Genomic DNA, 70270 nt, shown 5'->3' on the forward strand with positions numbered 1-70270 from the left:
CTTTGTAAATATGCCTCTCAAAACTCCATTACATTTTAAAAACATTTAAAGATTTTGTTCTAACACATCTCTAAATTTAATTATCAATCAACGACGATGAGCAGAACATTCAAACCAATCACAAGAAAATACCAAACCAACAAAAGCAAATGTCAAAAAACACAAATGATGAACAATTGTTATTGCATTACATGTGGAGTCATTTTTCTTCTAGAATTTAATTTCGTAAGTGTTTCCTTATGAACTTTTATCTCTTGGTATATTTTTTTTCCCTGCAGTTGGTAAATTTGAAACTTGGTAGGTTCTCATTGATTTCAAATTATGCAATCACATTGTACTCTAATAACACAATATTTAATTTCTTAGGTACAAATATTCAATGCTTAAACTTTTACCACCAAAAGTTAAAATAACTGCAAAAACAATCAGGTAAAATTAACTTGTTTCTCAATTTTTTCCATGCTTTAATTTGTTTCGATTTTGATGTTGGTGAATCGTACGAATGGTAGTTGTTGATGCACAAAATCAGTGGGGACTTTGGTACAACAGAAAATGTTAAGTTTGTGACATTCGCTAGATTGCTCCGGTCACTAATGTAGATAAGTATGTAAATGGATAGGGACATGGAAGCAAACACAAGATGTACATGGTTCACCCATATTGGCTATGTCCACGGAGTAGAGGAGTTCTCATTAATTGTGAAGGGTTTACACAAGTATATAGGTTCAATCTCTCTTTTAGTGAGTACTAGTGAATGATTTAGTACAAATGACATTAAGAAATATTGTAAGAGAATGATATCTATTTATAGAAGAGAGTTTCTAGTTTCATTCTGACATTGACACGTGTCGTGTTGTGATTGGCTTCTGATGTTGACACGTGTCGTGCTATGATTGGTTTCTGATGTTGACTCATGTTGTGTTGTGATTGGCCTCCTGGTTGGAGGGAAACTCTTATGGGTCCTTGACGGTATAACGTTGACCGGTGCTCAATAGTTTCAGGATTGGTCAAGTATGGTACAAACAGTAGTCACAAGAGTTTATGATTTTCTCCTCTCTCTTGTCCCTCCCTTTCCCTCTCTTCCTATTTGAATGCTTACAATTAAGACACGTTAACATCTTGTGTTGACTTCTTAAAGAAAGATAAAGTGGTAAGTGTGAGAAAAGGAGAGGGAATGAAGGGGAATTGGAGGGAGAGAATATAGTCTAGCCAGAGGGATGCTAAAATGTTTATATGAGTCATTTTTATTTTAGCAGGAAAAATAAATTACTGTAACTAAACTACTGGTCCTGAAAAAAAAAAGTTTTCAAAGTCAAATATGTGGAGGCAGGTTAACTTGTTTCTGATTAGATGACAACTAATGTCGGTGGTAGCTGAAAATTGAGGCAGATTTTATTAAATTAGGGGATCTAAAGGGGGTGTGATTTCAATTGGGAATCAACTTTTTTTGGTAAAATAATGGATCTTTGCGGCCTAAATTTGTACAGTTAAGACTGTTAAGTCATAACATGGGCTGCACTGTGCACTCCAATAATGGGACTCCATGTTATCTTGAACAAATTATACATATAAGAAATAATAAAAAAAAAAGATATTTAAAGTCTTTCTTTCTAATTTACTGTATTTGGACAAAAAAAAAAGTTATTGTGTTTTGAGTTCAAATTTTTTTTCGAATTTACATTGAATTACAATGAGCAATCATCAATTCATGCATGAACGATGTTTGTTAACGTTTGCTTTGTCTGACTGTTTGTTGATTGCTAACCGTTTATAGGTGTGTGTGTTATGCTAAGGTCTACATTGAGTTTGGCCAACTATCATCATGCATGCGTTCACCAGCTTTTGCTTTCTTAATTATCTACTAGTTGCTATTAATTAACTTTATATGACAGAAATTTCGAAATACTGAAAGTTTGACAATATTCATTAGATTATCAACAACATATTAATAGATTTGATCTTGTTGTGTGGTTCAAACTCTTCAACCCTCCAAATGAAAGAAAATACAAAATATATTTACTCGTCCATTTTCTAGTTTTCTTGTCGGAATTTATAATTAAATAATAATAATAATAATAATAAAATTAACAAACAAAGAGGGTAATGGCAATATAGGTAAAAAGGAAGGAGAGTAAGGGGTAAAAGGGAGAGAAAGACAATATATATCTATAAAGTGGAGAGAACGGCGCTGTGTGCTGTCTTTTCCCGATAAGCCCGGTGGTTTGCTCAAATGGGGAAGAAGCAAACAACTCTCTCTCTCCTCTTCCATCTCTCTCCTCTTCTTCTTTCACTGTCCACTTCATCTGCTACTTGACCCTCTCAAACCCCACTTTCCATTTTTCAGTTTTGAAACCTCTCCCTCCACTTTCCATCAATTTCCCACATTTTCTCTGATTATTTTCTTACCCGCCAAACATCAACCCTAACTCCGCTCCCACCTCCCAACCCCTCTCGAATTCTCAGCTCACAAACACATATCCAGCTTCTGTGAGTCTTTTTCTCACTCAAATTTTCAACTTTCTGCAGATAAAGCTCAAATCTGTTTACTTTTTGTTTCTGGGTTCTTTGGTTAGGCCAGTTAGTGGTGCTTTTCTGGTTTCAGGAAGTCTGGATTTGTATGCCAAGTGTAATTCTTGCAACTTGGGAGGTTTTTAGGTCATCTCATCAGTCTAATATTCTTGATTCAGCTTAAATTTTGCATTTTTAATTGTAATTAGTGTTAATTAGGTTGTCATTAATATGGGGTTTGAGATTGGAGGCAACGGGAGGGATAAAGTTTCAACATTTTGTCTTGATTTGACGGATTTTTTGCAGCAAATGAACTGATCCCATCAAGTTTAAATGCGCAGATCTGTGAGCTTTGTGTGCTCCAAATCTCAAACTGCTTATGAATCTGCAGACAAAGAATCACACTGCTCCGTTTCTGCTGTCTTTACATTTGTTTAAGTTTTAACAATCAGAGAGAGCTTGACATCTGTCTGTCCCAATCAAAACCCACAACATTGTTCAAGGTTTTAATTTTCCCATATTTTATTTAAGCTGCCAGTTATCTTTTCTTATAGTTTTGTAATTGTTTAATGTGTTTTATTGAGCCTAATATTTATAGAGGAGAGCAAGAATATGCCTTGCTTTTTTAGGGCACAGGAAAAAAATTGTATGAAATTTATTGCTGCTGCTTCTGCTTGAATCTAAACCCCAAAAGGGATTACATACTAATTATACTTTTTTTTGGTTTCTAACTTGGTTATATTGAAAAGTTCATCTTCTTTAAAAACCCTTTTGTTAGGTTTAGGCTTTTAACTTTTATTAGCTAGAGATCTCTGAAAGCTGGTTTTTTTTAGTGTAAATATGTACTGTATTTAGGCATCTGATCAGCTGTTTTTACTTGCTTTTGTGTTATGTGTATTTTGGGAAAATTTTCCTCATTTTTCTTTTCATTTATTGAATTAAAAATGGAAATGAAATATCAAAATTACTGCTGGTGGTTTTTTGCAGAGCTGAGAGACTGTGAAGAGTAAAACTGTGCAGGCTTTGGTTTGCTGCTTTTGAAAGCACACTGCAGGGACTGCAAAAAGCTTGAGAGAGAGAGAGAGAGAGAGAGAGAGAGAGAGTAGAGAGAGAGCCTCTCTCTCCTGACTTAGACCGTGAAATATCAGCAGCGTAAAAAAGGCCTTTTTATCACTACACAGCCAAAGTACCTTCTCTGAGTTATCGTCATCAATGCATAGGACACTGCAACCCCACCTCCTCCTGCACTCCTCCTCCCCTTCTTTCTCTCTCTAAAACCACTCTCTCTCCCTCCCCAAATTCAACCCCTTTCTCCCACTCTCTCTCTCCTCCCCTTTCTCTCTCTAGAAAGAGCTAAGTGGTGCAGAGGATAAGAAGCCAGCAAAGCAGAAAAGCGAAAGTGTCCGAATTGAATGAGTCTTTTTGTGAGAAAGGCATGAAACTACTGCTATGGAGGAGGAGGAGATTCAAGCCAGCAACAAGTTCCCAAGAATCGGAAATGGCAGCAGCAGAGATCACAAGCCATCACCCGAAGACGAAGACAATCAAAACCCATCATGCCTAGACCTCAAGAGGGCCGCCGCCGCCACCGCCACAGCTGATGCGGGAAACCGTCTCCGTGGGTGGCACCACTCCCGTATCATCCGCGTTTCCAGAGCATCCGGCGGCAAAGATCGGCACAGCAAGGTGTGGACTTCAAAAGGGTTGAGAGACCGGAGGGTCCGCTTGTCTGTAACCACCGGTATTCAGTTCTATGATCTCCAAGATCGGTTGGGTTACGACCAGCCCAGCAAAGCAGTTGACTGGCTGATCAAAGCCGCTGCCGATGCCATCGCTGAGCTCCCTTCTCTGAACAATTCTTCGTTCCCCGACACGCCGAAGCAGCTCAGCGACGAGAAGAGGGCGAGCTGCGAGCGTGGCGGATTTGATTCGGCGGAGATTGAGTTCGATCAGAATTACCACCAGAATCAGAGCCAGCCCGGGAATCAAAGCCAGCACCTTTCGTTGTCGAAATCTGCTTGCTCGAGTACTTCCGAGACCAGCAAGGGATCGGGGCTGTCCCTCTCCCGGTCGGAGATTCGGGTGAACCGGTCGAAGGCCCGGGAGCGAGCGAGGGAAAGAGCCGCCAAGGACAAAGAGAAAGAGAGCATCGAGTCAAGTTACCAACAGAGCATAAACAACAACATATCCCAACAAAATGCTTCATTCACTGAGCTTCTCACTGCCGGCATCGGCACTACTCACAACAACAATTCTCCGACCGCATCTGCTCAGCATCATCAGCAGAATCATGGCGGCGGCGGCGAGCCCATTTTGTTCCACAAGGCAGCAGCACCGATGGATTACTTCAGCCCCGGGCTTCTGGGGCTGTCGTCTTCGGCCCGGACCCATCACTCTTCCGGATTCTCCGAACAAATCCATCTGGGGATGAACTCGATTCCGCAGACAATGTCGGTTGTCTCCCCGTTCAATGTGTCCGGGGAACATCACCACGGACATCACAGTTCGGAGCTTCAGCATTTCTCATTTGTTCCCGACCTCATCCCGGTCACTACTTCGTCGCAACCGGGCAGTGGCGTTGACTACAACCTGAACTTTTCGATCTCTTCTTCCGGCGGCCTTGCTGGTTTCAATAGGGGGACCCTTCAGTCCAATTCTTCCTCTTCACCGTCTCTTATGCCTCATCACCTTCAGAGGTTTTCTCCCATAGACGGAACGTCCAATGTACCCTTCTTCATCGGAGCTGCCGCGGCTGCGGCTTCTCCAACCATGGAGAATCACCACCACCACCATCATCAGCAGCACCAGCAGCAATTCCCTGGTGGATTTGATCGCCGCTTGCAGCAGCTCTACGGTGACGGAACCCGGCATTCAGACCACAAGGGCAAAGCAAAGAACTGATCTTTTTCAACGATCAGTACTTGATAGCCCATCTAAGCTTCTTTCTGGTAAACCTTCAACGATCTGATTTTTTATTTTATTTTCTTTTTCTCCACATATAATATACATTTTCTGCTTCTTTTCTTTGCATTGGTTCCTTGCTTCTCTATTTCTGTGCTTGTTTTTTGCCTCATAATGCTATTTATACCATCTTTTTATAGCATTATTGATATGTAATTGTTAATTTGTTTATAATTTTGCATAGAAGTAGGGTTTGCTTGCTTTTCTTGGTAATCATAAACAAGTGAAGGAATCGGGTCAAAGGTTTCATGGAGATTTTAAAATATATTGTTGTCTGTCTGCTTTTGATTCCTGCATGGATTGGAGTGAATGGGGGGGATCGGCTGGTTGTCTCCTCGTTTGTTCTCTTGTTTTGGTTCCCTTCTCTCTTAGCATATGAGGTCCTCCATGGAGGCTTGACAGGTGTTGGCAATCACTTGGCTCAGGCCATGTCGTTTGTCACTCGAAGGAGGCTTTGCTTTTCGGATACTTAATTTGTTGTTTTCTGCCCTTCCAAGCTGCACCATATGACAAACTGCTCGGTGGCCTGTCGGTCTTTACCTGTGAATAATTTGGCAGGAGTTGTTGTCTTTTGCAAATTAGCATGGTGAATCGTATTGGAGAGCTAACTTTCAACTATGTTTGCTTAGCATTTAGCATGAGCCCTAACTAACTTTTTGGTTCCTTTTTGTTAGGATCCCATGCACGTAGGCAAGCATTGGCATTAATAAACTAAGTTGCTTCAATCTTTTCTCTCTAAAATGTAATAGAAACATAAGAATACATGTATATATGGAAAAAGAATTTTAAAAAATAATTCCTATTTACAGAAAAGTTGGAGCGATTTTGACACTCATTTTATGCGTTCGCGGGTCCTTGTATTTTTATACTTTAGTTTAACTCTACAGTTTAACGTTTATTTCCATGATAATATTATAAAACATGGTGCCAACATATGAGGTGGCAAAGAGTCTATAGGGAGTCCCACTTTTGAAAGTCTCCTTAATATTTCTCTTATTATAAAAGACCTCTGTGTTATTTGTAGGGAAAATAGACTTTTAATTTATAGATTGTTGTGATATTTTTATGTGTGATCACAGTTACCCATCTCTGGCTTTTGCATTGAGCCACACCACCACAACTCCAATTTAGTTAAAGCTCCTCAATTGCCATACGTATATTTTGAGTAATAGTATACTTTTTCTCTTTTGGAATATTTACTAATATGTTTATGTTAATGGGAAAGACATTGTACAATGGCCCCCTTAAGGGTTTCCATATTTGGAAAATTGGTGGCAGATTTGAAGAACTGCCATTAATGACAAAATTTCAAGAACTATAGCGGACATATTGCTCCTAGTAAAAAAAATCTAACATGATATAATGCTAGACTATCAATCTGAAAATATGCCCCTCTTTAGTTTAGAATTTTCCAAAACTGGAACTTGTTGATTTTCCAGCTTTAAGTTTTGCTTGCTTAGTTATTTCTTATCCTGTAGGTTCCTTCCTTTCAAAACACATTTCTTGAAATTAGTTGTGCATAAATCTTTATGCTCAACAGTCTATGCGACCAATTTGTTCTTTTCTTCCTCCTCTTTGTTTTGTTTTGTATGGTTTAGTGTCATAAGACTGGCAGTTGGAGGAAAGAGATGAAGTTTGTGTTTCTTCTTCTTCTTCTTCTTCTTCTTCAATGCTTGTATTGATGCTGCTAGTTAATTAAGTAATGCAGGAAGGCAAATATTTGCAGTTTTGTTCATGGTTTAAATATTCTTCTTCTTCAATATTTGTGTTGATGCTGCTAGTTAATTAAGTAATGCAGGAAGGCAAATATTTGCAGTTCTGTTCATGGTTTAAAACTTTTAAAGCAAACGAAACAGGTTCCGAAAAAGGACTCTGTGAAGGGTATTTATTTCATCTTTCCAGATTAAAGGATTAGGGTAAGAGGCAGACAAATACTAAAGATATAATTAGGCTCCATGGATAGTATAATTTCTTAGTCGGATCGAATTATCCTTGTAGTATTTCAAACCTAGTCCATTTCAGTAGTGATCAACCCTTGTGGTGTTTTTTAATGCTTCGTAGTGTCCCTTTAAAAGTGCGGTCGAGATTTGGACTTTGAGACCTCGGATCACTTGCAGACTTAATCTTTGAGTTGTCTAACCGAGTATGTTCTTCATGTACTAGATATTGCTTGTTGCTGTGATCTAAAGGTGCTCACTGGTCGGATCTTAGAGAATCTGTAGTCACGCTTAGTTCTTGTTGATTGCTTTTATTCACTAGGGGAGATTTTTCTATTTTACCGGAACACGGCCTGGTACATCACATGACATAACATATGGGCCGTGTTCCTGGAACATTGACGGATGTTAATGATATTTGCATGCAGAGTCTCAATTTTCTTGCGATTTATACTGCTCAAATCATAATATCTTCTCCAATTGCCCTCTAATTTACTGCAGGCTTTGTCCTTCACTTGTATTTGACTATAATCATTACCAATATCTTCAATTAGAATTATTTCTTTAGTTATTTATTAGTTCATGCATGATAATTTCGATCATAAATACTTATGCAGGAAAGGTGAAGTTAAAACAAGCAATGGGAAGCTGCGAGGGAATTCATGTGCCTCTCTCTGCATATCGGATGATAACTAAATATTATAATCCTTCTGGAATTGTTGGTATTTCTGCTTTTAACCATTTTCCATTTCTTTATTTTCGGATATATATTTTTATTTGTCTGTGTGCAACAGCATTGTCTGTGTTGGAGAAGATGCAACTGACAATTCGATTGAAGTTATTTTCTTTTCTCCTTTTCTTGCTCTTCAAGTTATCTTGAATGTATTTGGTTTTATTGAAGCTCAAGTTTGGACCAATAAGTTGATTAGGAAAATGTGCATGCATATACTTGACATGCTTGCTAAGTTGGTAGTCTTCGATATGGAGTTAGGTTGGTTGGCCGAGATAGTGTTTCCGCTCTTTTGCGCTCAAGGTCTTGCCCAACTCGTGCGCACATGATTTATACGCATATCAAACATAAAATCTTGCTTAACGTAACTTGAAAGTTAGAGAAAGTGGTGGATTGCTCTGGCAAGTAGGATGTTCCACTTCAATTTCTTTAGTGATGTTAGTGATATCAAACCGAACTGAATTGTTGGTTTCATTTCGGTTTTAGAATTTGAAAATCAAACCAAACCAAATCAAACCAAATCAAATCGAATCAAACCGAATCAAACTAAACCTCAGAAACCCTAAAACGATTGGGGGTATGCTATTTATTTTGATTGCTATGGTTTTGAGGTTCTGAGATTGGAGCTGGGGAGTGTATTTAATAATAATGGTCTTATGTTCTTAGTTTCTATATGGTGCGTCTTCTTTGTACGGTTGTACCGGTTTGTTTTATTTTGTCAAACTGGTTGATGCAATCAATAAGAAAAATCAGTATATTAATAGAGAAAAAAATTATAGTCAAATGAGTTCAAAGGCGTCAAGCTCAAGCTCATACTCAAAAGACGTTATCTACCTTTTTTAAAAGAACCAACTTTCAAATTTGTTTATTCGAAAAGAAAAAAAAACAATTTTCAGCTTTAATAAAAAAATAAAATAAAAATCGAACTGAAACCAAATCAAAGTGAATTGAATAGAACTAAAAAAAAAAAAACCAAAGAAAACCGAACTAAATAATGTTTTCAATTTTGACAAACAACCGAACCGACTGAAACCAAACTCACCCTTACTCAAAAAGAACGAAAACTATGAACTAGCCCAAAAATCTGGTCACATGAATTAAGCCCAAAATACATAAGCATCAGGACTTTTTATGGCAAAATAATCTAAGAGTTAATAGTTGAAAGTACTTTTTCAGAAAAAGAAAAGATCCATACGTCCAAATGCAACGCTTGTACTTTTCAGAAAGCTTCTTCAAAGTACTTTCATTCTTTTGAGAGCACACTCAAAGAGTAAGTTTTGCTTTTGTACGTACAATTAAAGTTCATCCGGAACGTACCCAAACAATAATGCCTAAATATATTTATACGCAGGGTCTGTCATAATGCTGTATTTTAGTATGAACTGAAGCATAGTATAAAAGGTCGTACCCAGTGCACAAGGCTCCCGCTTTACGCAGGGTTTGGGAGAGGTGAATGTCGGCTAGCCTTGCCCCCATTTATAGAGAGGCTGCTCCCAAGTCTCGAACCCGAGACCTACCGCTCATGGACGAAGGCACTTGCCATCGCACCAAATGCGACCTCTTAACTGAAGCATAGTATGCATTAAAAATTTTGGTTGTTGGATTCTTTGTCAATTTTAACAAACTTTATATCAATTTTTTTGGGGGGGGGGGGGGGGGACAATAGAAAAACAAGAATTAGTACTACTAAAATGAATGTCATTCATTAAAATGAACAAACCCTCCAACTGTTAGCAGGAAAATTCAAGGAGCATGTGTACTTCTTCAATTATTGAAATTGATTATTGAGTTTCATGTTTTTATTTTCTAACCATACGATTGTTACAAAAACGATGAATTAGTAACAGCGTGCGACAGCATAACCATCACATCAAAACATTTAGATGAGTAGTTTTTCAGTAGGTGTCAATCTATAAGCATAGTTTTAAGGGAAAACTAATGAAAATGACTTGAAAATTTTGAGTTTTAACGAAAATGACAAAAATAAAGGGTAAAATGAATAGTACCAGGATTGACTTTTTAGTATAAAAACGTGGTTTTTCATTAAAATGAACAGTACCAATAGTTTTTCGTTAAAATTTTCTAGTTTTAATGGAGTGGAGTGTTTGGAGTGCGTTAGGTTTTGAGTCCAGGTTTTAATTTAAATCACGTGGATTGTGACTGTGTGGGTGTACAAAGCAAATAAATCTCATGTGATAATAAACAGATAAAGGTGGAAGCACAACCAGCTCATATTTTTAAATTAAATCAAAATAAATTGAATTAAATAAATAATGTGGCTGGAAAACGTTACCTGAAACTTCCTAAACCCCTTTTTTGTCCCGCTCAAGATATTGGAGAATTTCTGGAATTTATACTCTTATCGAAATATTATCACGCGGTATTTTTTTCGCTGTTAATTTAGATGTTATAATACGATTAAATACGTCTATAACTTGGAATATATTCCCAGTAAACAATATAAATGTTTTAGAGTGAAAGTTACTCTTCCCACTAAAATGTGTCACGATGGTGGCTGAATTCGATCTACAAGATGAAGGTAGCAATACAACGACGCTTGAGGATAGAGATTTATACGAATCTAGAGTCAACTATGTTATTTTTAAATTTTCGTTCGTCGTTTTTAAAATAATTTCATTATTAGTTTGCAGTGTCTTGTATATATTTTTAGTATGATTTTTTTTGTCACAAGGATTTGTTAGTCGTTAAATATCGATTATTTGGTATTTGTGATTCTCTTTCTTTTCTTTATGTCAGTTTTGTTTTTTCAAATTCGTTGTAAAATAGTATGTTCGGAGGTTGATCGAATGAAGAAATTTGGTTAGTCGTTAAATATTTGATTAAGGATAGTCAAAATATTATATCGCATTTTAAATAAAGACATACTATTTTATGGGAAAGGAATAAAAAAACAAGGATTATATTGGTGCATGCAAGTTGAAATAAATAAGAACAAGACGACGATCGATGACACCTTCGAAGCATCTTTCCCTTTAGTAGGGCAGGGCAGGGGCAGCCACGAATACTAATAATAGACTTGACTATTTTTTTGCACGACTAATTAATCTGATACGAAATGATATAAAAAAAATAGATTTTGGATTACCGGTTACCAACCTAAGAATCCGATAAAATATTGTTTGCCTGATCTAGACATTAGATATGATAATTTCTTGCATAACCCGTTAACTTGACAAGAAACGATACGACCCGTTAACGAATTAGATCATTATTAGATCACATGTTAAGAATCCGTTAAGATAACGAATATGACACGAAAACACTACGAACAGAAATTTACTTATGTATTTATTTTTAAACCACCTGCTGCTTCTATCTACTGGGAGACAGCATTTGTTCACGAGCCAAGAGAAGAAGGAATATCCCTCTCCATTTGGGAGCCAGAAAGTGATGCTTTATTCCAAAATTAATAGGTAATTTTTTTCACTAAACTAAGCTCTTGGTGATTGCAAAAATGGCTGAAATGGCTTAATGTGATGAAATTGAAAAGCCAAGATACCTTTTAGGTTGAGTGAACGACACAGTGACGCAAAGAACATTTCCTTCTTATCCTTGCCATCGCAAGTGCTTGCGAGATCCACAAAGCAAGTTTAGTCCCCCGGAACTTGTCCTGCTTTGTGGGTCTCACAAACATGATACCCACAAAGGAGGATCGGTCGCCTGGAACTCGTCCTCCTTTGTGGATCTCACAAACTGATCCTAGCACATGAATGGGAGATGAAAAGGGAACAATTACTTCATTATCTCCATGGAAGTTCTCTCACAAAGCATTCAATCGTTACACCATTCGGACAGTTCCTGCTATCGATTCTATACCCGCAGTCGTGTGAACGAAGCACATTTCTGTTATTTACCACAAGGACGGAAACTTTGAATGGAAGTCGTTGCTGAAATGAACTTTTGACATACACCACATAACCAGAGAACAGTTTCATGATACCTACAATATTCACATACATTTGGAAGAAAGAAAGGTAAAACTAGATCACTGCAAACCCAAAATCTCCATAACATCAATCTTAGTTGCATGCGAGCACTCACTCTTACAAGCGTAATGCCCGAAACAGAAACATCCAGCAGATGCAGCAGCATTTTCAACTCTCAGCTCAAGCATGGAAGAGTGGAGGATCTGCAGTGCATGTTCCGTCGGTGTATCTCCTCTTTCTGCGTCGTTCCAATCAAGATTCGTTTCAATTGAGAGGCACCGCAGTTAACTTAGTCTTCCGATGAGGCAAAATTGTTTCTCCCCTTCTCCACTTTCAGTTATGCAGCTCCCCATTTTCCCTCGAAGGACACTGTTTCCCCTGTCAAAATCAAAGGTTGAACTAAATCAGTACCAAACCATGAATGAGTAATCACATGGAAACTTGTACATTAGCATTAAGCAATCATAGAGACAACCAGAACGGAATAAGAAATCCGAAACATACTCGTGCCAAAATCGCTACCTAACATTATACATTCGATTGTTTATCCGAACTCTTATTCAATTATTTATCAAATGACATATGCTTCTAAGCTACTTTATAATACATTGTCTTGGCAATCCAATACCTAATACAATTTAAAGTTTGGAACTTTGGACTGAGAGCAACATTCAGATCAACCCAATTCCCTGTAATACCATTAAATTTAGGAACTTTGGATTGCAAGCAAGAACAATGAGGAAGTGAATGACTTCTGGTTCTAATGCACAAGAAATATTTGCCCAACATTTGAAGCCAACCGGTCATTGAATTGCAGCCAAAAGGCATTAAAACCCAAGCAATCATCCAATTCAATCCGAATCATTCATACACGAATATATTAACAGCAAATTTACCTGAGACACCTGAAATCGAATCAGAAGGAGTTCATCTCAAGACAGTAAGTGCGCCTCTTGACCAGCATCTTGGCCGCCGTCCCGTACGGCTCTTCGAAGGCGGTCGAAATCCAGGACAGGTCAGAGGAAACCTCCTTCTTGGCGGTCAGAGATTGCTCGCTGGGCCTTATAGCAACCAAAGTCGCACCCTTCAGCACGACCCCATCAGGCAATTCCAGCTGGGGAGCATACCAGAGCCGCATGTTCAGGGCCGGCACCAGCGTCCTCTTCGACGCCGAAGAGGCCGACAATGGCTTCACCCGCAACTCCTCGAGCTGGTCTTTGTTCATGTGCAACACCCCCTGACCGTCGGCATCGGTCAGAACCAAGCTGTCTAGCGTTTTGTGCTCGGAAATGATTGGCTGAAGCAGGTAGTGCCTGGCGGAGGCGGCGATCAACGAGCTGATCGTCCACACAACCCTCAGCTTCAGGCCGCCGTTGGTGTAAAACGAGTCGGGTATGCTTCCGTTATCTTCCGTCACGGCGGCGTTGTTGGTGGCGCACAACCTATCGGACCCAGTGTCCGGAAAGAGCGATGCTTTGGTGGGTCCCGGGTGGATGACTGAGGATGCGCCGAGGATGACGCAGTTGTCTAAGGTGGAGCCGAAATCGGCCCTCCACTTGAGCAAAACGCCGTCGTCGATGCCGAGCTCGCCGCTGGGAAGCTCGATCCGGAGGAATCGAATCTCGTTGAAATTCTTCAAGACTTGAGTCGGGGAGTGGTGGGTGACGCCGGACTGGTCGAGGCTGTTGCTGTCGGTGGCGGAGGAATCTGGGTCATCGACGGAGAGAGCGGAGTGGGACCCATTCGGGGATCGCCGGTTGGGTCCCAGTAACTGCCCGAGCGCCTGCAGAGGCTTGACAATGCCGCCGAGGACGAGGCGGAAGAGGGCAGAGAAAGGGGCCCGGGACTTGTCGGAGGAGGAAGACGAGGAGGCGGATGAGGGGGAGGAGTCGTCGTCGGAGATGACGCAGTCGACGCGGACGACGACGTTATCGACCTGGGGGACGAGGGAGTGGAAGCGGCGGGAAACGACGCAGCAGCGGCCGAGGGCCTTGACGTCGCCGATCTTGTTGAAGACGAGGAGGAGGAGGGAGTCCGGGAGGCGATCGAAGTGGTCGTCGTCGACGGAGGAGTAGGGTTCCGGGTAAACTGTAGAGGAGAAGGTCAGATCTGAGCGCACAGAGGACATCGTTTCGATTGGGGATTCTGGGTCGGATAGAAACGGAGAGGAAAGTTGGAAGAGGTCAGATTGGGGTGGAGGTCGGTAGATCTGAGAGGGGTAACGGCATGGCAGATTGCAGGTTGCAGAGAGGGATTTTAGAGAGAGAAAGGGAGAGAATCTTAGAGAGAGAGAGAGAGAGAGAGAGAGAGAGAGAGAGAGGGAGATGGTGGAAGAAATGGTGGGAGGAGGAGATATATCCACGCTGATGGGTTAGGCTTGTTGTTCTGTCATTTTACGATGCGCAGAGGAGAGAGAGAGAGAGAGAGGAGAGAGAGGATTGACAGAGAGAGACGCGGCACAATATTATGTTTGTTTGTAAAATATATTCTTACTTTTGTCTTCTACTTTGCTGGCTTTACCCTTCTTTTTCTCACCCTTTAACTTTGATTCCTTTCCCTCTTGGGTAAATTCTATTTGAGTTTATAATTTCAAGTAATCCCCTTAAAACATATAATAGAAACTTGACTGACTGACGATAACTTAAAACCTTTTACTTATAAATGAAAATAAATACCAAGTTTCGGTTCAGATTCATTAGATCATAGTATTAAGTAATAAAATACATTAATTTTAACTAAACAATCAAATCAGTTTTTTTCTTAATTATTTTGTATTTTCATTTATGTTTTTAAAACTATATTTTGTTTACAAACTAGTACTATAGTCTTGTGAGATTCATTTGCATGTAAAAGGTGTGAGGCTAGACTCAAATAGGTCAGACGAAACTTGAAATCGAATTCGTCATTCATAAATATCGAATATGAAATTTTTCTCTTACAAGTTGAGAAATTTATTGTTAACCTATTTTTGCTAATTAATATTTTTTATCAAAAATTTCTGATAATTAATTAAGTTGCCATCAATACATGAATAGCAAGTGATTGAATGTTGAGCGTTGGCATGGTAGCGTCTCTCCATAGGAGAAATACTAAATAGACTCTCGCAAAGTGTGATTTTTCATGGATTCTTTATCACCTCATAATTTAATGTTAATTTATTTCTCAATATTATAAAATATTGTACAAAAAACTTAAGGTGACAGATTATAAAAAATCTGATTTTTTGAAGATTCTCCTTAGCATTTCTCGGCTCTGTAGACATAGCTGGCAATGCCAATTTTGGAGTTCGCCTGGGCATTGGCGTAGGACCGCTGCCGATAGAGCACCATGGTTCGGGGATGTAAGGGTTTATTTTTAAAAATTATTTTTGACATGAACCAATACTATTTAAAACATGAAATATTGTAATAATTTGTTTTTCCTAAAAGGCATAGCAATATGTTAAGTGTAAAATGAGGTACTGTTCTTTATTTCAAATTTTCTTATCAACGTGTACGCTTTTTTTTCCCTCTCATTCTTTTATAAACAATAATTGTGTCCTCTCAATTATAATTACTGTAAAAAATTTATAACTTAATTGGTAAAATATTAACCCGTACACTTGAGGTCTCGAGTTTTAATCCTTCCATCCTAATTTCAATTGTAAACGAAAGCCACATGCATGGAAGAGGCTAGAGAGTTGTGAGAGAATTGTGGAGAGATTATTTATTTATTTTCCTGCAACCGGTTGATCAAAATTTTCAGCAATCGACCAGTCTCAATTCCACTGTCCAACAATATCCTTAAAAAACATGCTAAATAATTAGCATAAATGATCACTTTTTGGCATTTGATTGCAAAAGTAAACATTATGTGATTGGTATGTTATCGTTTTGCAATCAAATATCAAATAGTGATTATTTCTGCTAATTGCAATAAAATAATTAGCACGAACTTGAACGCTTACAATATTTAAAAAAAGAAGAAGAGTATTACTAGACAAATAGTTACTTGTCAATTAAAAGATGGTGAGAAGACAATATTGTCTTCCATTACAAAATAAAATCATGGGTAGTAATGTAATTTCATACAAACCAAATTTTACTTTTTTTTTTTTCAAACCTCATACACATGTCGCTACTTAGTACTACGGTCTAGTGACATTTCTTTTCACTGGTAAGTGAGAGGTCTTAGATTCGATTCTTGTCAAAGACGAATTTGAATCACATTATTGCTAGTCAATTGTAAGACTTAGCCCACTCTTTCATCACCTTAGTGTATGTAATATCGTTTGATTAAAAAATAAAAAATAAGATAATAATAAAACCTCACACGCATGTCATTATAACATCCAAAATTTAGAAAGAAAAAAAAAACCTTCATTTTCTCTTTATCTCACATTTCTCTTCTTTTTTTTTTCCACATATTTGTTTTCATAAAATTTTATATTTACACACATAATATGTGAGCTTCATCTAGCGAAGGTTTTAATAAAACATCTAACATTACCAAAAAATATATCTCTTTTTTTTATTTAAAAGGGGATCAACTATGACAACCATTCCAAAAGTCAGAAAGACTCACAGAAGCATTTCAGCCTCCCCTTAGCCACCATCGTGCGATTCACCAGCTGCTTAAATCAAACATAAGACGTGTCGTGTGGAATACGTGTCTGGAATTCATCCCAACCACTAGACCACCCCATAGTGATTTACAAAACAAATATCTCTAATTTATTGAAAATGAACTTAAGTACAATGAACAAACAGTAAATTCCGACCAACTCGAATAATCCACGTCGGTTGAATTGGTAACTAGTAAGAATCAAATAAAATTTACGGTGGTTGAAAGTAAGAAGACGGTGGGTAGGTGGATAGGTAGGGGATGTCCACAACTTGTGATCTTATGATGATTATATGGTCGGGTAAAGACGGTAAAAAGCCGCAACATAAGGCCGCAAAGTAGGTCAAGTTTTGTTGGTTTAAGGCTTTGGTCCGGCCCTATTTCATTTTTCACCTTTTTTAATTGTGCTCTCAAGTTTGCTTTTCCCGTCCTTTTAAACAATTTTATTGCTGTTTTGTACCTTAAATGACGCTTTGGGATTTGCTTAAAGCTTAATGGTAACTTTGATTCAGATGAAAGCAAAGTATGGAACCTCTTCTTTCCCATTAACTTGGGGCCACATAAAGTTAGGCTCGTAAGATTACACACCTGAGCTTAATCGCTGGCTACTATTCTTTCAACCAACCTACTCATCTTTCACTTAGAGCAATTGAAGAGGACCGAACCCCCAGTTGAACATCCCCCATTGCCCAACACATCATGAGGAAGGCGGGGATGATGACCGCTCATCATTTTTCTAATACCTCGGGCGACACACTTGCTGCCGACTCAGACAAAGGTTCGCCATCCTACAAGACCCAGCACATTACCAAAATCCGCCCTCAATTCAAGTTGTTGGATGCAACTCATCTACACGAAGCAGTAGCAAATAACCATTGCAAGACACTTTTAACTAGTTGCCCTTGGCTACATACCTTCACTTTAGCTTCTTTGAGGCATTTTCTTAGTCATCATAACCAGTAATTGAGCGAGAAAAATTGCATAATCTAAGTCATGTGTCTGGATCCGTCTATGGCTTTATATTTATATAGGGTTGCATGCACTAAACCCAATTACATAAAATAGTTGGTGATGATGTGTTGTGAAAAAATAGAGCACGAGCTTTCCCAAACGAATTAAATCCATATCATGAAATATTTATTTTCAGATGAATTAAATCCACTTATATTACATAAAGTAATTAACTTTCCACATGTAATACTAAATACCATATAATTAATTACTTGATGGCCTCGAAAGGCTGAATAAAATGCAGATTAAGCAAGTGCAATTAATTGAACGTAAGCATAATAATGATTTAATTAATTAAAACAGATCCAAGAAAAATACAAATCACACACGCACGCAAGCACGTTGTGGGCCCTTGTGGGATGGCATGTGTGTCTTCATCAAAACGTTTCACACGTGCCGTGGCGTCCGTACTCTTGAGACGGTATCATGGTACAAACGACAACACATGAAATCCCCTATTTCATTTCATCTTGTGTCGTGTAATTCACGGCGAGATTGGTACGGACGTTGAACATTATACTTGACAAATTGATGTAAATCACAATGCGAATCGGATTATTCAACAACTTGACAGGCGTAAACTTGAGAAAAATAAATTTTAGAATTCATGAAGTTGGAGGCATTACTGTCTGATGTGAGCTTATAATACATTGTTTCGAATAAAATGACAAACGATCAAATTGCATGTCTTTGCAGTTAGTTAAATCGTTTTTGGTACTTTGATATCTTTTGCCATGTCAATTGTGCATTTATAGATTTTAGTTATTTTTGTAAATGTTTGTTTCGAATGATGCTATTTACACACCTATTTTTATTTTTCATACATCACTTTCAATTTCCGACCATCGGAGCGAAAATAGAAGAAAATCAAAAACAAAAAATTAACAAAATTGTGTGAACTTAAATAAGGAGACGACAATTGATGTGAATCTTGAGGTTTATATTCAAGACATTTGGAGAATGACTAGGTTATTTTAGTTGGTAAGGTTTTGCTTTACCCCTCGTCATTGCAATCGTGCAGCCCATTCGATCGCGCTGTACGTCGTTAAGCATGGTGGGAGATTTGGCTGGGATGAATTAGGTCATGAGTTCCTGTTTAATATTTTAGCAGAGGATGCAAATGTAACTGTTCGAATTTAATTTTTAATAAATTTCTTATCTTTCGAAAAAACAAAAAACAAAATTGTGTGAACGATAAAAACAGTCGTGTAAATAGTACTATCCTTCGTTTTTATATTCTTTTAGAGGTAGAGTTGATAGGTGGGAATATTGGAGTATTTAAATAATTTTTTTTTTTTTTTGGTAAACGTATTTAAATAAGTTTTGGAGGTTGGAGAATTGTCTCAAGTCTATCATTTTCAAGATTTAAAGTTGGTTTGTTGTTTATCAAATTGCTTTCGCCGTGATAAAATTCTTCAATTCTCCTTTTGCCCAATCAAATTTGGAATTTCGCCTTTCGGTTTGACGTGATTTTGTGTCATTGTCAATTTAGCACTTTTCTCCTTATTTCATTTCATTTTATGAATGAAGATAATCTTCTTCTTTTGGATTATGAATACAGATAATAAAGTTGTAGTGAATAATATTATGAAAATATAAAATAAGGTTTTTTGTTAAAAGTGAACAGTATCATAAGTGTTTTTTTAAACTTCTAATAGGAAAATTAACGAAAAATCCAAAAAAACATTTAGTTTTAATGAAAAATGACAAATAAATGTGCAGTGAATAGTACTAGGGAAATGTAAAAATATAATTTTTCGTTAAAAATGAAAAGTACATGAAATGTTTTGTTAAAACTCCCATAATATATGGGGTAGTGTTAACCAAACACCTATTTTTACTTCTCACACACCTCTCTTAATTTTTTGCCGTCAGATCAAAATAAATTGGAAAAGATCAATTCCCAAAAATTAATAAGAACGTGTCAGAGTAAAATGGGTGTGTAATAGCATATATATATATATATATATATATATATATATATATATATCTCTCTCTCTCTCTCTCTCTCTCTCTCTCTCTCTCTCTCTCTCTCTCTCTCTCTCTCTCTCTCTCTCTCTCTCTCTCTCTCTCTCTCTCTCTCTCTCTCTCTCTGTCAGAAATTTTTGTCTTTAGACTTCAGATTCAGTTACTCCAATCCTTACAAAATTTTAAAGGTTCCCATGCATGACACTATTGCTTATAGCTAGTAAATATAACCATTTTTAGTACATCTATTTCACCTCAATTTGGATGTTCAAGTGGCACATTTTTATCTGCCACATATGGAAGTCATATAAAATAGGGTAAATTATACAGAACTACCTCAACTATTGGTCATTAACAGTTTCATACTTCGTCTTTAAAAAGTTTCAATGTCATACCTCATATATGAATTAGTTTTAATTTCATACCTTCCGTCAGTTGTCTGTCAATTCATCCGTTAAATGCTGATGTGGCTTGAGACGAGACCCATTTTCTATTAAAAAAAAATTGAATATTAAAAAAAAAAATTTAAATATTAAAAAATTTATATTTAAAAAAAAAAAAACCTCAGCCTTCTTGTTCTCCACTCCCATTTTCCCCCAACCCACACCCAGCTCACCCAAAACCAGAACCCCTACCCCTACCCCACCAGATCCCCAAAACCAAAAACAAATCTCAAATTCCCCTAATTTTCAAATTCAAAAACCCACAAAATTCCCCCAATTTTCAAATTCAAATCCCTCTTCTCCAGGAAGAAGAAATCCAGTCCCTCATCCACCGCCACCGCCGCACCCCACCCAGCCTTCACCCCCAGGCACTGGCGATCCCCCTCTTTCCATTCACACACCCAAATCGTTGAGCTCAACCAGGCCATCATAAGTAGCTTGGGGCAGCAACAAGTTTCGATTTCTTTGGTTTGCGCCGCCGGGCTTGCTTTCACGACGCTCTTCCTGTCACATCCCGGCCCGAGGTCCACCACATCCCGGGCTCGCTCCACCACTGTAGCACGATATTGTCCACTTTGGACCCTGACTACGCCCTCATGGTTTTGTTTCTGGGAACTCACATGAGAACTTCCCAGTGGGTCACCCATCATGGGATTGCTCTCGCGCACTACTTGCTTAACTTTGGAGTTTCGATGGAATCCGAAACCAGTGAGCTCCCAAAAAGCCTCGTGCTAGGTAGGGATGAGAATATACATATAAGGATCACTCCCCTGGGCGATGTGGGATCTTACAATCCACCCCCCTTAAGGGCTCTGACGACCTCGTCGGCACACCACGACCAGGGTTAGGCTCTGATACCAAATTTGTCACATTTTAGCCCGAGGTCCACCACATCTCGGGCTCGCTCCACCACCGTAACATGATATTGTCTGCTTTGGGCCCCGACTACGCCCTCACGGTTTTGTTTCTGGGAACTCAGACGAGAACTTCCCAGTGGGTCACCCATCATGGGATTGCTCTCGCGCACTACTTGTTTAACTTTGGAGTTCCGATGGAATCTGAAACCAGTGAGCTCCCAAAAGGCCTCGTGCTAGGTAGGGATGAGAATATACATATAAGGATCAATCCCCTGGGCGATGTGGGATATTACAATCCACCCCCCTTAAGGGGCCCGACGACCTCGTCGGCACACCACGGCCAGGGTTAGGCTCTGATACCAAATTTGTCACATCCTGGCCCGGGGTCCACCACATCTCAAGCTCGCTCCACCACCGTAACATGATATTGTCTGCTTTGGGCCCCGACTACGCCCTCACGGTTTTGTTTCTGGGAACTCACACGAGAACTTCCCAGTGGGTCACCCATCATGGGATTACTCTTGCGCGCTACTCGCTTAACTTCGGAGTTTCGATGGAACCCGAAGCCAATGAGCTTTCAAAAGACCTCGTGCTAGGTAGGGATGAGAATATACATATAAGGATCACTCCCCTGGGCGATGTGGGATCTTACAATCCCTTTCTCCCTTTGCCGCACGATTTGTTTTTGGGTAAGAAAATGTGTGAGGAGAGAGAGAGAGAGAGAGAGAGAGAGAGAGAGAGAGAGAGAGAAAGAGAAAGAGAAAGAGTCGGGTTGCGGGGGAGGTAGGGGTGTGGAGGGGGGACGGGTTGAAGGGGAAGATGAAGGGGATGAGGAGTTTCCAAGGGGGGTGAGGAAGGGGATCTGGGGTGGGTTTAGATTTTTTTGATTTTTTTTTTAAATATAATTTTTTTTAATATTCATTTATTGTTTTAATAAAAAATGGGTCATACCTTAAGCCATGTCAACATTTAAAGGAAGAAGTGACAGACAACCGACAAAATGTATGAAATTGAAACAAATTCGTAGATGAGGTATGACATTGAAACTTTTTAAAGACGAGGTATGAAACTGTTAATGACCTAATAGTTGATGTAGTTCTGTGTAATTTACCCTATAAAATACATAGTTTTTAGTAAAGAAAGTTGATGCTTCACCGTAAAATTAATTGATAATATAGAGAGTTGTTCAATTACTTATAAGTATATGTATGGTCTCTCCTTTCCCAGATGTAGGATTTATATGTTCAACACGCCCCCTCATATGTGGAGAATTTTCAAGTTTAACACGTGGGCAATACAAATAAGATGACGTAGAGAACATGCGGCCATTAGGCTTCACACATAGACAACCTGCTCTAATACCATGAAGAAAGTTGAGGTTCCACCATAAAACCAATTGTCAATATGGAGAGTCACTTAATTACTTATTAGCGCATAAGCTTTACACATTAGGTAACTTGCTCTGATACCATGAAGAAAATTAAGGTTCCATTATAAAACCAATTGACATATATGGGGATCGCCCAATTACTTATAAGCACATATAAGATCCCTTATTTTTTCAACGTGGAATTTGTACTCTCAACATGAGCGCATTTCTTTTTTATATTTCTCAAAATCTATGATAGAGTGAACTATATCATTCATGGGTAGGGCAACAAAATCTAGGTTTCATCATAAGGTTAGATTTGTCATGTATGGGGAGAAAAAAAGAACCCTAAAACAAAAGCTTGGAAATCTACCTTGGAACTTTATAATGTAAAGAGAGAACAACCATATCTTCACAACCCATGAAAGACCCATTCATAAGGAGACATGCTGTCTTTTTTAATGGCACTCGTTAGAAACTGTAAAAACATGCATTAAAATGGTCCTGGGAAATTGAATTGAATTCATGTCACAACAAGTGTATAGTTGAGCAATAAATAAAAGTTGCAATCAAAGGGCAAAAGGGAAAAATTCATTCGTTAGCTTTTTATCTAAAATGGTCTTTGAAACTAGCATGGTTCTTTATTTTGGTCTTTGATATTTAAAATGGATAGAAGTGATCATTGAGATTGTTCACCGTCAACCATTTTAGTAATTCAGTGAGAAATTTCTGTTAAATTGAATGTATTTTTGTCAAATCAACCATTTCCCTGAAACTAGTGGTTTCTTCAATTTAACGGATATTTTTCATAGAATGACCAAAATGATTGACGGTGAATAATCTCAGGGATCACTTCTATCGACTTTTAATCTCAAGGGCCAAAGTGAGGAGTTATGATAATATCAGTGATCATTTTGACTAAAAAACCTTATTTGGTATACCTGAAACACTTGTTGTGTGATATATTTTTTATGTATTATGTTTGTACCATACTTGACCAATCCCGAAAGTACTGAGCACCGGTCAACGTTATACCGTCAAGGACCTAGAAGAGTTTCCCTCAAACCAGGAGGCCAATCACAGCGCGACACGTGTCGACATAAAAAGCCAATCATAGTTAGAAGCCAATCACAACACGACACGAGTCAATGTCAGAATGAAACTAGAAACTCTCTTCTATAAATAGAGATCATTCTCTCACAATATTTTCGAATGTCATTTGTACTAAATCATTCACTAGTACTCACAAAAGGAGAGTTTGAACCTATGTACTTGTGTAAAACCTTCACAATTAATGAGAACTCCTCTATTCCGTGGACGTAGCCAATCTGGGTGAACCACGTACATCTTGCGTTTGCTTCTCTGTCTCTATCCATTTACATACTTATCCACACTAGTGACCGGAGCAATCTAGTGAAGGTCACAAACTTAACATTTTCTGTTGTACCAAAGTCCTCACTGATTTTGTGCATCAACATATTATAAAATCAATTGACGATATAATTGATGTCTCTCATTTTTAAAATATATTTATAAAGTTTCGATTCAATTTGGATTCATAAATCTCAATGATATGGTCCCCTTACTTTTTATAATCTGGATCCATACCTTGTTATGATTAGTAATTACCTTAAATTGTGGTGATGGAGAATCCCATTGAGTGTAAATTTCCATTACCCATTAATAATTATTAGGTGAATGATGTTCAATGATAAGCACATTTTAATGCGTGACAATCTAATGATAGTGACAATAGAGGAAACATGCATATCCACAACAAACAAGATAAGGTGCACATTTATGTACACACACATAGCCTTTTGTGTAAGATCCTTCAAGTTGAGTGGAGGCAGCTTCGGAAGTGGGATGTGAGACACCCTGGCGATTGAGATGCATTGTCAATCGCCTAATTGTCTCTTATTTCTTAAATCAGAATGAGTTTCTATTTGTCTGACCATTTTACACTGTTAAAAACGAGATTCTACCCCTTCACTAATATTAAGTTGGCATAGCAATTTTGTGTATGACAATTGAAGAGTACTCATAAGATTACTCGTAGTGAATCCTAGGAAAGGAAGCTTTAATAAAAATAGTTTGGGCTAAATTTATTTTAACAAAAAACCGTCTAATAACTTTATTTAATAAAAATAGCTTAAATTTTAATGAGCATGAAAAATGTTTAATAAAATAAAAAACTTGCACGCGGGACCCGACTGTCCATTACACATTTTCTCTCCTCTTCCTCACTATTTTTTAAAGTGAACATTGATTATTTACTGAACACGCATAATATACTATTTTTTAAATTGAACACTGATCATTTATGAAAATTGAATATAGGTACTATCACTATATCTTAAACTGAGTACTCATTATTTTTGAAACTAAACACATGTTCTTAAACTGAACACGGGTACTATTTATAAAACTAAACACGGATTAGAATGCCCTTGCATGCGCTTTTGGTTGAAACTTTTTTTTTTGTCATTTTCTTTCTTTTGTCTTTATCATTAAATAAATTTATTAGATGACTTTTGGTTAAAATTCAAAGTTTTAAGTTATTTTCATTAGTTTTTGTAACATCCCACATCGCCTATGGGAGTGGATCCTGTAAGCCTTATATGTATATTCTCATCTCTATCTAGTATGAGGCCTTTTGGGAGTTCACTGGCTTCGGGTTCCATCGGAACTTCGAAGTTAAGCGAGTTCACTCGAGAGCAATCACAGGATGGGTGACCCACTAGGAAGTTCTCGTGTGAATTCCCAGAAACAAAACCGTGAGGGCATGGTGGAGGCCCAAAGCGAACAATAGCGTGCTACGGTGGAGTCGAGTTCAGGATATGGTGGGGGCACGGGCCGGAATGTGTCAATTTGGTATCAGAGCCAATCCCTGGGCGGAAGTGTGCTGACGATGACGTCGGGGCCCCTAAGGGGGTGGATTGTAACATCCCACATCGTTCAGGGGAGTGGATCATGTAAGCCTTATACGTATATTCTCATCTCTACCTAGCACGAGGCCTTTTGGGAGCTCACTGGCTTCGGGTTCCATTGGAACTTCGAAGATAAGTGAGTTTGTGCGAGAACAATCCCAGGATGGGTGACCCACAGGGAAGTTCTCGTGTGAATTCCCAAAAACAAAACTGTGAGGGCATGGTGGGGGCCCAAAGCGGACATTATCGTGTTACAGTGGAGTTGAGCCCGGGATGTGGTAGGGCCCAGGCCGGGATGTGACAGTTTTCCTTTTTCATTAACCTCGTTTTTTCCCACCATTTTTAAAAATGATGGTACTATCCTCACACCCTTTTTTACCTCTTCATATCGTTCTAAATTTTCGACGTTGGATCGAATGAATTAAAAAAATATCAAATGATATAAATGAACAAATAGTGTGTGAGAGGTAAAAAAAAATATAAAGCCATCTCATCTAGAACAAATTTTCTAGTCCGACTGCATTTGCAAGTTCTTGCTACTTTGGTTCCTCTTTATTTCAAATCCCATATCATCATTTTCATCTATTTGTTGGTTGTGTTTGATTCTCTTCAATTCATATCAATTTTGTGTTCGAATTCGCTTCAAAATTATTGAGATTGACAGTGAGAAAGGTTTACATATTAGGCGTTGTGTTTGATCTTCATTTCATCTCCTACAATTATTCCTCTTTACCATTCCTCGATGCCAGTCACGGCCAACCGTATACGCCTATTTATTGGCTTTTGCTTCAAAGTTGAAGGACACAGAACACCATTACCATTTGGTGCATAGAGCCATGGACCTGGATCCTCTCAAAGGCAAACCCTCGGGATCCTGCTGATTGACAAACATGAGCCATTGGATCGAAATCCAAAGGCTACAAACAGGGGGTCCCTCTTAAAGTTATAATAATTGTAGCCATTGGATCGAAATCCAATAGTCCGTGTTTGTCGCTCAGCAGGATCCCAAGGGTTTGCCTCAGAGAGGATCCAGTTCCGGCAACCATATCTTTTGTTGCAGCCTTTGACCTAAATTCCTTTCTCTTGTGTCAATTTTCTTGCCCTAATTTGTGCAATTCCATGTAAGCATTAATTAAGTATAACGCATTTTGGGATTTTCTAGCATAATCTGTAGTATCTTATATTCTGAGACATTTAATTTTTAGATCCTTAATTAAATATACGATAATCAAAATCAACGTTAAAAGACTTTGTAATATAAGATACTCTGAAACAGCATCGATTTTTTTCCGCTTTTCCCTCTTCATTCCTTCTTTGTTGTCTCTTTTGAGGCGATTCTGGAAGGAAAACAGGGACATAATTACCATTAGAGCATCATTTTTGCTGAAAGAGGCAGCATGCATGCTGAGACATCCACATCAGGAATGGACAGGAGTTAGGTCAATCATCTAACCTTTTCTCCCCATTTTTCTTTGTACAAGCTTTATGAATTAAAGCCAATGGGGCCTGCTTTTATGAAGATCTCTCTACCAAAAGAATTCAAGTAAACGTATTTGAAATTTGAACTGTATTTACGGGCATTAACCAACGGAAAAGCTATAACTTTTTGCTGAACTTTAATTTTAGTCGATTATTTTTGAATTTTTATAATTAGTCAATCTTTCTCTGAACTTTATCTTTATAATTGGAAAAAAGTAATTTTGTTTGAATGTGGACAACATATATATATTTTTTCTCTTCCGCTAGTTCACTCTATACATTTTTATTTTCTATTTTTAGGGTTTAGGAAGGGGATTAAAGTTTAGGAGAGAATTTGGCCAATTATAAAAGTTCAAGGAGTAATTAGCTAAAATCAAAATTTAAGGGGTGGGGGAATTGGTCAATTATAAAAAGAATAATCGGCTATAATTAAAGTTTTGGGGGAATTGGCAGCTCCTTGCAAGTTTCCCGGTGGGTTTGAATAATTGGCCAGTCCAAGCTTGCTTGATAAATTTTGAAAAGTATCTTGCAATATGAATTTGATACAGCTTGAGGTGGTGTGTTCGCTTCTAATATATCGCTTGTTATTAAAAAAAGAAAACACAACCACCACTAATCAACTAGTGCTTGCAAAAAAAAAAATCTCAACAAAAATGGTGGCCACAACATCACATGATATGGTTTAATATTCGATAGAAATTGGACAATTTGATATCTAGATATTTAGGTGCACTTGGTATTTTGGGGCACATCGAAATTTTAGTGGAATTCGAAACAGCTAAGCTAATGAAATCCAGCTAAGCTTCACTATGTGATGTGTCCACCTAGCAAATAGATTAGACTAATATTATTGTTAATTAGTAATTATTAATTAATAATTAAGTCTAATTATAATAAGCTTCCTAGGGCTCTCTCATGGGTTAACATGATCTGTTTACATTAATTTGATTTAATAAAGTCATTAAGAATCTGTCTCTTGCCTTATAATTACGTAACAACCAAAAGTATTGCATTATTGTGTCTCTACCATGTCCCCTCCTACCCATCAAATACCAATAAAACAAAGCAACTTTTAAGCTTGCAATATCCCCATCTAAATAAAAGAAAACATTGGGAGAACAATTTGTTTTATGCGGCTAATTGGCCCGATATGTTTACTTACTTGGAATAAGAAAGTTATGAGTTGTAGAATAGGAAAAGAAGAACCGTAATGAGGTAAACTAGCACTACTGCATGATATGGTTCATGATCTTCTATCTGTTTGACATCGGTTAATGTGGAACTCGTATATTTTTTTATATTTTACATGTATTACTAAATATAGAGGAAGTCAAGAATTAAGGTGATTTCCCACCATGTTAAACGCGATTTTCATTCTCATTCTATGTAAGCAAAAATACATGTCACGAGCATTAAAATAATATTCTACAGAAAAGAAACTAGTACATTTTTTTACCCATTTTTTCATCAAATATTTTCTTTTACTTTGAACTAAGAAAAATATATTGAAAGTTGGTTAGTTGAGAGTAGACTATTGTAAAACTTTATTTAAAATTTTAAAATTTTAAAATAAACTTCATTTAAAGAGAAAATTATATATACTAGGATCCTCATTGATATAATGTGGAAGTAAACACGTGACATCTCACATGTGGAAACCAGTGCAGACTCTTAACATAATTGCAAGTAAATTAGCAACCACTCCCCACTCACCACCAAACCAACACCATAGGTGCTAAACATATCATGTGAATGTGATCACAAAATCTGCACGAAATACCAAAAAGGGTAAGATATCGAACTCGTCATTCACAAGAGTTTGAACTTAAGACCTCCCGTTACAAGTGAAGATGAATATCATTAAACTGTAGCCCTAGTAGTGAAGTCTACTCTGGTAAGGGGGCGACTAACTTACTTATAATCAGAATATATTCCAACTCTCTCTCGGTCATATGTGCCACGTAAAATTGATGAGTAAGATAAAAGGTAAGTGACACCCAAGACGGAGACTGTGAGAACATATCCCCGTGACATGGAAGTTTTCCTCGATCTAGGGGGAGGATTTGCCACACCACCAGTCCAGAACAAAGAACGTTCCCCAGAAAAGGAGAAGACAAATTTCATCACAGAAGCTAGGTTAAACTTTGAGCAAAGACAAACTTCACAAGGAAATTCCAGCTAATGCTCTTAAAAACAAAACCTTTGACAATAACTAAGAAGCACAATACCGGTACCAACAAAGCTATGTTCATGTCTACTTCAAAGTACAAATTCAGAAAATTACAGGGAAAAACATCACGCTCTAGGAAATGTCCACAGAATAATATGACACTGAAAGCACGTCGAAAATCTACTATTTCTTACAAGATTCTGCTATTTCTCCCCATCCAAACAGTCCATATAACTGTCATGATACCGTGAAAAACTAGAGCTATAGAAAATAAAACGTAGACCTATGATGTTTCTTTTATATCGAAGTTACGTATCATCCACGTTAGGTTAGGTATTTGGACAAATAATACTTCATTGAGAAAGTATATAGTTTGAGAAGGTCAAAGATAAATTCTCAGGATTCATAGAACATATGATTCAGTGATCGTTGTGTGTAGAATCATACAAGTTTCGCCCACAACGGTCGCATATGTTAGAAGCAGTCGAAGATGTGTTCTCGGGCTTTTCCTTCTGCATCTTTGGTAGATCATGTTCCAGAACATCTGAAAGTGCTTTTGATCCTTCTTGGACTTCCTCCAAACTGAAAACAGCGCATCGAAGTGATATGATTAGAACATAGAAAATAACCTGAAACCTTTTATTTTAACTGCAGGTAAACATGCTATCATTTCTGTGGCACAGGAGATATCTTATACAACATATTGGCTTGTAACATAGAACGTACTAGTCTACCTGATTGAATCCACGACCACGACTTGCCAATGCTAAAACTGTTACAGTAGCGTAGCTTTTAAACTCTATTTAACGAACTACCGGACTTATCTCTTAAGCAGACTACTTTGCTTACTCGTTTAAGTAAAATGCACGTCTGTGTTCATCATGCCTCATCCATAAAAAAAAATACCCTCTCATTAAATCCCTTTTTCCCTGATCATAGTGCAGGAAAAAGGTACCACCGGCTCATAGTTATGCTTGTCAAGTATTTAATTTCAATGAGATTAAAACATGATTGATCATCAACACCTGTATTTACCTTATCGAGAGTGGAGGAGTCAATCGGATAATAGTATCGTGTGTTGGCTTGGCAAGAACTCCTCTCTCCTTCAACTTTAGGCAGATATCGTAAGCAGAAATAGGGGATAAATTCTTGCTATTGAGCTCCACAGCGTTGAACAAACCTCTTCCTCGAACCTCCTTTATGTAGTTTGGGAATTGCTGCTGAATCTTGACTAGCTGATTCCTAAGCTCTTGTCCCATTTCAGCTGATCTATAGGTAGTTGAACGTCAAGAAACATAATTTCTACAATGATTTTATAATATGGCCATAAAGCGAGGATAGTGAAAGGGTTTATATTTGATACCTTTCAGCAAGTCTCTCATGTCTGATTACATCTAGTGAAGCAACAGCAACTGCACTAGCCAACGGATTACCCCCAAAGGTGCTGCAGATGACCCCAAATTAATAGTAAGGCTAGCCCTATGATATACGCCCGAAACCAAGGCAAGCGAGAGAAAGAACGACAATGAATTATAAATATTAGTAGTTACGGAAACCATTAAACAACTCTTGGAAAATGGCAATCATTTTTCTAAGGCATGGTGATGCAAATTGCTCATGAGTCTATCTTATCTGAAAAAGCTACTAAGAATTGTGTAAGAACTTTTCGGTACAAAACATGAATATGGCGACGAGAACTCTCAAAGTACTAGAAGAGATCATAAATGGAAGCAGCCAGCAAACCTTCCATGCTCTCCCGGTCGGATACAAAGCATTACATCTTTGTCTGCAAGCACCGCACTTACAGGTATCACTCCACCACCCAATGCTTTCCCTAGTATCTGAATAAAACCCATAAAGTCTTGGTTAAGCATCCGGTATAATTATAAACAAAACTGCACAGTCTGCACTGCACGAATCATGAAGACAAAACAGCTTCCATATTTTAAGAATAGATTGTCAAAGTTTTAGATTAAGAAGAAACATGGTTCAGAGCTAGGCAAACTTCTTCCCAATGCTTAAAGAAACTCACCACTACATCGGGCCGAACTTCTTCCCAATCAACAGCAAGCATTTTTCCTGACCGTGCTAAACCAGATTGTATTTCATCAGCAATCATTAAAACATTATATTTCGAGCACAGATGTCTAACAGTTTTCAAATAACCATCTGGAGGAATTATAACCTGTGATCACAACATACAATTTTTCTCAAAAGAACTGATTGAAGATGGAAATAATTTATGGTTTAAATTTTAGAACACGTGTTAGAATCCTACATCCAACAACTGTATACATGTCGGTCACATTTCTATTGAACACCGTAAATCAATCAAACATTGAATTGCGAAAAAACACATACCCCAGCCTCTCCTTGAATGGGTTCAAAGAGAAATCCAGCTATGCGGTCTCCATTCTCTGCACTCCATAACAAAAAAATTTGTCGGTTCAATTTTAACACACAAATCTGGTAAATAAATATTAAAAATGTGCGAGCTATATGATGATTTAAATGGATGTGATATTTTAAGTTGAAGGGTGGAGTACATATCGAACAAGCTCTACAAATTCTTAAACAGAAAAAAACTGTAATCAAACCTTTAAAAACTTTTTCAAGGCCACCTGCATCACCAAAATCAACTTTAAGATGTCCAGGCAACAAGGGTCCAAAGCCACGGGTTGCTTCATTGTCACAGCTCATGGAGATGACTGCCAAAGTACGACCATGGAAGCAGCCACAACACGAGACAATAATAGCCTGTGTATGGCTTAGTTGAGTTAGGGTGACTGAAACAATAACCTTGCCCTTGTCCTACTAATGTTCAAGTCGCCGAACTAGAATGGCACAATTCTAAATGAAACGATTTGAATATTGTTGGAGAATAATAGGTACATACAAATCAGGCTTCTAAGTCAGAATATCTGTGTTCTAACTTGTTTTGAGGTGTGATCTAATTCCCTAGATTACGTGGTTCTATAAGATACATAAATCATGCATACATATTCAGGTGAGTGCAACAATCAGAAGTACCCCAAGAAAAGGCAAACTAAAACTAATAAGATTATGTAAAAAAAGTAAAATACGAGATACATCTTATTGAATTCTACCTCATCTTTTGGAATTTTTTTCTTCTCATAACCCCATTTCCTTGCCACCTTTAAAGCTGTTTCCACAGCTTCAGCACCAGTGTTCATAGGCAGCACCATGTCATAGCCAAACATGCTTGTTAGATACTCGGCAAATCTTGGAAATCTATCATTATAGAAAGCCCGAGAACTAAGGGTGAGCCTTTCTGCCTGTTCTTGTAATGCCTTGATGATTTTTGGATGGCAATGTCCCTACAGCAGGAAATTCCATTGAATAATGAGAAAAAAGTGTTATTCACTATAAATCTGCTTCAAGAATTGGTGTTTCTTATGTGAACAAGCTTCTTCACTTGCTTCAAATTTACTCGGATTTAAAGAAACAAGCCAGTGCCATATTAATAATTGAACATCATTGTAGTGGATTTTCCATTTTGCAATTCGAATGGAAAATAAAATTCATGTCATCTGGTGCAGAAAGCAGAGATAAGGCAGTTTCAATCATAGGCTAGTTACAAATATGTATGCATATTGTATGTGCAAGCGTGTGTGCACGTTCGTGCTGGCGTGCAAATTGTATGTGCAAGCGTGTGTGCACGTGCTGGTGTGCACAAGTGCTGTAACGTATTCACTTACATTTTATACCTGATTAACAGCAGAGTAAGCTGAAAGAAAGTCCAGATATCTTTTTCCCTCTGGATCCTGTATACATGATCCTTTTGCTTGAGAAAACACAATGGGAATTGGGTGGTAGCTGAAAGGGAGGAGGAGACTTTAGCATTGAAGTTACACAACCCGATCAAAAAAGGAGGAGACTTTACAATTGTAATCAATTATTTAACACAGTTAGCTTTTCCGGAGGCTCGTTACAGGCGAAAAGCGCAGCCAAAACACAGAATTAGTTGAAATTGAGTGTGCAGACAATCCCAGTATTCCTCATTTTATACAGTTCATCCATGATTATCACAATTAAAAGTCACACCAGAAAGAAAAAAAAATGGAAAGTGGGCTCGGATCAATCAACGCAGGCTCAGAAAGTGCAGGAGATCCAAAGAATTTAATCACACTAAACTCAAAACAATAAGAAATTACATACAAAACCCAATTTATATAATTACAACTGCATTCAGAACCCGCAGATAAGGAATTAGATGGAAACAAGCAGAGAACCCAGAAGGCAGAACATGAAGAAGAATGGGAAAAGTAGCAGAAATGAGAAATTTTGGATGAGACATGAAGATTTTAGAGAGAGAGAGAGAAAGAGAGAGAGAGAAATGACTTGTGGGCGCTGTATTGATACTCAGAGTTGATGAGCTCCTGCGAAGATGAAGGGGAGCTGGCTTGAGGGACAGCAGCGAAGCTCCTCCTAATCACTCTCTTCTTCAAGCTCGATGTGCTCAGCGCACGCTGCAAACATCTCCTGCTCGCCATTGATGGATGACGACGATGATGTTCTTCTCGTTACTCTGTTATTTGTTTGCTGCCATAAAAATATCAACTTTCCAAATTGTTTCGGATAAAATTGTGGAAGAATGGGAGAATATGTTTAATCGCTTTTTTTTTTTTTTTTTTAACTTTGACTAAAAGTTCCGGTATTATTTATTTTAACGAAAAATTATATTTTTACATTAAAAAATAAATCTTGATACTATTTAATTTACTCTTTATTTTGTTTTTATCGTTAAAACTCAAAATTTTCAATCCATTTTCATTAGTTTTCCTTTTCTTTTTTTGGGCGTTTTGACATCTTTGATCCGAAAACAATACTACTCACGTCACATCAGAGAGACGATATTTTTAGATCATATGTCGATGGTTGAATTTTTATTTTTATTTAAAAAAATAGAATCAATTGATGATTTTGTCACAACAGTTCACTCTTTTGAAGGTGTAAAGACTCACAGAGGCATTTCACTAATTTGAAGAAGAATCAATTGTCATATTATGTGGTTTACAAAATATGATTCAAGTAGATTATCTTTTTAGCATTACACTATATCTAATCTACACTTCGCTCGTTTTGTTGCTTCTATTCTATCAGATAAGTTAGGACTTCCATAGTAGCTCCAAAAGAGTGGGATACTGTTGAACTTATATAGCAATCACACTTGTATATTGGATCAAAAATTTTGAGTGTGTTACCATGAGTTAAGTATATTAAACTCATGGAATACTTATACCAACTTTTGTATAGCATAACTCAAGTTATTGAACTCACAGGTCCAAACTCAATCTGTTTGTTATTTATATATAAGTATCACACTCATTTAAACTTATTGCGAGAGACTTATAGTACAAACCAGATGCCAATTTATCTCTTAGGATTGAAATTTACTTAATCGGTAATTTATCATATGTCATGAATTTGGACAAGATTGGAAGTTAATTTCCATTAAATACGTTTAAATTTCAAACTTTGAATAGTAAAATAAATTAAATCACTCATCTTAAAGCAATTATCCAACACCACAAATTAAGTGAATAATCAATTCTTTTTCTATTTATTATTTAGCATTAAACTTAAATTATTTGAATGCTTTGACAATGTCATATGAAAATTGATTGGGTTATTTTGATAAGTTATCTAATCATAGTGATTAGTGAGTGGACAGAATAAGTTGAGTACACGTATGAACCCATTGGAAAAACGAGCAATCGACCATGGGCCTTTGAATGATGAAATTCTTCAGTGTGACAAAAATACTGCTCGTTACATTTAATATCATAATACAAATGGTTGAAGTTTATTTTCAAATATCTAACCACATGTATTCTCACAGTTGATATACCAAACCGAGTTCTTGACACACTGAAAAATCTTTCCTTTGAGTGGGATGCAATTATTGGTCTCAAACTCCATAAGAAAACCACCTAATATGACAGTCACAACACAAATCATATGTTTTAATTTTCCACTCATTTTTCATTATTTTTTCCTAATTTCACCCCCTTTTAGTCATCTTAATTTTCCTAATTTCTCTACGCCTTTGATTCCTGAGTCAATTAACTAAATTGTTATTAGCATTCTAAAATGTCATCTACACTCCCAAGTGCCAAAAAATGAAGAAAACAAGAGCGGGCGCATGTGCGCCCTTTTTTTTCTAGTGTCAATAACAACTCTCCATCTGCATCGTATCATGTAAGTTTTTCGTATAAACTAGCTGCAAAACGAACAAAGCATCAACTCCACTCATAAATTCACAAGCAACAAGCAAACCTCAAACAAAATCTTCATTTACAGACAAATGTAAGTTATAGTCAGTGTTAGTACATTTGACAACCCCCTTCCCAAGCTATCAAACCGATCCTCCGCCACCTTCCGATGGTTTCAATCTCAATCTCGAAGCATCGCATATCAATTTCAGTACACAAGCAATCAATAGCCTGTAAAATGCGGCCACAGCTCCGGGATACCACTGATTCAACACAAGCCCCCAGCACCGGTGAAACACCATCTTAATTCGATTTCTCTAACTCACACTCACACTACTTGAAATATACTTAAAGTTCAAAGAGACGAGAGTAGAATGTGTTCGATAATAAGTATTCGGAAGGGAGTGGCTCGACAAAAATCTAGAGTAGAAACGGAGCTGAAGTAACCAGACCCTGAAAAAGATCGGGTCCTTAGCACGCGCCTAAGAGCTTTTTGATGAGATCGGTATTCAGCAAACACCTACATGAATGTTCCATTGTAATCTATAGGAAGGAAGTCACCTAAATTCTACATTTCTGTGTACCATATCTTCCTCTATATGAAACTAGAAGCTTATGCACTGTAAACAATTGAAGCTAAACCACTACAACAACGATTAGGACATATTTTTTTTGAAAAGAACAACGATTAGGACATATCAAAATGGCATTATGGTAATGAAAGCGTGTGACTTCTAGGGAAGCATCATTTAAACTGCAACACTACTACACAATCAGGCCCTATTTGCAGAAAAGAATTCGCCGACAGAATGAATAACTAGAACCAGAAGATGATAACTCAATCTGCACCAGAACCAGAAGATGGTATCTCAATAAGCGAGTAGTTTGATCCATGAGGGGATAATATTGGTAAAGAGTCTGCTTACAAGTCTAATATGACCAATGAAGATACCGAAGATTATCTGTTATCGGTATTTACTGATACTGAATACCTAGCTTAGTTGAATTTGAGAAAAGAGAGTAAGTGGTGCTAGAAGCACAGTAGCTCACTCATGGATTAGATTAAAATGGGAAATCCAAAATCCTATAGCTGTTCGAAACCATTGCCATCAAGAGGATACAATGAACTCTAAGTGTCAAAAAGAGAGCCCCATAGTTGTGAATCTTAACTTTTATCCAACGATATCATGAAACTAAACAAGGGTATTAAGGAGTCCCAGGAGGTCAATTTACAAAATGCCTCCCTGAGAGTTTTTTGTGTGGGGCACACGGATTAATATTAGAGAAATGTTGTGAGACTTACTTTAACTACGAGGATGGCACCAAAAACGAGCCAAAAGATCAATTAGTATTTAACATATATACAGTGATTTCAAAATTTTGATTCTTCAGTGACGTTTCAGATAACCAAGATGAAGACAGAAGATAGAGAATAAAGAAGCAAAAAGATTCCCTGTGGTTTATCTAATTGCAGAAAGTGATTCCTCTCCGTCTGCAATGTGCATGTCAGTTAAGGAGAACAGCACAAAGAAGAGATCATTATGAATAGCATTTCACTCGCACAATTGATTTAGAAGATGCTCCAAGCAAGAAGCTGAGAGCAAGAGTTCAATGGCCAGAGAAATAACAAGCATATACTATAAGATTGAAAATTATGGTCATTACCGAATAATCTTCTGGCCAGAACATCAATTTATAGACTATAGAGTGTGACAATACCGAAAATTAGATGAATTCCATACTAGTAAAGATAAGACCAGATGAAGCGACGCGACAGGTAAGAAAGGAACTAATATTGCAGATAAAGAATAGATTCGGTGACAAAGATGGGGGCTGCATGCCTAAGCATAAACCCTGCAGCAAATCCCTTTGGCAGTCTCAATACCAGCTTTAGTGGGAGAATCAGGAAGAGTCGAGTTGAATAAGCCTAGAGAAGAAGCCTTCCCCAGAACCAAACCTAAAGAACTAGGAGAGGAAACATGAGGGGGAGATGTCCAAGATTCTTTGTTGTACACACCAGACATATATTAGCTTAAAGGACTATTCACCTTTAAACAGCAAGAATCAGCCTGGAAAGTTAGGGGGCCATTATAAATGCCTCAATCAAGTTCTCTGCCGTACGCATCTGTTCAGGTGTGCCAGATATATGTGCAACATGATCACCCCGGGAAGATTTGGACTCAGAGATCTCTACCATTGCTCCCGATATCTGGAAAAGACACAAACATGAATGAGAATGACATTCAAACACACAAAGCCTACATGTTTAGGCAGAAGCTAGCTAGATTTTTCGTGTTGACATCTCTACACGATAACCAACCAGTAGATACAGATCCAAAAGGAAAGGTCATCCCACCTTCCGGATATTGGCTATATTTGCCCCGCCTTTGCCCATCACCTTACCCACAGCATTCACAGGAACTAGCATCTCAAGTGTTGAAGGGGGTGGCAACCTGCATAATGTTATTGAAAAACAATTTGAGGATGAATAGAAGCTGAACTAGACAAGCTTCAAAACAAGGTAGAATAAACTACATACGCTGATCGTCCATATAGCTTGGATGAATACGAAGAGATGGATCCATAGCCATTTTCTCCCATCTCAAAGAAAAGAAAACATATATCAAGTACTATCAGTGGTTTATTTATGAGTTTATTCAGCTACAAATAACTTATTTAAATGGACATACCGACACAGATCCATATCCATAGAGGCTACCAGAAGAAAGCAGGCCCAAGCCACTTCCACTTTCAGCCCTCTGATCATAACGCATTGAAGAAATTGGAGGGACAGAAGGCAGGACAGATGGCATTGAGAGAGCAGGGCCACCCGAGTACATGGATTCAGCACCACCAGAGGTGTTAAGACCATCATCTCTATCTTTCAAGACATTGTCTCTGAGTCTTAGAACAATCTGAATAAGCGCATCCCTCAAACTACTGGGATCTCCTGCCACCTATATTAGGAAAAAAGAATTGATAAAGAGGTGATCAACAAGAAAAAATTGAATTGCAAAGGTTAAAGATTTATGTAGAACCAACCTCAACAAGTTCATTAGCATCAGCACCCCTAGGCTTATCAGCCTTTGAAATACGGACGTCAGCTTTTGTTCTTTTTCGGATTTCATTTATAATTGAACCACTTTTTCCAATAATACAACCAATAAATTTAGATGGAATAAGAAGCCGAATTGACACAGAGTCATCATCTTCATCATTTATCTTCTCCTGCAGCAAAAGAACAGCTTCCACTGCCATGGATTTTAGATCATCAGGTGACTGCCAAAAAAGAAACCCAACATGATCAACATGTCCAAGAAGATGAATGCCAAGCGCTGTTGTGAGGCCCATAGAAAAATACTAGTTCAGATTATTCACAATTTAATAAACCAACACAATGTTGACATTTAACTTTTAAAAGTTGAGGAATGTATTATAATAAGTCTTTCTTGCAATGAAATCTATATTTTTGACAGTCTAACGGTTAATAAACATGAGCTCATGCTCAGAGAAAGATCCTGGAATTGCTGATGTCTGCACAAAACCAGCAACAATAGCAAAAAATTGATAGAATATTCCAGGTTATTTTGTCCTGCAAAATACTATGCAGACACATAACAAAACAAAAATAGAAATACTGAACCCTTTAGTGGAAAATGCATTTATACCGAGCTCTTCCCAAATTTTGTTCTTTATAAATCTACCAAAACATAAAGAATAAGAATACCATCGCAGTCATACTTCCATTGCAGTAATAGTAATAGTATTCTATCATGGTCATACCTCTGTTGCAGTAACACTGATTACACACTCATCACGGTCCTTGGTATCATCAACCTCAATACGAGCACCACTCGCCTGCCTTATGCTTTTAATGGTGCCCCCACCCTTGCCAATTACACGACCAATCTTGTCAAAGGGACACAATACTTGCACAATTAACTCCTCAGATCGAGAGGCAACACCAAAACCAGAAACTAAAGGAAGGGCAGATGAATACAGGGGCCATGTACTCCCTTTATCCGTGTAACCCTGAAGATCCTGTAAAGGTGTAGCACCTATGATTGGAGGTACAGCTCTAGAAGGGACAATAGGATCTCCACTTTGATATAGTCCACCTGGTTGATAAATAGGGACATCCGATGGGATAATTATACTTGGCAGGGCCTCTGGTATTGATGTCTCAAGAGAAATCTCTTCCTTCGGAGCAAACTTGTACATAATTGCAGAAACTGCAAACAATGCTTTTTTAACTGCTTCTGATTCTCCGTTTATCTGTTTGCAAAGGGAAATGAACTCTTACAGAAAAATATTACTGGATAAGAAGTTAACTTAACAGAAAAGTGAAACATCTGGAGCAAAATTTGCAAGCGTGTAAACATATTACATTTTATGCACAAAGAAGGTCCATTTAGCACACCAGTTAAGGAACTTCATATTAAAATTTTCTAACACCGTCTAGAAAAGACTGTTCATTCCGACTATTGTATGCTACTATGAGAGTGTAAACATACCCAAATAATTCATAAACACAAGAAATATGAAAACAATTCTATACCAAGGGCAAGGCAGCAAATATGAACTAAAGAGCTACTGTACTGACTGGGTGCCTTTGAAAACAAGAATTAAAATGCCTACTTGCACAAGCAAAACATTGAGGAATTATTCTTATTTAATAACAAATACTAACCATAAGAAAATTGTCAAAGTCCATAGCGCAAGAATGTGTTGGATCAGTGGCATCTTTTGCAACAATCTTAATGTTGGTCCTCGTCTTGCTTCTCAGTTTCTTTATAGTTGACCCCGCCTTACCAATAATATTTGCAGACTGGCTAGAAGGAACAAGAATTTGGCAGTCCTCCCTACTATCCCTCCGTCTCTTATCCAAATCCCCAACACTAGCCAATGCATTCGAAATTGCAGAGTGAACTCTAAGAAGAGCATCCTGGGCAGCACACAAAGGCTCCATATCATTGAACTCATCATCAACCTCAACCTCTTCCTTATCCTTAACATAGCTATAAATAGTTATTACCCTCTCTTTCGCACCAGGAAATGGGTCCACAACCTTGATTTTCGCTCTAGTATCTTGGCGAATCAAGTTGATGACTTTCCCACTCTTGCCAATAACACTCCCAATAACCCCACCAGGGCATAGAATCCTATAAACCACCAAATCATCACTACCCTTTTCGTCTCGGTCATTGAATCGTCTCTTTTGGTTCCTGTTTCCCCCATCATGGTCTCTCTGCGACCGATACCGCTTACCCGTCTCCCCCATTGTTCCTCTGGATTGGTTTTTCCTCCTACCACGCCAAAATAAAAATAAAATAAAATAAAAAACTGGGCACTCACCTAAATTACAACTGAAAAACAATAAGCAGATAAAAGAACGAACAAAATTTGATTGAAATTGTATTGGATTGCCTTCCCTTGGCAATCTTTGTACCAAAAGAAACAGAAAAAAAATTGGGTTTTCTTCGATTGACAAAGTAGGGTTTATTTGCAGCGGAAAGGAATAAACTTTGCAGAAAATCAGAGAATCAAAGCTTCTGATCGAATGGGTAAAACCTTGGTCGAAAACTCACCTGTTGAAATACGAGGAGCTTCAGAAACTATTGGAAGCGGTCGTCGAGTTCCTTGGTTTTTTGTCTTTTTCTCGTTGCGCTTTGCAGTCTGATATGTGACTTAGGGAGGAACAGTTAGTTCGTCATCTTTTTATTATTATAATTGCTGTTTTCTGGATCCAATTGGGCCCAAACCCAAGATAAAAACAGACAGAACAGTTAAGCCCATTGGATCTTTGGATTCCCCATTAAATTGCTCATAATTTTGAATAATTTTCAAGCAAGGAGGGACTCCAAAGCGATGGAAATATCGAAAAAATCAGAGAAAGATATGAAAAGAGAAGTGAAATGAAGTGAAGTTTAAATTAATGGTTGACATTCTCTAAAGTTTCATTTTAAATTTTCATCATTTTCTCGAAAGCTAGTGCTATTGATATTTCCACCAAAACTGTTATTTTAAACACTGCTTGAGAAAGATATGGTAGGACAAGGAAGATAAGGTTGTTTGAAACAGGTTGTCGGGTCAAAAAAAGAGGGGGTAATTGACTAAATCTAATGACTATAATAAAATGAATCCTCACATGTCCTTAAAATGAGGACCTTAGGTGAGCATCACTCTTAAAAGGGGGAATTTTTTTGGATACTTTTTATTCATCAAATTTTGGGGTGCACTTTTGCTTACTACTCTTAAGTGGTAGTAACACTCACTACCTATTTATCAACGTTAGATGATTTTAAATTTTAAATTTGAAATTTGTGTCTATCTACTATATAGATCTCAAAATTTAAAAGTGGTGAGTAAAAATCTTCCCTCAAACTTTGTATCAACTAAAATTACTAAACTAACTAAATTAAATGGAACAAAAGTAACCAAATAAAAACCAATAAAAAATTTCTTCATTGAACCACCATGGGGTGACATAGTGATTCAGGACAAAGTACAAGCCCGTATTGCACCCAACACATCATGAGTTTAATTCATGGCGTTGATGAATCACATGATGGTGCCCAAAGGAGGCGAAAATGGCTCTGTCAGTCTTTCCGACCCTTCTAAAGGTGGACTGTCGTGATAAAGCCATTAGCTGGTTCCTTTTGAACAAAATTATATTATATTTCTTCGTTGACAAAGTTAAATTACACTAGTAGTAGTTATGCTAATTTTTGTAACCGACTATGTATGAAACAATTTTTTTAAGTTAAAACTAGAGTAAATTGTAGCAATGGTCCCTCAACTTTAATCAAATTAGAACAATGGTTCCTTAACTAAAAATTCATTACCATTAGTCCCTTAACTTATCAAAATGTGTAGCTATGGTCATTTTCAACAACTTTATTAGAATTTTGTCAAAATAAGTTATGTTGGAAAGACCATTGCTACAATTGGGGTACTTCAACTCATCAAAACGTGTAGCTATGATCATTTTTGTCAACTTCGTTAGAATTTTGTCAAAATGAGTTATGTTAGAAGGACCATTGCTACAATTGGGTTAAAGTTGAGGGATCATTACTCTAATTAGGTTAAAGTTGATGGATCATTTCTCCAGTTGGATTAAAGTTGAGGGACCAATGGTAATGGACTTTTAATTGAAGGACTATAGATGCACGTTTTGATGAGTTGAGGGACCAATGGTAATTGATTTTTAGTTGAGGGACCATTGCTCCAATTGAGTTAAAGTTAAGGGATTATTGTTACAATTTACTCTTAAAACTAACTTGCTTTGAAAACAAATTTGAGGACGAAAATGGACCAATCACTATAATTCAAGGGGCAAATTTAAAATTGCCTCAAACTTTTTTGAGGTTTTATTTTATATTACATTTGCCCCAAATTTCCTTTTTTCAACTATCATCTTTCTCCTTCTTTTCCCCAGCAGCAGTGGCCGATTCGAATCCGATATTTCTAAACCCGGAATCCCGAACATGGAACAAGAAGCGGCGGAAACGCTGATTCAGGTGGCGAGCTCAGATGGGTCGGAGCCAGCGGCCGTGAACCGCGCCAGGAAGCTTCTGTTCCGGCGAATGCTAGTTGGGATCAGGGACGGCCGGTTTTTCCTGGGGACCTTTCACTGCATCGACAAACAAGGCAACATCATTCTTCAGGATGCGGTGGAGTATCGGAGCACACGGCGGTCCTCGCCGTCTCCGATGGAGCAGCGCTGCCTCGGTCTCATTCTCATCCCTTCTTCTTGCCGTGCTTCTTGTCACGTTGGTTGCTCTGTTGAAGAACAGTTGTCTCTGCTTTCGTTCTAGAACCAAAACAATTTATAAAATAGTGTTTTGTATTGGGATGTTTTGCATTCGTTGTTTTGACAAGACGATATTCGAAACTACTCTAATTTGAATCTGCAGGTAAGCCTTTGGTTCTATGAATGATAGAAACTGTTTTGTATTCATGTCAATTTGCTTAGAACTTGCATTGTGTGTGTGGCCACCCATGAATGAATTCGATTTTCTTTCGAAGATCGATGTTTTCGTTCATCAGAAGGGTTTCTTGAACAGATTGGCATGAAGCTTTCTTTTCGCATTTGAGATATCTCATGTGCTAAAGTCTTGTGATTTATCTTTTCTTCTGTGAAATGTTATGCACATTGTTTTTCATAGAGACATTTGAATATGATGAATACGTACAACGGCAAGTTTTGATCAAAATCTTATCTTCGTATCGCAAATGTGATAGATTGCAAATGTACCATATCACATTTGCGATACGAAGAGAGAGTGTACAAGCATTCAAAAGTCTTAACTAAGAACGAGTTACCGCATTCGGGCGATGCCACTTTGATTCTAGTTCTCTTCCTAGTTTGATGCTGAGGAATAAGCTTAAAGATTAACGTTGCGAATGAAAGTTGCTGTGTTAACTCCAATGATATGCGCATACGAATCAATCAACGGCCCCTCCTGGATTCCCAGCAAAAATTCCACCATTGAAGGCTGTAAACCTGGAATTTACATGTGCAAAACACTTCAAGAGCATAGTCCACCAACGGTTTCAAGCAAAAGCAACCGAAAATAAAACGGAAACTTAAGCTGTCAATGATCATCTATCGTCCATGAACGAATATGAACGCCTTAAGAGCAGCTAGATCGTAGGTTGGATCTACACCAACAATCTTTCCTTCACTGTGAAAACCATTGCCTCTTGCGTCCGCAAGGTAAACCTATCAAGAAGGGCACCAAAGAAACTTTGAAACTCAAACGAAATGACATGAACTCCGAAAATAAGGAAACTTTAACAAAAAGCTTCTGGTACTGTTCACTTGAAAGAAAAACCATATTTTTACACTAAAAAATCAATCTTGGTACTGTTCAATTTACTCTTTATTTTGTCCTTATCGTTAAAACTCAAAGTTTTCAAACCTTTTCCATTAGTTTTCCTCTGAAAATAAACCATTCGATAACATTCAGAACAAGAAGGTAAGTATAGGACAATGCTTTTAGATCTAATAAAAGGGCAAAACCTTACAACGCTGTAATCCGCTTTGATCTGCAGCCAATTTAGCTGCAACATGGTAATCTGTGACCCGGAGGCACGACGGATTAACTGAGTTTAGGAACATGGTAATGATCTGGGAGAAGATGCAAACCAATAGACAAAATCTGTCTTTACTGCATCGAAATTAAAGCACAGCTGCAGATGCGTATAAAAACTGCTACATCATTGCTGGAAAAATCTTATTAGCAAAACTAAGCCTGTACAAGTTTGTAGATTGTGTTTTCTTCCTTAGTACAACTGATGGAGAAGTTTCCTGCAAAAACACATTACAACTGGTGAAGAATGAGAAAAAAGAAATCATATGTTTGAAATCACCAGTTCATTGAGACGAGGTTACTAAGTTCTTTGAAAATCTTACAACGACAAAATAACAATTCATCGAGTTAATGTTAATAACATATGCACCTAGAAACATAACACAGAGTTTGGTTTACACGGAAGCGGTTTTTGAGAAGCAATGACTATAAACCATAGAGTTTGATTTGTTTGGGAGCAACTCTAAGAAGGAACGGGTTTCCGAAACCATCTGAATTTTATGCACAGGTGGTTCATCAGTGTGAATTTCTAGTTTATCTGTAACTTAATTGTTCCATATTTTGAATAAAGTCTTCTGAGCACAAAACTCATACACAAACAACCACGAGACCCACCCCAAGCAAATCCCAGAGATCCGGGCAACAAGTTTGTAAAGCTTTCAAACTGATTTCAGAAAATTAAGCAATACCTAGCCATAAAAAACTACCAATTAATCACATCAGAAGCCACATGGGTCACAAAAAATTAAGGTTGAATGATCGTATGACAGTGTCATTGTTATTGTTAAAAAGGTGCATTTGAGGTGTAAAATAACTAAAAAGTTATGAATTTTGAGCTACAGATTGATCAAAAAATTATTAGAAAAGAAAAAGTTGACAATTTTCCAGTAACCCAGCTCCAGTTTCTGTATAATATCAACAATTCCCTTGAAAAAAGCTGCTCTCACCATCCAAGTTCTTATCTTTTCTCAACTAACCACATAAACAACCAAATGGGTAAGATCAAATTAGCAAAATTAACATAATCTATCTCAATTCTAAGACCTACATTCAATTCAATGGAAAAAAAGTCACACAAAAAATAAAAAATTGTGAATTTAGAGAGAGTGAGAGAGAGTGTGAGACCTGGAAGTGATTGACGGCGCGGTCTTTGTCTTGCAGAAGCTCATCATCTTGTTGCAGAGCAAGTGCAAGGCGAGATGAAGGTGTGGGGAAATGGGGTCATAGAAATGGAGCAAGGAAGCCGCACAAGGCTTGGGGCAAGCACTATGGATCTTCTCCTTGTGAGAATTTTGTTCTTCTGTGAATTGTGTGAAGGGTTTGAGGAAGAAGAAGAATGACGGTTGACCGTTTTTCTTTTTCTTTCCCGGGAATTTAACTGAATTTTGAGCTTTATTTACCTCTAAAATGGAACTTGAATGTGCTTTTGTAAACCAAATTTCAATCTACTCAATTTGGGCCTACTCTTAAATGGGCTTTTTTTTTTTGTTTTTTGTAATTAAAGTTTGGGTGTTATTTAATTAGAATTTTGAAGAATTTTAACTGATATATGAAATTCAGTCTTGTTCTCCTAAAGTTCTCATCTTCAGGATTTTTGATAACCAAATGCATATTAACCACAAAATTATATTAGTTTGGATACAAAGTCTTAAAATATTTGACAACTTAATAAAACAAAACAAGAAAATGGGTTTTCTAATGGTTTATGGATTTTAAGTTGGTTTTACTTTATTAAGTTGTCAAAATATTTTAAGCTTTGGAATCTAAACTAATATAATTTTGTGGCTAATATACATTTAGTCCTCATAGGTCCTAAAAATGAGAACCTTAGGAGAGCAAGATTGTTTATAAATTTATGGATTTTAATGGAGTTTAATTGATTTCTAGAGATTTTAAGTAAAATTTGGAGTGAATTCCCTCAAATTCTCAGAGGGAGAAACAAAATTTGTGAATGCTTAAAATACACATGAAATCTCTCAAATTCACTCGAATTTCTCAAAATTTTAAAATGAATTTGGTTCTTATGGTTTTGTCTCTAATACTAATATTTTTAGTAATTAAGTTAAAAAAAAGTCTAAAAGTGGTGTGCTAAAGTGCATATAAGATTGGGCACTACGTGTTGATTGCTTCCATGGTTGAGTCTATTTTTTTTTTATCCACACTTTTTGATTTGTGGCCACCTTCACTAGTCCATATAATTAACTTGAAAATTACAGAAGCTGAAGCTGAAGTGTAAGTGTACAACAATACTAAGGTTGTAACTAAAGCTAAATGAAAATTACAACAGGAAAGGGATTCGACTGTGAAAAGGAGTACTCCTGAACCAAATGGAGATGGGGACTGACATTTCTCTTTCCGACGTTCGTGGTCGGAAAGATGAGATCTGATTTGCTTTGATGCTTTATGTCATTGTTAAGCTTTGATTGATGCCTTATGTCATTGTCTAGCCGACAAACTGATTAGTTTATGATCTTATATATCATGGCAAAACTATCATATCAATTATGAGTTTTTCTTGTTTACATGGATAGTCATGTATGATGAGAGAGATAAAAATAAAAAGGTACGAAACAATAGATATGAGATCTTTTTTCCCACTATACATAGAGCAGATTCTCTCTTATATTACAAAGAAGATTTACTAAGCACTTACAGATAGCGTTTTACCGCAGTGACGAAAAGCAATCGTGTCTATGCACCTTGGTGTGAGTTCATTCCTCACCGATTCTCCTCTTCTCTAACAACTAACTATTTAACCAACTAACGCTGTAACTTTATTAAAAAAAATTATGGAGGACAATAAAATATAAGGATATACAATATGGGTGGTACTATCCACACACTCATTTTACCTTTTATACACTCCTTGTTAATTTCTATCCATTGATCATCTTCAATTAATTGGATTTGACGGCCGAAAATTGAGAGATATGTGGAAGAGAAATAAAAGTGTGAATAGCATCACCCTAAAAAATATCTAGTATTACAACATATATCATTATCGGACTTGTAAAATTTCAACTACACAATTCCTCATCTTCGTAGAATATGCCCCTGAAATTGGTAATGAAGTTGCACATGAGATACCAATTAAGCAAGTAGCAATACAGGAAGAATCATCTTTGTGGATTGCAAAAAGTTGCAATCATTTATAGAAGATACCAGTTAATTAGCACCTTCTGTGAAAGCAACAACTCACACGTCCACGTTCATCCGCCCTAATAAAATAGATTCGGCTTCTCCGTCGTTATCAACCAAACAAAAAAAACTTTGGTTAGATCTGTTTCTTGGTTCTCTCTCGAGCTAATTAGCTATGGCCTCCGTCCGTCCCTCCCTCCCATTTATGTATCTATTTTTCGAGTGAACTAACCCACCCTAACTTTCTCAGCATTACAAGAAACAATTTTTAATTTTGAAGATAGACACAAGAAAGAATTCAACAACCCTACATCTTATATGGTACATACATACATATAGAGGTGGCAATCAACCCATCGGTTTGTTAACATTTAGTTTGAATTCACTTTACATCATCACCACCACCACCAATTTCACCCTTATATTTTGGTGATATCAAATTAAATGGGTCTTATCGGGTACGCATGTAACAACTCAATAGATTGATTTGTCACCTCTACATACTTACATATATATGTACCCTTCTGGTTTCTTGCTTATGAAGCATTAAAGAAGTGCTCAGATGTTTCTAAAGTGCATTAAAATGACAATATAAGTATGGGACAAATATACTAAGAAGGAATTCAAGGAAAAAGGAAAATTCTTAATGAATAGCTAGATACACATTGGTACAAATATATATATATATATATATATTCATACTAAACTAAAAAGTCCAAAGCATTTACATATTATTGACAGATGAACGAAAAAGAAAAGAAAAAAAAAAGTTGAAGAAAGAAGGCATCAAAATTTTGAAAGATCTCTACTTAACTCTCTTTGATATATATATATATATGTATGTATGTATGGAACTATAATTTCTAGATTTAAGTGAAGGTTGTAGCTGTTGATTGAAGCCTAATTTGTCTGTTAAACCTCTGAATAAACTCTTCGGCTCTTTTGTTTAGTTCTTCGTTAGACATGGTCGAAAATTCATTGTCTTCATCAGCAGTTGGTTTGTGCTTCTGATAAGTCGTCTCTGACCTCCTTAGAGTGTTCTTCCTCTCATTGTTGATCACTCCTCTTTTCGCTTTCTCAGACTTACTTCGCCGATAAGTTTTTTCCCGAACATTTTCTCTTCCAGTGCTACAACTTTTATTCTGACCATTATCGCCTTTCAACACGTGGACTACCCTCTTTTCTTGGACGATTTCTGTATTTTGAGGTACGAGGAGTACTTCTTCATTCTTTGTTTTCCTATTGTTTCCCGCCTCTAATTGCTTAGGACTGCTTTTGTTGACAATTTGAGGGTATTGAGAAACAAATGAGGAAGCACTACGAGCTGCTTGGCTATGCATCATGTACTCTTGGTAAAAATAGTCTTGTTGGTCTTTGGAGGCCGAAGAGAATGCGCCACAGTCGACAGCGATAATGAGGATGAGGGTGTTGGATATGGCAAACCAGAACTTGGAGTTGTTGAAGACAGTTGAGAGGGAGATGTTGAAGATATAGAAGATGCAAATGTAAATTAGTATAGAGAAGAAAAAGGCCAAGATGGATATCCCTTTAGCTTTGTGAGGATAATATTCTCTGGATTTGTAGGGTTTCGCTAAATCTTGCACTAGATTTTGTTGAAGTTTGGCCATCTTATGTGGGAGAGAGAAGAAGCGGCAGTGCTTGAGATGCTTGTGGGGCGAAATGTGGGTTTTTATATTTGGTTGGTAAAAGAAGTTCCAAATGAAGGGGTTTTAATACTGTGAGATTAGGGCACTGCCGGATATTTGATCAATAATTAAGACACTTCAATTATTAGAGATGTCACCTTGGCTTTCTAGTGATTTACCAGGTATGCCCCCAGGGTTCCGAATTGGGCTTGGCGTAGGAATATTGGCTGCTTCCATAAATAGCCAAAATAATGGAAAATTCTGCATTTTTATATACTTTTTTTTTGCCGGATAAAAGTGAAAATAACAATTGGATTTGTATTTGTATAACCATTTGGATAAGTGAACCTTAATTGAGAAGATTTTTTTTTTTTGGTAGAAACCTTAATTGAGAAGGTTGGAACTTGCTACCTAAAAACAAGCTGCCACTTGTGCGTTTTTAACACCACAAAAGCCAATCACATAAAGGAGTTAAAGTCAAATAGCAAAATCCATGTCAGAAAATGACGTGACGCGTGGCATTTGATGGCTAAAGATCGATCGTCTTGTATATATGTACAGATATGTACAGATTGTGACGTGCATGCATTCATGGCCCGCAGTTCTCTGGATTATTAGGGCCACGTATGAAGGTTTTATTTTTTTTATTTTTTGGGAAAACGTAGGAAGGTAGGTATTACCATTACAGAAGTGAACCTTTCTAGGTTATGTGGTTTCTTGTGCTTATGAGCAATTGATTAAAATTAGCTCTCTCTCTCTCTCTCTCTCTCTCTCTCTCTCTCTCTCTCTCTCTCTCTCTCTCTCTGTATATGTGTTTTTTAAACTCTACAAGTGTTTCCATTCACGGTAGTTGGATATCGAAATCAAAAACCTGAACTTTCGGTTACTCATCTTTACACAAGTTTACAATTTTTCGTGGGTGTGGGTCAATCCTTGACACCTCAGCTTTTTAATAAATCAATGTTTTAAGACTCGTAACCAAATTGTTAAAACTCAAATGCACATAACTAAATTGTTAAAACTTAAATATGAGTTTTGAGTCTAATCATGAACCTAATCAAATTGTTAAATTTTAAATACAAATTTTGAGTGTAACGTTTTATTCTCCAATACAAAGACTTAAATCTTAAACTCAAAATGAGTCTTAAGATTTGAATCTTTGTATCAGAGAACAAAACCGAAAATACATAATCCACCTTTTCGAAATCCAAATATTCTCTTAGGTCTAGATTAAGTTTGAACTTATCTAAAAGTCTAAGCATGATTAATCATAGAATCATAATGACAATATAGACGTGTATCCCGTTATCAACCTATTGTGAGACATTGGATAACTCGCGTTTCACATCTGACTCCTATTTTATTTAGAAATGTATAAAATTGGAAGCTATCATATGTACTTTTTTTTTTTTACAAACAGTATTATCTATACTAAGAAGGTAGGCGAGTAGGTTAAGCCGTACAATGAACTAGTAATAATGTGATTCAAATTTATCTTTAACAATAAACGAATACCTCTCATTTACACATAAAGAATAATACTACTAGACCGTAATAACAAATGACAGCTATCATATAACTTTATATATACTATATTTCATGTGGTGCCTATAAAAATATAATTCCTAAATTGATAAAACTGTAATATTGGATCATTTTATAAAAATAATAAACCGTAACTTTGCTTGCATTTCACTTTTCTGGCCACAAATTTTTGGGTGGTGTCTTTGTGACTTGCTTTATTTTAATTAAAAGCTGGGGAACAATCACTCGTGGAGATCCTGGCTTGTCATTTGCTGATTGGTTACTTCAATATCTCTCTGTTTCGCAATCGAATCATGGAAGATATTATTAGCCAAATAGTCATATTCTATGTATGTAATTAGATTTTGTAGTAACGAGAGGGACACTCCAAGAACACAAAAACAAAAACGAGTTTGGTTTTAATTTGCCAAACTATACACTACTTTCATCTGATTATAAAATAAATATTTATATACCGCTTTGATCACGGAACAAGGGCAATGATTTGGGCTGCATGCATCTTCTGGAGTTTGATGACTCGTCCTAACTCAATCTTAATCAGTCAATTTATGGGGTTTGCTGATGTTCTCTATCATCGATGAACGATACGAGGAACTCATGATCGTGTTGACATGGACACATAAAAATTGCTTTAATTTTCATAATTTTTTTCGTCTTACATTTTGCATAAAATTGTAAGAAATAAAGGTGTTAAATTGCTACAAACAATAAATAGAAATTAAATATGTGAATGTGTACACAATAGAACAAAAATAGAAAAATCTCAAATTGAGCCGAGGCATGTGGCGAAACTAGAAATTTATAACGATGGGGTCATAAAACAGAAGCTTCCAAAAACTGATCATACTTTTACTTATAATTGCCAATTTATAATTTATTTTGCAAAAAATTCATTCCAAATCAATCAATCAATACAAAAACCCTAAAAATCCCAATGAGCTGAAGATGAGAAAAATACTAATATGATTTATTCATAGATACAACCAAGTGAGATGAAGGGGGCCTAACCGAACTTGACCACCGGAGAAACTTTAATTTAGGAGATATGAAGTCTGAGTGGAGAAGGGGTTTGCGTGTTTGATAAGTGTTCAGCTTGTTTAAGAAATAGCATGCTAAACTTTTATTTTTATTTTTATTTTTAAGTGAAACAGAATACATAACAGTTTTGGTTTATGTCAATCTAAAGAATATTTGTTGTAAATAGGCAAAATTTAGAGAGATAACCTTTACTCTGGACAGGAACGAAGCAGTTACAGATTATTATACCAACACAAGCTGTTGCAGAGGAAGTAATGTATATTATTGCTATTAGATGTTTTTTTCTTCCAAGTCTCATTTGATCAAATGTAGTGCTCTATTTATAGAGCAACCTCATAGGAAACAAACAAATGACACTATTAAACTTGTGAGTCTATACTATACATATGTGGTACTTTACTATACACATTACTATACACATGTTGTACTTTATTATATATATTACTATACACCTGTGGGCAAACATACCCATTATTTACAACAATATTGATTAAAGGTCCCCTTATTTCATTTGTCCAGCTAGTATAAGGGTCAAACGAAATTTCAAAGGAGGATTTTATATGCTATTAGGTTCTACAGCAGCCAACTCCCCCACATTGGATCCGCCACTAGAGGCAAGCATTAGATGTTTTGATCTTAAGACAATTTCGCCCCACATTGATGCTTATTGTTTGATGATGCTCGTCTCTCAGGATACCACTACCTCCTTGTAAAGGAAGCACTGCGATTCACAAGGCTCCTTAACATTACTTTTAATTTTAATATCCAAACAAAAATAGATAAGACCAAATACACCAGTATGCCTGGCTTTGAATCTGTTTTCTGTCTCTAATTAAGACCAAATAAACCAGTATACATGGTTTTGAATCTCTGTTCTTTTTTTTCTCTAATTCGTCGTTAACATACATCTCCTCCTCCTTGGTCAATCTTCGTTATAATCCACCTGCATGAGGTACTTGTCTTCAAGCAGCATTTATAGCATTTTCAAGTTCACATCCACACACCCGGCAATGCTTAGCTTTCCCGTTTCCAGAGAAGCCAAAAATAATGGAATATATGTATAGGTGGTGCTATACGTATCCACACACATTGTTTACTTTCTACACACTCATTTAGTTTCAATCGTTGGGTTGAATGAATTGAGGAAAATCAAAAGACAAAACGGTGTGTGGGAGGTAAAAAGAGGTGTGTGAATAGCACCACCTTTTATACATGCACACGCACACATCTTCTAGGTTTAACATGCCTAATTAAAATGGGTATCAGTATCAGCCTATTTAGTTGATATAGACACTGGAACTCTATAATGTCATCAAAAGGTGGTGCTATTCACACATCTTTGCAATTATCGTCGTAACACTACTAGGTAAAAAGAGGTGTGTGGATAACACCACATTTTATCCATTTGCATTCATATCTCCTTTTATATCTCTCGCATGGTCGCCAAATGTAAGAGGTAGAGATCAAGAAAGAATAAATCACTGTATACGATAGAATACCACCGAACTTGAGCTAATTCAGTTGAAAAACAAAGAAATAATATCGATGGTGTGATTGATAGTCGTGCAAAGTGTGACAATCAGTAACCTCGTAATGACTTTGGATAATTTCCTAATAGCATCTCTATTTTTTTGAGACATTGATAGTCTGAAAGATTGACGTAAATACAGAGGAATCTTAGTTTAAGTGTCTTATTCAGCAAACATACCCACAAATCTTAGTTTTAAGGGTAAATTACATAGTAGCCCCTTAGATTTTGAGGTTTTTTACAACTTCATATAATATCTTTAAAACATTTCACTTTCATACCTCATGTACTATTTTATTTCAAAATAATACATCCGTTACATTTTCCATCCATCGATCCGTTAAGTGCTGACGTGGCTGTCAAATGTAAGCCACGTGGCAAAAAAAAAATTAAATATTTAAAAAAAAAAAACCTTAATCTTCTAAATAAATAATAAAAAAAAAGGTTAGAAGATCCAAATCTCATCACCCTGTACCTGAACCTTGAAAGAAGAAGAAGAAGAAGGAGAAGAACCTGGAAGAAGAAGAAGAAGGAGAACAACCATAAAACTTGGAACCCTGATCCCGTCGGCAAAACCCATATCCCAGTTGTTGAAAGTGCCCGCAATCAATTAAACATCAAGATTAAAACTTCAATCCTATCTAATTGAAAAATTAACATCTGGGTTTTGTACTACTCCAAGATTTTCACATGGGTTTTCTTTTTGTTTCCAATCTGGGATTGTTCAGATGTGAAAATTAGAACGTGGGTTGTGATTAATCAGTGAAATTAACATCTGGGTTTTGCTAAAGCTTCGAAATTTCAATCTAAACATTAATTAATGAAATAAATAATTGGGAGAAAATGGATTTAGGGAAGAAGGGGCAATACATACAGAGTCGTGGTGCGGAGTTGAAGGATTTGTGGTGAGGATAACAGAGAGCGTGGCAATGAAAAGGAGCCTAACCCAGATCCCTTCCCCCCCCGGCCCCCGTGCGAGGCCTATCCCCTCTCTCGGGCGAACCCATATCCTATAAAACCCCCTTCCCCCCCCCCCCCCCGGAGACGGCGAAGTCCAGATCTCAGCAATGCCCCTTCCAAATCATCTTCCATCCGTGGTGCACACCCATCCTCCACCTCCTCATCTGCACCCATCTCCACCTCTTCCGTGCACCCATCTTCCCATCTTTCGCTACCCACCTGCAACCCAGAAAGGAAGAAAAAAAAAAAAACCCAGCACACCCACCCTCCGCCTTAAATCCACACTCATTGGGGAAGACATGATCTGGGTTGTAGGGAAAGAGAGATGGGTTTTTTTTTTTTCCTCTCCTCTTCTTCTTATTCTGGGTTGCAGGTTGGGTAGGGGTGGGGGTTGCGGGTTCAACTTTTGTTTTTGTTTTTGTTTTTTTTTTGTTTTTTTGTTTTGGTTTTTTTAATTTAGAAGATTAAGGTTTTTTTTTTTTTAAATTAAAAATTAATTTTTATGCCACGTGGCATACATTTGGCAGCCACATCAGCATTTAACCGATCAATGGATGGAAAATGTAACGGATGTATTATTTTGAAATAAAATAGTACATGAGGTATGAAAGTGAAATGTTTTAAAGATGTTGTATGTGGTTGTAATAGACCTCAAACTTGAGGGGTTACTGTGTAATTTACCCTAGTTTTAATACATAATATGTCTAACTAGAATATTTCCCTAAAACAATAACACTTGTACAACACACACAAATCTATGGGATGCCTTGCTGTCTCGCGATGGTTTTGGTGAGGTTTCGGTGCTTGGTATGTCACGTTGTCTATGGGATATATCAATCTCGGAATTTCTTGTTGTAGTGGTGTGATTTGTGTGATGGCCCTATAGGAGTTTAAAATTATTTGTAATTTGTAATTTGTACTTATTATCTTCAGATCAAGAAATTGATCACCGGAGCATATGTACCCATTTAGCATCTTTGTAAATGGTTGATTACAGTAATGAAATTTTATCCTTAAAAAAAAAAACTTTGGAATTGAGTGCCGTATTGGAAGGTTCCACAACATTTACAGTCCTTTCGGAACCTGGAGGTTATATTCCAGACTTCACCGAGATATGATATGTAAAACACGGATTACCTAGATTCGTTCCAATAAGCAGCCCTGGTATTGCCCGTCTGATTGCATTTAAAAGATAGGCAATACCAACACCATCACATAATTGCACTCCACATAAATAAATTTTCAGGCTTAGCAAAGTGGCAATATATAATTGAGCATACATACAAGCAATCACAAAGTTGCTTCAATCACTCACATCTCTTCTCATCTGATTAAGGCCCCCCCCATAGCAATCCACTCGAATGAATCCATTACTCTTGATGGCAGAGCTGCAGAAAACCAATGCAATTGTCTGCAATGATAGTTAATTAAGGCGACTGACTCATAATATCAAAAAACTATGCAGTAACCTCACCTCAATCCTAATTCTATTCCCACAATCATAGCTAAATGCAATGGAAGCAAAATAAGTAGTTGGAATGTACCAGTGAGGTGCCCTTATAGCCACCACTTGCAAGGTCTCCATTCTACCATCATCCCAACACTCCATATATCCAATTTGCTTCTGCATTCACAAAGTCAATCAGAAACTCGTACTTTTCGCAGTTTTTCGTCCCAAAGTAACCGCAAATCCACACTTCAAACTAGTCCTGAATCACATCGTAATTCTCATTTCTCAGATTTTAACAGCAACCCAACTCAGACACGAGAAATTTTTAGTTATGACGGGAACACAAGTGGTACACCACGTGTTTTAATAGGAGTGGTGAGAAATTTTATTTTTTAAGTTATTAATTTTTTAGCACACATATCTCACTATTTGTATAATAACACGTGATGTACCATTCCGTGTACCGATCACACTGAAAAATCTCTCCTCAAACACCATAAAAAACACCAAACCCTAGAAAAAAAAAAGAAGAAGAGAATCACCCGTTAATACCAAAAAAAAAAAAAATACATGGAAGACCTTTGAATCTATTTCTTTCCCATATATAAAATATGAAAACCATTCAATATCTAAACTTTCCTGCTACTTCTTTACCAATAAAACCAGTCGAAAAATTAAAGAAAAAAAAAGGTAAAAGAATGGTAAGAATAAGTAGTTGCAGAAGAGCTAACGAACACATACATGGGTGAATTGAGAAAGAGAGGGTTATGTAGAAAGGGGAAGTAGGGGCCGATAAGAGGAGGACGGTGAGGACAGAGAGGGAGTGAGGACTCCTGCAATGAAGACGGGCTTCACTGAAATCACCACCATCTCATTTCTCATTTCTGTCGATTCGATTTGGATATCTCTTTAATGGCACTCAAAAATACTAGCGGAGAAGAAGAAGAAACTGGGTTTGTTGGGATTGGGTTAGCCATAGTTGGGTTGTTGGGTTTGTGGTGGAGGAAGAGCCTGCTACAGGAGAGAATGAGGCTACAAGAGGGAGAGGGAGGGTAAGACAGTGGAATCAATAAAAAAGAAAAGGGGTATTGTTGTCTAAAAAAATTATAATCTTGTGTTCCACGAACTTGAACAAGTCATTCCAAAAGGAAAGTGGAACAAAAAAAATGACTAAAATTCGTTTCATAAGACAGTGCGTCCTAAACAATTTGGCGCACCAAATGTGGGACGAGTGTTTTCCATTCCACTGCATTCCATCTCATCCCATATACCAAACGGTACCTATTGCTCTCCACTAATCCCTTTCATGGCTTCTTTGCCTCTTTTCTTTCTTGGGTTTCTCGTTTTGGGAGGTGGGTTGATTTCAGGGCAGCAAAACTCAGAAAGGATGATAGATAGAAAGGGAGGAGCATTTGGGACTTTATGAAGTTTTGGGTGCCCTTCTAGAGGACCTTAGCTAGGCCCAAGAGCATCCACAACCCTGTGATGAGACTCCATGGCCTGGTGTTCAATGTGAGATTGGTGATGAAAATCCTCCAATTTTTCATGTCACAAAGATTCATTGGCCCTGATACGCGCACCCCTTCTTGCAAATCCTCTGCTTCCCTTTCAAGTTCCCTCCTCAAATTACCTTACTTGAAAAATTGGTAACTACACCAGTCGCTCTCTCTCCATCACTATTTGGTGCATTGTTCCTTGGAAACCCTAGCCCTTGTTTCCAATCCAGTTCTCTAAGGAGAAATCCCCCTAAACTCGTCAAAAAATAAAAACTTAAGGGTTCCCAACCTCTCGCAGAACAACCTACAAGGAAAAATCCCTAGGGGAATTGGTGGGTTGGTGAGACTAGAGCAGCTTGACCTAAGTTACAACAACCTAAGTGGTGAAATCCCACAAGAAATTGGAGGGTTGGGGAGTTTGACAATCTTGGATTTGAGCTGGAATGTTCTAGAAGGTTAGGTGCCTAACTCTGTAGGGCAACTTCAGCTCCTCCAAAAGATTGATTTGAGCTCTAATAGGCTCAGAGGACCGATCCCTCCAGATGTAGGGTAGTTCAAGAGGTTGGTGTTGTTTGATCAGAGTCAAAACTTGATCAATGGGCCAATCCCAGACTCCCTTTCAGGTTTGGAGATTTTAGAGTATTGGGTAGCTGAGAAAAACCCAATCAATTCAGAAATTCCTCAGTTTGTAGGGAAACTAAAAAAATCTCAAATTTCTTAGCACTTGTTTGGTATCTTATTTGAAAATTTTTATCATTTCTTAAAACATTTCTTAAGAATATTTTTTGAAAACAATTTTCTTTAAAATTTAAAAACTTGATTGGTTTGCAATTGATTTTTTTTTAAATCTTATGACTTAAACTAGACAAAGAGATCTAAAAGGAGGGAAGGTCACAGGAGAGAGAGGAGGAAAAAAAGTAAGATATGATTGAAGGAAAGAGAAATAAGAGAGAGGATTAGACGAGATAGAGAGGAAGAGAAGTGAGAAAATAACCGAGAGAATGAAGAGAACGGATTGAAGGAAAGACGAAAAAGGTAAAAAAAATATAGGAGAGAAATAAGAAAAGAGAGATAGATTTGAAGTGAGAGTGTGGAGGAGGAAAAGAAAAGAAATAAGTGAGTTTAAGTTTAAAAACTCACTTTTTATGTTTTTAGATAATAGATTATATTTTTTAGTTAGTCTTGACTTCAGTTTTTTAAAATAGTCCTACCGAACAAGTTTTTAAGGCCTAAAACTTGAAAATTGTTTTGAAGTTTAAAAAGTTAGATTCAATTACTAAACATGTTATTAGCTTTTCAGGATGCGGGTTGATTAGCAAATTACCTAACTCTCTACCTTCCTTGAAAAATCTCAGTGCTCTCTCTCTGGACAACAACAGACTCAATGGGATAGTCCCTACAAGTTTAGGGACACTCCCAAGTTTGGATCGGCTGAACCTGAGCAACAACCAGCTGAGTGGGGCCCTGTCACTTCCAGAGGATTTCATTGAGAGGCTTGGGAAGAGGTTGGATGTGAGAGGAAATAATGGGCTTTGTGCAATCAATCCATTGTACAAGAAGAAGAAGGGCACTTCGGCAAATCTGATAAGTACCCCTCTTTGAATGCAAGTGAAGCAACAAATGACACGGCCTTGGCTGGTGAAGAAGAAGAACCAAATGTGTCTGAGAGAATGAAGCCCTTTGGTCAATACCCTGTTGAGAATAATAGTTCCGGTTTTCTGTGTGTCAAATGAAAAGATGATGTCTTTTGGTTTTGTTGTATTTTTCCTGTGCCTCTTCTTGTAAAAAAACACTTATTTTTTAGTTAAATTTTAGGCCAGTTTGATGAACTTGTTTTCATTTGAATTAGCTTAGCTCATTCATGGGTTCATGAGTCCACTTTGATCTTCCTGGAAAATTGAAGCCATAGGAAACGAGCCAAAGTTCGCAGAATGCCCGCTTCCAATTTGTCCCCATAAATTAGTGTAATTTAAAGTATAATATCGTATTTGAAGAAAACTAACAAGTTGTTTATAGAGAGACAAAAAAAAGAAGAAGCCTTCTAAACTCAAGTTCAAAATTTGTCTCACTTGTCTATATATTCTGCAGGCTTTTGCTGGCAAGGGTCAAGCATTGAAGAGATGCCTTGAACATTTACAAAATTCTGACTTTTACACCAAATATTTGTAATGCAGTTGGGACTGAATCTTATAAGCAATTAAGAAGAGAAGAAGAGGAACAAAGGTGTAGGAATTGCAGTTGCAGGGAAGTTGGGCTGGGCTCTTGATAGCATGGTAGAAGAGAAAGGCTTCCCCTTTCTTTTTATAATTTTTTATTGAACATCCAAATTCAAATGCTTGAAAACTGTCCAAAAGCTGCATATACTCCGTTCCTTATGCAGCTCCTTGTGTCCCATACATGCATCACATAAATTAATAACAAGAACAAGGGAAAGCAGCAGCAACAACAAATTCTTATTCTACTAAGTGCGGTCAATTGTATGAATCCTTGAACGCAAATTATACAACTGTGTTCAGTTTTGCATCAATTTTTCCAATAGCAAAGTATTTTTTGTTTCATTTTTCCACTTGCACCTGGTGTGGGCCTACAAAAGAAAAAGATAATTGGTGGTGACTAGGATGATCATTAATAAAATGATTGTAAAATCCAATTTTGATAGTAGTGCTGCACGATCATCACCTCATTAGCAATACTTTCTTTTAATTAGGGTTAATATTTATTAAAATGATCTATATACATGGGTTGCAGAATGTTTGATTCCACATCTGTTTCTACCCAAATCTTTATTTATAAAAAAAATAAAAAAAAATAAAAAATTTGCACACGTAATTGTGTGATTCTGTGTGCTGGAAATGTTCAATAAGACAACATCATACAATCTTCCAAGGGGGGAACCGCATACTGTGAATAAGTCCCAAATTTCTCTAATTCTTAATTTTTTGAAGCAAAATTCTTATTAGTTACTAATCACACCGTCACACCAAAAATTCACTCATATTACCTTATGATCAGTGTTTATACAAATAAAAAATAATAATAGACTACACGACGTGATTTGCTTAAAATGCAATTTTTTAGCAAAATCCGGTCAAAAATAGAGAATGTAATAATCTCCCATCAAAAACTTGACAAAATAAGTTACACGTATATAAATAGCTCTATTACTAATGACGCTGATATTTTTAAATTCTAATTATCATTTTTTTTTCTAAATATTATTAACCCATAAGATTATTATTTTGCCATAATAATGGGATGAGCATGGTGGAGTGAGAGTGTTGGTCACATAATCTGTTTCGATATTGCTCTCACCTTGAAAACCCGAACCAACTCAACATTCTCACCTGATGCTTACATGTTTTGTCTTCACCCCTTCTTTATTATTTTCTCCAATCCCTCCAATCACTCTCTTTCTTTTTTTGCAAAAAAATTGTATATCAGTATCCAAGTGGGAATTTGAGTGTTCATTTTCTTCTCGTTTTCTCTTCAGCCACCATTTTCTGCAGCTCCTCTCTGTTTCTACAATCCCACAAGGTGTGTTCTTTTGCTTCACAATTCATGCAGTTTCATTTTTTTTTGCATCTGGGATTGCACTCTTTGATGACTTTTTTAGATTATTTGATTGAATTTCGACTTGGGTTTTGATCAAAATCATGTATGATGTATTACAAATGAAATCTTTTCTTACTGTTGTATCGAAATCAATGTTTTTCTGAAGTGACATAGCGGAGTTTGAGACATGAGTGCAACAAAGTTTTGATTCTTTGAATCCGATACTGTGTTTGGATTGTTGGGTTATTGTTCGATTTGTTCAAAGCTTAATCCTGATTTTTTTATTAGGGAGCCTAATCAGAAGTTTAATTAACATAAAAAGCCCCATCAGTCTAGGATGGATCACCAGTCATAGCTTATGAGTTTGATCATTCATAGCCCCCCTCTGTTATTGTAAATGCTTGGGATACTGTCACCTTAGCTTTCCGATTGCAAGTAAGTTCTTTGCCAATCTAAGATGTCCCAAGAATGTATTGAAGTTGGCGATCACATCCCCTGAAGTTAAAATCTTGAAAGTTGGAAAATTGGAAGCCACTGGTTTCATGGTTGTACTATCCCAGAGTAGATATCTCAAAGCCTAATTAGGCAGTGGGGTTTTTCTCATTCCCCTTTACTAGGTTGCTTTTGTTGGTTCATAGTTTCTATTACTATGCACCTAAAAATTAGGATAGCTTTTTCGGTCAATTGTTTGATATCTGAATTCGAAAGGATCTAACATAACATAATATTCAAGTGATTTTTGTTCACTACTCTAATTTCTTTCAGAATAGCGCGGGGATAGCATAAACAAATAGCAGAGATGGTGGAGATAACCAATGTTTCTGAGTATGAAGCCATTGCTAAGGAGAAATTGCCAAAGATGATTTATGACTACTATGCATCTGGTGCAGAGGACCAGTGGACTCTCAAGGAGAATGAAAGCGCATTTTCGCGGATTTTGTAAGCTCTTCTCTTGCTTTTGGACTATCATGTCAAAAGTAGTTTTTCTGTTTTTGATTTTTGGGGTTTGATTTTCATTCCCTCATAATAAAAAAAATCGATTAAAGTTCTTATAGATGTAAGCAAGATAGACTTTTGTGTTTTGATTTTAATTTTTTTGATGGACCAGGTTTCGACCTCGTATTCTTATAGATGTAAGCAAGATAGACTTGAGAACAACTGTTTTGGGCTTCAACATTTCGATGCCGATCATGATTGCTCCAACAGCCATGCAGAAGATGGCTCACCCTGAAGGTATAAGCTCCTTCTATAAGTTGCATTAACAAATTTAAGTTAACTTAACAGCAGTTGGAATGAAAAAACGCTCTTGAAGTGTGATCTTTGCAAAGTTTTTCCTATAAAGCAGGGATAGCTAAATTTGATTAGGTAATTCTTAATCAGGTGAGTATGCAACGGCAAGAGCAGCATCCGCAGCTGACACAATTATGGTTTGACTTCTCATCATTGATTTAAATGCATGGCTTATTCAACTTATATAAAGGGAGTTTTAACATAACACTCCCGGTATTGTTCACTATTAACGAAAAACCACATTTATACCTTTCCCTGATACTATTCACTATACCTTTAAAAAGAGTTTTTTATTAAAAGGGAAGTTTTTTTGGACTTTTCGTTAGTTTTCCTATATATCAATGATTTGAATGTGTGGCTTATTCATCTTATATATGCAATTTTGGTTGTTAGACACTGTCGTCTTGGGCTAGTTCCAGTGTTGAAGAGGTTGCGTCAACAGGACCTGGCGTTCGCTTTCTCCAACTCTATGTAAGTTTTGAATTTGCCCTTTTATATTAGCTAAATTCACTCTTTTAACATACTGTCTTAAGATCTTTGACCTCCATTTAAGTGGTCTTTGTGCGTAATTTGCATTATAAAAGCTGATAAAGGCCTAACACAAATAGATACTTACAAGGTTATCGTTTGTCATGCGTTGTAAACCTAATAGTCAATGATTTCTTTGGTTCTTGTTTAGGTGCACAATGACAGAAATGTTGTTGCACAGCTTGTAAAAAGAGCTGAGAGGGCCGGTTTCAAGGCAATAGCTCTCACTGTGGACGCTCCGAGGCTTGGGCGCAGGGAGGCAGATATCAAGAACAGGTGAGCATTGATTCAAAATGGTATTTATAAAACTAAGAAAGACAGTTACTAGAAACATTTTATGTTGTTTTATTATGCAATAAAATCTCATTATAAGGTCTTCAACAGATTTGTTTTGCCGCCAAACTTAACATTGAAGAACTTTGAGGATTTGGATCTCGGAAAGATGGATAAGGTGGGTGACTGACCTATACAACTTTCAGTATCAGACAATAAGTAACTTGATATTAATACACACATTTCTTGACCGTTTTGGTAATGAAAATTCAGACCAATGATTCTGGACTTGCATCGTATGTTGCTGGACAAATTGACCGGTCTCTCAGCTGGAAGGTAATGGTTGCTTCAATACATGATAGTTGAAACATTTCATGTGCAGTAAGAATTCAAACGATTTTCTTGGCCACATACACAGGATATACAATGGCTTCAGACAATCACCAAATTACCAATTCTTGTTAAGGGTGTAATTACTGCGGAGGATGGTAAGCAACCATATCCCTGACTCCACATTCCAAAGGAAAGCCAAGTCCCCTGCTTGGTCTATTATTGATAGTTTACAACAAATTCAATGACGTGTGTGCTGAAAAATGTAGCACGACTAGCTGTACAATATGGAGCTGCAGGAATTATCGTCTCCAACCACGGAGCTCGCCAACTCGATTATGTCCCTGCAACTATTATGGCACTGGAAGAGGTACATTTGCTTCATATTTTCTGCTTTTATCGATTTTTTAAAGGGAGTTTTAACGAAAAGCTCACGATACTGTTCACTTTAACGAAAAACCACATTTTTACACTAAAAAATCAAACCTGGTACTATTCACTTTACCCTTTATTTTGTTCTTATCATTAAAACTCAAAGTTTTCAAATCATTTTCATTAGTTTTTCTTTTTTTAAATGCTTCCAAGGTTCTGAAGTTGTTGAGTATTCTCTTCAACCGTTCATATTCTTGAAACTTTAGTCATTCTAAATTCCAAGTCACTTTCTTTGGTGTATAGAACTGTAAATCGTAATATTCTAAATTATGGTTTTGTTGTCATGGCTTATAGGTCGTTAGAGCGGCACAAGGTCAAATTCCTGTGTTTTTGGATGGTGGAGTAAGGCGAGGAACGGATGTTTTTAAAGCTCTGGCCCTTGGTGCATCGGGCGTATTTGTGAGTAAAGCTTATATTACTTGACACATACAGCAGAAACAAGATACAGCAACTATGATTCATTCCTGCCTCTAATATCTGTTATATTAAGACAACGAATTTAAAGCAATGCCTTAATTGCCACAGAACCGTATAATTAATTAGCCTACGAGTTCTAATTTGATACTTTAAACCTCAATTTTGCTCAGATTGGTAGACCGGTGGTGTTCTCGTTAGCAGCAGATGGTGAGGCTGGTGTAAGGAAAGTTCTTCAAATGCTTCGTGACGAGTTTGAGCTAACCATGGCATTGAGTGGTTGCCGTTCGCTGAAGGAGATCACGCGGAACCACATTATAACTGAATGGGATCGTCCTCGCATTGCACCGAGATTATAAGATGATCACATTTATTTTTTGTGCAATGATTGAACTGTCAATTTTTTGTTCTGTCTTGAACTAAATATATTTGAGAACTCAACTTCTGTATTGGGAATAAAATGGAGTCAATATTGGTTTAAGTTTTGTTTCTGCACCAAACGGTACTTTCTTTCTTGGACTACTACCAGACCAGACCGAAAGTAATGGTTGGCAAAGACCATATGTTTGATTTTTTAGTCTATTAGTTTATCCTTCAGGGATTAACTTATGGGTGGTGTTGTCCACATTTCCTTTTTTACCTTTTACATAGCCGACTAAAAGTTGAGATAAAGAGAAATAGATGAATAATAGTAGAAGAGAAAATTATTAAACTGTACAGAAAACTGATTATCTTTTTGAAGCTGACTGAAAGTTGAGATAAGTGAGAAATTGATAAATAACAGTAGAAGAGAAAATCTTTAAACTGAACAGAAAACTAATTGAGCATGCCTTCTGGAAGTTGAGACAAAATTCTTGAACTGAAATTAACATAAATTGTGTAGAAAGTAAATAGGGGTATGCACCCTAACTTATAAGCAACTGACATGTGTTTTGTTATCTTCTTCTACAGGGTTTAAAATGCGTCGGTTTGAAATACCCGCGCATTGCATACTTCCTTTTTTCCTGGCTAGAGCCAAAATATTGGACCAGAAATTTTTTGAAGTTGTTTGAGAGGCGGAGAGAATCCAAATTCCAAAGGGGAGATAAGCATGACAGGGCTGATCCAGTCCCAAATAAGTCGTGTCATGTCACCTCAATTATCCTCACAGCCGTTAATTAAGCGTAAAAATGAAGATTAGTAAAAACATTTAAAACGTTTTTGTCTCTTCAATATTGTAGGCAAGACGGAAAAGAAAAAGCTTGATTCGCTCAGAAAGTTTGTAACGTTGAAATGAAGGCATGATAAGAAGCTGCAACACTTAACCTTCTTTAATATTTATTTTATCTTTTTCAGTTAGACATTTTATATCGTTTTAATTATGGTTACTGTTTTTAAAATTTTTTATGACATTTATGTCACCTCATAATTTTAATGTTAATTACAGTTCAACAATAAAGTATTCAGTTAAAAACATAATGACAGAGAGCTCCATTTTTACAGAGTTTCATATTTAGAAAGTCTCCTTAGTACTTCTCATAAAACTATTTCCATCTCTCTTCACAAAAAAAAAAAAAAGAGATATACAACCAATCGGGAATATGTATGAATCCCTTGTATGAATGCTAGTGGTAGCAAGCAAGCTAATCCCCATCGCCTTGTAACTTTACGAAACCTTCCAGGAAGTTGCCATGCAATTTCGTGTGAAAGATACTCATTGCCATCTTTTCTTTAGCTCCAATATATATTTTTTCATTTAGCTTGTATATACTGAGACATTTGTCAATGTTGGGCTGAAATTGGCATGACCTTGTTCAAGATTATAGCTCAAATTACAATTACGTATCTGCAACCTCTGTCTTTTATTTGATTTTTAAAAATATCATTTGTATAAGGTATTTCACAATCGTTTATGTGAGTGTGATACATATAGATAGTAATCAAGCATCTTGAGTTTCATTTCTATAACACTATTGCTACACTAGTGTGAGTTCAATATATTTGTATCACTAGGGATGGCAACGGTTCGGTTTGGGGATGTCACATCCCGGCCCGGGGCGTACCATTTTCTGGGCCTGCTCCACCACCGTAGCACGATATTGTCCGCTTTGGGCCCCGACCATGCCCTCACGGTTTTGTTTCTGGGAACTCACGAGCAACTTCCTAGTAGGTCACCCATCCTGAGAGTGATCTGGCCTCCTTCTCGCTTAATTTCGGAGTTCCTACGAAACCCGAAGCCAATGAGCTCCTAAAAGGCCTTGTGCTAGGTATGGATGTGAATATACATTTAAGGATCGCTCCCCTGGGCGATGTGGGATCTTACAATCCACCCCCCTTAGGGGCCCGACGTCCTCGTCGGCACACTTTCGGCCAGGGATTGGCTTTGATACCATTTTGTCACATCCCGGCCCGGGGCGTACAACTTCCCAGGCCCGCTCCACCACCGTAGCACAATATTGTCCGCTTTGGGCCCCGACCATGTCCTCACGGTTTTGTTTTTGGGAACTCACGAGCAACTTCCCAGTGGGTCACCCATCTTGAGAGTGCTCTGACCTCCTTCTCGCTTAACTTCGGAGTTCCTACGGAACCCAAAGCCAATGAGCTCCCAAAAGGCCTCGTGCTAGGTAGGGATACGAATATACATTTAAGGATCGCTCCCCTGGGCGATGTGGGATCTTACAGAGGACGTAAAATGTTATATCCACCCCATAACCACAAAAATTAACCATTTCCATAACCACAAATTATCCATAATCATACCCAGGGGTAATAGATTTCCCATCGGTTAACGGTTATATCCATCTTCATCAATACCAAAAATATATTCGTTCAATTGATGTATTATATATACTAATTTCATCATTATAATATAATAGATACATTGATGATGTTGGCTGATCTTTGATCTCTCTCATAAGCACCATTAAATTCTCATTGGTTTTGATTCAAAACTTGTGAACTTTCCCACAAATGCAACTTTTGGTATCAAGGTAAGGGGTGCAGTGAATATATAAATTATATTATATATAATATGAAATATTCCGGTTGAATACGGATCAGGGACCCCTATAACCATAACCGAAAGCATAACCGAATAATATTTTCGGTTTTTCCCCATATCCGAAATATAACAAAATTTTCATCCCCAAATCCATTCCATTCAGCAGTTATCCACGGTTATCGGGTATGATGGTTTGAATTGCCTTCCCTATACCACACTCATGAGTTTGATATATTGAACTCATGAGTATAATATATTGAACTAATGAGTTCAATAAATTGGTATCACACTCAAATTTTCTAGCTCACTATAGAAGTGTGATTTCTATATGAGTTCAATATGTTGATATCACACTTTTTTGTTTTCCGACCTACAATGGAAGGCCTAAGTATTGTTGTACCGGAAGAAGAACAAGAAAAAAACATTGGCATAAAAACATCTAACAAAATAAAATATAATGTATATTGTATAGTTAAACTGATACTTTCGTCAAAAATTTTTATATAAAAACATCTTAAATATTCTTGTTTTCTTAGTTGGTTAATTATCATCCAATGAAATTAGTGAACCATGTCGAAATTGGTATATTATTTGAATTTTTGCAATTTTTTTAAAACATATTGTATTCTAATGGTTTACTTGTGTAAAAAAGGAAAATTATTAGCCAAAATGGATGTAATCTTCTCAGTCATATCATCTCCCACCCACATCAACAAAAGAACAACAAATGAAAAATGTTTTGCCATAATCCAATTAACACCATCTAACATTAAAGATCTAAAATCAACCCAAACAATGTATATATGATGTCTCCCACACGATGACTAGAAGTGCTTAGAATTAACTAATTTACACAAAGCTCTCTTCGATCAGTCGATCTCCATCTAATTTACGTAAATAATAAACTTGACGTGCCTTAGTTCCTAGCGATGGTATGGAGATGTTGCTTGATTCCGATGCTTTCTCTCCTGCAAAAACCTTTGGAGTGATCTCTTCAGAGACGTGCCAGCAACTGGGCTACCCAGCGGAGACATCAAATTTGGTGAAGGTGGTTCTGATGATCCACTTGGAGTAAATGGACTCTTTACCCTCTCTTCCATTTCTTTGTTTGCAAGAAAAATGATGGATCTGGCCTGCAAAGTACCAACAAATTTAATTAATTATTGGTTTAATTTAATAAGTTATTAGAGGATAACTATTCATTAATATGATTAATATCTGAATAATACTTACACTTCCCCCTTGGGAAGATGAGCTCATTCATCAATTAGTCACTCAAATGTATTGAAAAAATCGACCGTATAAATACCAAATAACATATTTATGATGAACTGTCCACTTATTTAATACGTTTGGATGATTAAGCTATCTTAAACTTTAAAAGAAGAACGTGACGTACCTGAAGCTCTGTAACATCACGAACGCACATCATTCTGTTGTAAAAAATTGTCATCTGCTGCTGCTGCTGCTGCTGTTGTTCGTGTTGTTCTTGTTGCTGGGTTTCATTAGGGTTAGGGAAGCTGGAATCAGCAGAAGGATTATGAAGCTGAAGCTGAAGCTCCAGATTGCAGTTTCTCCTCATGGTAATTTAGGGTTTGGAATCAAAGTTACTACAAAACCAAGAGAATGAAGGATGATGATGAAGATTGAAGAGAGAACAAATGAAGATAGATGCGGAGTGGGTTTTAGATCGATGTGGAGTGACTTTATATATAAAACTGCCATATGCATGCAGCATGCGGACTGAAGGGCCCCACATAGACGTGACTGTAGTCTAGACCCCTTCAAACACGAAACGCACGCACTTTACACCAAGATACTGTTTAGCGGCGAAAAAGCTCCTCTTTTCATTTAATCACGTGTATCATGATTTTTAAACTTGGTTTTTTCTTTAGGTTTCATCATTTAATTCTATTTGTTTATACAGTAATATTATGTGGGCTTATTCTGGTAGACCGTCATTGTGCGCGAGACCCGTTTATATACTGGGAAACTTCTCAATAATTGTGTTAATTTTGTGAATACAACTGCAATTTCTCTAACTTACGAATTTGACTTTTATGGTATGTATCACTTAGTGGACCGGAAAATTAACAGTTTGATCTTGCATATAAGGAATTAATGAGTCTTTCTCCAAGTTAAATCTTGCATAAAACTAGTATTAGTGTAGCAAGGCCCCTAATTTTTTCTTTTTTTGAACAAAAGATAAAGGGAGGGGGTGGGCTTAGTTTCACAATGGACTAGCAATAATGTGATTCAAATTTGCCTTTGTCTTTGGCGAGAATCAAACATTTGACTTCTCACTTATAAATGAAGAATAATACCACTGTGGTACTAAGTGGGAACCCCTAATTTATATCTAACAAAAATAACTAATTAATGCACTGCTACGATATTTTAATCTTTAGGTTTGGTTTTCACAACTGTTATATTTTATATTTTCAATCCAAATCATTCGATTTTCATAAAATTGCTGCATACAATTAAAGAAAATTTGATTATTGCCGGATCCTGAAGATCTTGCAATCACATTTGTTCATCGTATATCATGCGGTAAAAAATCATTGTAATTTTTTTTATTTAAAATTGAATATAAACAATACTGGATAAAAACTGATCGGACAATGTACGATAAATGAATGTAATTGAAGGATTTTTAGGATTCTCACAAAGAGGATCTGTACGATGAATGAATGTAATTGAAGAATTTTTAAGATCCTCACAAAGAGGATCCGGCGAGATCCTCTCTCATGAATTTCCACTGCTTTCATATCCACTCACGTGTTCTTTCAGTCGGTACCAATTTCCACATCGTCAACATCAATTTGCCTCCCCTGCCCTATCTCTTTTCATTTAGTTAGTATTTTTCAACGCACGATGCAAGTATATCATGCGGTAAAAAATCATTGTAATTTTTTTTATTTAAAATTGAATATAAACAATACTGGATAAAAACTGATCGGACAATGTACGATAAATGAATGTAATTGAAGGATTTTTAGGATCCTCACAAAGAGGATCTGTACTATGAATGAATGTAATTGAAGGATTTTTAAGATCCTCATAAAAAGGATCCGGCGAGATCCTCTCTCATGAATTTCCACTGCTTTCATATTCACTCACGTGTTCTTTCAGTCGGTACCAATTTCCACATCGTCAACATCAATTTGCCTCCCCTGCCCTATCTCTTTTCATTTAGTTAGTATTTTTCAACGCACGATGCAAGTAAACGACAAGGAGTACCGATCGGGACAATAGATAGGAAAAAAACCAAGGACAAGGATTGTCTGCTCTTCTTATTTTCGTGCCCTCTCATGTTTTCTTGTTTATGTGATCATGGTTAAGCCACATCAAGATTTTATAGTACTATTTATTTTTATTTTATTATCTCTATAAAAAAATATAAAATATTGACGTGGCTTAATCA

General features: G+C 37.0%; 8 protein-coding genes and 1 long non-coding RNA gene across 16 annotated transcripts; 3 read left to right on the forward strand and 6 right to left on the reverse strand.

The window, feature by feature from the left end:
* The first annotated feature begins 2128 nt into the window (after positions 1-2128).
* On the forward strand, positions 2129-8306 carry LOC103427885 (transcription factor TCP2-like). Of its 4 annotated transcripts, XM_008373401.4 has the most exons (5): positions 2193-2487; positions 2603-2655; positions 2850-3011; positions 3496-5456; positions 8024-8306. In XM_008373401.4, the coding sequence occupies exon 4, from the start codon at positions 3958-3960 to the stop codon at positions 5407-5409; it is 1452 nt and encodes a 483-aa protein (XP_008371623.3). In that variant the 5' UTR covers positions 2193-2487; positions 2603-2655; positions 2850-3011; positions 3496-3957; the 3' UTR covers positions 5410-5456; positions 8024-8306.
* A 3735-nt stretch (positions 8307-12041) lies between these two features.
* Positions 12042-14561, reverse strand: LOC103435009 (F-box protein At5g46170-like). Of its 2 annotated transcripts, XM_008373398.4 has the most exons (2): positions 12980-14561; positions 12042-12461 (listed from the first exon to the last, which is right to left on the reverse strand). In XM_008373398.4, exon 1 carries the CDS (start codon positions 14209-14211, stop codon positions 13000-13002), a length of 1212 nt encoding a protein of 403 aa, XP_008371620.3. In that variant the 5' UTR covers positions 14212-14561; the 3' UTR covers positions 12042-12461; positions 12980-12999.
* Positions 14562-29248: 14687 nt separating this feature from the next.
* Positions 29249-33516, reverse strand: LOC103408898 (ornithine aminotransferase, mitochondrial-like). Its single transcript, XM_008347718.4, has 10 exons — positions 33275-33516; positions 32641-32749; positions 32020-32250; positions 31510-31669; positions 31274-31329; positions 30945-31097; positions 30656-30753; positions 30276-30356; positions 29948-30181; positions 29249-29494 (listed from the first exon to the last, which is right to left on the reverse strand). Exons 1-10 carry the CDS (start codon positions 33424-33426, stop codon positions 29332-29334), a joined length of 1437 nt encoding a protein of 478 aa, XP_008345940.3. The 5' UTR covers positions 33427-33516; the 3' UTR covers positions 29249-29331.
* A 1849-nt stretch (positions 33517-35365) lies between these two features.
* LOC103435007 (KH domain-containing protein At4g18375) lies at positions 35366-40863 on the reverse strand. 2 transcript variants are annotated; one of them, XM_029110241.2, is made up of 9 exons: positions 40737-40863; positions 39839-40454; positions 38932-39423; positions 38191-38427; positions 37839-38105; positions 37688-37749; positions 37505-37601; positions 37197-37357; positions 35366-35411 (listed from the first exon to the last, which is right to left on the reverse strand). In XM_029110241.2, the coding sequence occupies exons 2-8, from the start codon at positions 40427-40429 to the stop codon at positions 37226-37228; spliced, it is 1878 nt and encodes a 625-aa protein (XP_028966074.2). In that variant the 5' UTR covers positions 40430-40454; positions 40737-40863; the 3' UTR covers positions 35366-35411; positions 37197-37225. The 2 variants fall into 2 exon arrangements, with proteins under 2 accessions (XP_028966074.2, XP_008371618.3); XM_008373396.4 differs by lacking the exon at positions 35366-35411 and having other exon boundaries at positions 36823-37357.
* A 1496-nt stretch (positions 40864-42359) lies between these two features.
* Positions 42360-43193, forward strand: LOC103435008 (uncharacterized). The gene has a single exon (XM_008373397.4). The coding sequence runs from the start codon at positions 42636-42638 to the stop codon at positions 42963-42965; it is 330 nt and encodes a 109-aa protein (XP_008371619.4). The 5' UTR covers positions 42360-42635; the 3' UTR covers positions 42966-43193.
* A 391-nt stretch (positions 43194-43584) lies between these two features.
* LOC139189048 (uncharacterized) lies at positions 43585-45645 on the reverse strand. 2 transcript variants are annotated; one of them, XR_011572528.1, is made up of 3 exons: positions 45369-45645; positions 44179-44461; positions 43585-43873 (listed from the first exon to the last, which is right to left on the reverse strand). It is a non-coding gene; the product is annotated as an uncharacterized lncRNA (long non-coding RNA). The 2 variants fall into 2 exon arrangements; XR_011572527.1 differs by having other exon boundaries at positions 44174-44461.
* Positions 45646-48250: 2605 nt separating this feature from the next.
* On the reverse strand, positions 48251-49009 carry LOC103435140 (uncharacterized). The gene has a single exon (XM_008373527.3). It carries the CDS (start codon positions 49007-49009, stop codon positions 48251-48253), a length of 759 nt encoding a protein of 252 aa, XP_008371749.3.
* An 11320-nt stretch (positions 49010-60329) lies between these two features.
* Positions 60330-64344, forward strand: LOC103435003 (glycolate oxidase 1-like). Of its 2 annotated transcripts, none has more exons than XM_008373390.4 (12): positions 60330-60578; positions 61362-61535; positions 61705-61829; positions 61977-62023; positions 62280-62357; positions 62566-62690; positions 62799-62865; positions 62961-63023; positions 63106-63175; positions 63287-63387; positions 63744-63848; positions 64037-64344. In XM_008373390.4, exons 2-12 carry the CDS (start codon positions 61396-61398, stop codon positions 64220-64222), a joined length of 1107 nt encoding a protein of 368 aa, XP_008371612.1. In that variant the 5' UTR covers positions 60330-60578; positions 61362-61395; the 3' UTR covers positions 64223-64344. The 2 variants fall into 2 exon arrangements, with proteins under 2 accessions (XP_008371612.1, XP_070663048.1); XM_070806947.1 differs by having other exon boundaries at positions 60436-60578; positions 61362-61539.
* A 3227-nt stretch (positions 64345-67571) lies between these two features.
* On the reverse strand, positions 67572-68531 carry LOC103435005 (protein TIFY 5A-like). Its single transcript, XM_008373393.4, has 2 exons — positions 68243-68531; positions 67572-67976 (listed from the first exon to the last, which is right to left on the reverse strand). Exons 1-2 carry the CDS (start codon positions 68423-68425, stop codon positions 67767-67769), a joined length of 393 nt encoding a protein of 130 aa, XP_008371615.3. The 5' UTR covers positions 68426-68531; the 3' UTR covers positions 67572-67766.
* Positions 68532-70270: the final 1739 nt, after the last annotated feature.

The sequence above is a fragment of the Malus domestica genome, chromosome 10 (genome assembly GCF_042453785.1).
Source record: "Malus domestica chromosome 10, GDT2T_hap1".
NCBI classification, from domain to species: Eukaryota; Viridiplantae; Streptophyta; class Magnoliopsida; order Rosales; family Rosaceae; genus Malus; species Malus domestica.

Bases quoted from the DNA above. Each gene is read 5' to 3' on its own strand.
- LOC103427885 (XM_008373399.4), top strand. From the start codon at position 3,958: ATGGAGGAGGAGGAGATTCAAGCCAGCAACAAGTTCCCAAGAATCGGA.
- LOC103435009 (XM_008373398.4), bottom strand. From the start codon at position 14,211: ATGTCCTCTGTGCGCTCAGATCTGACCTTCTCCTCTACAGTTTACCCG.
- LOC103408898 (XM_008347718.4), bottom strand. From the start codon at position 33,426: ATGGCGAGCAGGAGATGTTTGCAGCGTGCGCTGAGCACATCGAGCTTG. The intron at 30,754-30,944 runs GTGAGTTTCTTT...GGTTTTATTCAG, and splicing joins AAGTTCGGCCCGATGTAGTG to ATACTAGGGAAAGCATTGGG. The intron at 30,182-30,275 runs GTATCAAATATA...AACTACCTATAG, and splicing joins CATGAGAGACTTGCTGAAAG to ATCAGCTGAAATGGGACAAG.
- LOC103435007 (XM_029110241.2), bottom strand. From the start codon at position 40,429: ATGGGGGAGACGGGTAAGCGGTATCGGTCGCAGAGAGACCATGATGGG. The intron at 39,424-39,838 runs GTTAGTATTTGT...CTTTGCAAACAG, and splicing joins ACTTTGACAATTTTCTTATG to ATAAACGGAGAATCAGAAGC. The intron at 37,750-37,838 runs GTATGTCCATTT...CTTTTCTTTGAG, and splicing joins ATGGATATGGATCTGTGTCG to ATGGGAGAAAATGGCTATGG.
- LOC103435008 (XM_008373397.4), top strand. From the start codon at position 42,636: ATGGAACAAGAAGCGGCGGAAACGCTGATTCAGGTGGCGAGCTCAGAT.
- LOC103435140 (XM_008373527.3), bottom strand. From the start codon at position 49,009: ATGGCCAAACTTCAACAAAATCTAGTGCAAGATTTAGCGAAACCCTAC.
- LOC103435003 (XM_008373390.4), top strand. From the start codon at position 61,396: ATGGTGGAGATAACCAATGTTTCTGAGTATGAAGCCATTGCTAAGGAG. The intron at 61,536-61,704 runs GTAAGCTCTTCT...TTGATGGACCAG, and splicing joins AGCGCATTTTCGCGGATTTT to GTTTCGACCTCGTATTCTTA. The intron at 61,830-61,976 runs GTATAAGCTCCT...ATTCTTAATCAG, and splicing joins GAAGATGGCTCACCCTGAAG to GTGAGTATGCAACGGCAAGA.
- LOC103435005 (XM_008373393.4), bottom strand. From the start codon at position 68,425: ATGAGGAGAAACTGCAATCTGGAGCTTCAGCTTCAGCTTCATAATCCT. The intron at 67,977-68,242 runs GTACGTCACGTT...GGTACTTTGCAG, and splicing joins GTGATGTTACAGAGCTTCAG to GCCAGATCCATCATTTTTCT.